At 41.7% G+C, this 60,948-nt stretch overlaps 3 protein-coding genes across 7 annotated transcripts in view; all 3 read left to right on the plus strand.

Annotated features, from left to right (window-relative positions):
• SPO11 (SPO11 initiator of meiotic double stranded breaks) overlaps positions 1–17,286 on the plus strand; it is a 54,914-nt gene extending 37,628 nt beyond the window's left edge. For 2 of the 4 annotated variants that reach the window (XM_050918224.1, XM_050918225.1), the window contains exons 2-12: positions 517–605; positions 2,357–2,423; positions 2,673–2,781; positions 3,390–3,476; positions 5,938–5,974; positions 6,212–6,321; positions 6,628–6,727; positions 14,303–14,340; positions 15,802–15,878; positions 16,131–16,242; positions 16,853–17,286. In XM_050918224.1, the coding sequence (XP_050774181.1) occupies positions 542–605; positions 2,357–2,423; positions 2,673–2,781; positions 3,390–3,476; positions 5,938–5,974; positions 6,212–6,321; positions 6,628–6,727; positions 14,303–14,340; positions 15,802–15,878; positions 16,131–16,242; positions 16,853–16,972 (921 nt within the window). In that variant the 5' untranslated portion in view covers positions 517–541 and the 3' untranslated portion in view covers positions 16,973–17,286. The remainder of the gene's footprint in view (positions 1–516; positions 606–2,356; positions 2,424–2,672; positions 2,782–3,389; positions 3,477–5,937; positions 5,975–6,211; positions 6,322–6,627; positions 6,728–14,302; positions 14,341–15,801; positions 15,879–16,130; positions 16,243–16,852) is intronic. The other 2 variants (XM_050918223.1, XM_050918226.1) reach the window with 2 other exon arrangements.
• A 2,299-nt stretch (positions 17,287–19,585) lies between these two features.
• On the plus strand, positions 19,586–36,884 carry RAE1 (ribonucleic acid export 1). Its single transcript, XM_050918217.1, has 12 exons — positions 19,586–19,710; positions 22,366–22,462; positions 24,071–24,175; positions 26,913–27,005; positions 29,471–29,557; positions 30,368–30,454; positions 30,787–30,858; positions 31,380–31,487; positions 32,486–32,592; positions 32,675–32,750; positions 33,323–33,517; positions 35,634–36,884. The coding sequence occupies exons 2-12, from the start codon at positions 22,373–22,375 to the stop codon at positions 35,718–35,720; spliced, it is 1,107 nt and encodes a 368-aa protein (XP_050774174.1). The 5' UTR covers positions 19,586–19,710; positions 22,366–22,372; the 3' UTR covers positions 35,721–36,884.
• Positions 36,885–47,684: 10,800 nt separating this feature from the next.
• Positions 47,685–53,392, plus strand: LOC127031436 (uncharacterized). Of its 2 annotated transcripts, XR_007768545.1 has the most exons (4): positions 47,685–48,009; positions 49,914–49,971; positions 50,432–51,737; positions 52,949–53,392. XR_007768545.1 is itself a non-coding variant. In XM_050918204.1 (3 exons), the coding sequence occupies exons 1-3, from the start codon at positions 47,875–47,877 to the stop codon at positions 51,640–51,642; spliced, it is 1,404 nt and encodes a 467-aa protein (XP_050774161.1). In that variant the 5' UTR covers positions 47,685–47,874; the 3' UTR covers positions 51,643–52,069. The 2 variants fall into 2 exon arrangements, 1 of the variants encoding a protein (XP_050774161.1); XM_050918204.1 differs by lacking the exon at positions 52,949–53,392 and having other exon boundaries at positions 50,432–52,069.
• Positions 53,393–60,948: the final 7,556 nt, after the last annotated feature.

Below are 60,948 nucleotides of genomic sequence, written 5' to 3' on the forward strand. Positions count from 1 at the left end.
AACAAAAACCTTGTTGCTCTAATATCTCTTCAGATATGCAGTTTTTCTCTTATTTATTTAGGTTTTGCTTGTCCATTGTGACACCCTGCACATTCTCATGCTGTGCTGTGTGGTGTGTTCTGCCACCCAAAGGATGCATGAGGCAATACATGTGAGAAGTAAAGAAATAGAGAAGTGTTATGTTAGTGTATTAGAAACTATTATTGTAATTTTAATATTGATACTTTTTAAAAGATCAGTTATTAAAAAACAGGATAAATATATGCACAATTCTTGTGGGAACATTGTGCTTTAGAACAAAAATGATGATCCCCACATAGCTAGTAACACTGGCTTTCCAGATGGGTTTAGCCACCCCATTGATGTTAATGGGGTTCTGCATGGGTCTTGAAAACTGCACTAGCAGTTCTCATTGCAGGAATAGAGGCTTAATGTGAACTATCTGGCACAAAATAACTAATTGTACTTTCCCTTCATCAGCTTACATTTTTATTTTATTTGTTCACAAAATGTCAGGTTTAAAGATTCTGTAGGTCTACAGATGATCTCTCATTATACCACAAGAAAAATAAAAAGTGACTGTCCCAAATCAGCACTAAAATTTGGTAAGCTAAAAATATAGCAACAGAGTTCTCTATTAGTTTTGTCTTTTGTTTAAGGTTTATCATACTGCAGTATTCTGTAGAAGAAATAAAACTTACTTTGTGTCATTAGACGTATATAAATAAAATAAAACCTAGATCTATCTTCTAAGCCCCAGTCCTCACCCAGTCTTTCCCATCTCTGTTAAATTGTAATGTTAATTACCATGGAAATAATTAATAATTAACATAGAACCTTTCTGATTGATAGAGTAGAAATTAGTTTCTGTGGCTGCTGGCCTATGTATTCAACTGCACCACCAAGCAACTCTCTCTCACTCTCTCCCCACTGGGATCTGGCATCCAATCCTCCTGCTTAACAAAGTCAGTTCAGTTGAGGGTGACGAGTACTTAATTTGCAATGAAAAAATGCCGGGGCTCAAATAAGCTTTTTATATTCATTACTGATGTGGCAAGCCGACAGGTACTGGGACTATTAACTGCCAAGCCTAGAGGTGCCAGGGCTCAGCCTTGGCAAGTCCTGGCACAAATTAAGCACTGAGGGTGACCCCCTCAATCAGGACAAGCTAAGCACAGTTCTGCCCTTTCCTCATACAATAACAATATTTAATTACCCCTGCATTCAATACTAAAATGATTTGTAACCTCACACCAGCCAAAATTGATCACTTAGACAACACAGCTGTATCTGCTGGATCCCTAGGCAGAGTAGGTTTGTTCATGTAAATACAGTCTGATCCTGAACAGTGTTCCCTCTAATTTTTCCCACCCATTTATGGAATTAATTTTGTTATGTGCACCAATACGGAGGTGATGTGGGCTGAGGGGTTTGAAGTGTGGGATGGGGCTCAGGGCTGGGGCAGAAGGTTGGGGTGCAGTCTGGCTGGGGGTGTGGGCTCCAGGGTGGGTCTAGGGATGAGGGGTTTGGGGTGCAGTGTGGCTCCTCAGGGCTACGGTGGGGAGAGAGGACTCGCCCCCAGTTGTCTCTCCCTGCAGCAGCACCTAGGCTGGAGGAGAGAGGCACTCATCACTAGCTGTCAGGGAAGAGCTCCAGGGCTGCTCAGATAATTCAGAGAGCCTGGGGCAAAGCAATTTCGGGGGCCCCTTCCATAAAAAAAAAGTTGCAATACTATAGAATACTATATTCTCTTGGGGGCCCCTGCAGGGCCCAGGGTCTGGGGAAATTGCCCCACTTGCCCCCTCCCGCCCCGGCAGCCCTGAAGAGCTCATTCAGACCTTGCTTACAAATCATAATTTGAAATTATAAGGTTGGCCAACATCACCAAAATGAAAAAAACAAAAAAAAGCCATGTGAGGATGCTAGTCTTTGTTCACACTTTTCAAACCTATTATGCTTTTACAGGTACAAGTATTTTATCATATACTGTATATGCTTTTAAAGCGTGCATTGTTGTTTCAATTTCAATTCAAATTTCCAACCAATGACTAAATTCTCAACTGCATGTTAACTAGTTGACCACTGGGGGATTGTGTGTTGGGGAAATCCAGGAAGGATGTACACACACACACACAGGGGTGTGGGGGAGGGAAGAGGAGAGTGTAGGGAAATCCCTGTTTTTGCAAACACAGTTTTGAAAATGTGGAATACAACTGTTAAAATGTTAAAAATAAATGGGTTACTTTGCAAAAAATACCTAAGCTCCTATGCCATTTTTTTCATATATAATATAATTCCGTTTATTTATTCTATAGCTTTATACTGGCTAAGTTTAAAATATTATTTTATTTTCCAGCTCTAATGCTTAAAATATTATCTGTGATCTACAAGATGGTGCAAAACAATACGTATGCAACCAAAAGGTAATAGACTGCATTTCTCTAACTGCAAATCAAAAATATATTTTAACAATTTTATATAGATAAAGAAAGAACCTAGCTATTAAGCTTGTCAAATATCATAACAGATTTGTGTACGTAAAATGTTTCAAACTGATTTAATTATTCATACTCTCATTAAAATGTTCTTTTACAATCTCAGACTCCTATGAGTCAATCAGTATTGTATTAAAATTAGTTTATTTTTACCAATACAATGTTTTATCTTGATAGAGATATATATTACAGTGATACACTACTATTTGGTAGCCAGAGTGTTGTGGACAATATAGTCAATGACATTTCCTGCATGCTTAAGATACCTAGGAGAAGTCTACATATAGTAAGTAGTTGCTTATGATTATTATGATTATTATTATTAAATCATATATATTGCATTATGTAAACAACTGAAAAAGTAAGAAAATGATTGGTAGGAAGTATGTATGTAGCAAAAATTAGAAATTGTAATTTTGTTAAATAAAATACACTCTTTATTATTTTTATAATGCTCACAGATGTACTAGAGCTTGAGGTAAAATGCTGGCTCCTTTGAAGTTGATGGGAGTTTTGCCATTGGCTTCAATTAAGCCAGGATTTCAGCCTTAGAATATAAAGCCTTGATTCAGTAATTTATGCTGAGTGGTTTGCTGATTTGGGGTCTAAATGAGGGTTTAACATATCTAACAGGAACATGGCATCCTTTCAAATTTTATATTTGTTTCATGCTTTGACATTTGTAACATTTTTTTCTCTGTAAACACAATTAATAGCATATGTTAAGTTATGTAGGATGAATGAATTAAAAAAAATCTGTATTTCATGATGATAATAATGGTCAGTAACAGCTTATTTCTGGTCAGAAGTCTTTTGTAGCTGACTGCAACTTTTCCTATCCAATATACAAAATTTACTATACAAAACTTGAGTTACTGCTATTTTTTCCCCCAGCTTTCTACAACTAAAGGTTGCATTGCTGGTAACTTAAGTTATACTGAGGAAGATGGTATAAAAGTGAATTGTACATGCAGTGCAACAGTATGTATTACTAATATTAACATTTTTATGTCCAAGTTTGTGTGATTTCCTATATTGTGTGATTTCCTATATTTGTTGTGACCTAATTTATTAACGTATGTACATTTGTGCTTGTGGCAAACTTAGACATTACTTAAACTCTCACTACTAATGCCCACTTCCTACAAATGTTATACCAGGGCCGCCCGGGGGGGGGCAAGAGGGGCAATTTGCCCCAGGTCCCGGGCCCTGCAGGGGCCCCCACGAGAATATAGTATTGCAACTTTTTTTTTATGGAAGGGGCCCCCGAAATTGCTTTGCCCCAGGCCCCCTGAATCCTCTGGGTGGCCCTGTGTTATACATTCAAAATTCTTAAGGAATGCAGAAAAAGTTTTGCATGAGAAAGAACTCTAAGATCTGAGCCTCCATATACTTTTGAATGTAATCTCTGTGTGCTTTATATATTGTAAATTTAGGGGTCAGCTACAGAATCAACAGAAGCACTTACCTCTCGGGAAGAGTAAACTATGCTTACATTACCTTCAGGGCAGGCTCTAGGTTTTTTGCCGCCTCAAGCAAAAAATTTGCCGCCCCAAGTTCCAAGAGCGCAACTTCCCAGGAAAAAAAAAAAGAATGGCCGGAATGCCACCCCTGGAACTGTGCTGTGCCGCGCTTGCTTTGCTGGTGCCTAGATTCCGTCCTGATTACCTTCCATATTGGAAGTTCTGCAGAGGAAGACATTTAATTTGTGGTTGAGGCTCTCTGTGACATTGCTCTGTCTATGTTGTGCTCTGAATTTGAGTGTCCTGGGCACATGAACACACACAATTTCTAGCCATGTGCTTTTCTGGCAGAATTGGAGAATAATCCCTTTGCAGAACTCTGACCCTGTCCTCTGGGTATACCTTTCACTGCAATGGGCATGCCACTAGAATCTGTGTTAGTAAAAGGTATCAGAGGGGTAGCCGTGTTAGTCTGGATCTGTAAAAGCAGCAAAGAATCCTGTGGCACCTTATAGACTAACAGACGTTTTGGAGCATGAACTTTCGTGGGTGAATACCCACTTCGTCGGATGCATCCGACGAAGTGGGTATTCACCCACGAAAGCTCATGCTCCAAAATGTCTGTTAGTCTATAAGGTGCCACAGGATTCTTTGCTGCTGTTAGTAAAAGTACATACAGTGAATAAAGCCATATATTCAGAGAAACGAATTTATTTATGGATCTGATTCTCTCCTCACTTACACAAGTTTTACACCAATAAAAACCCACTGAGTTCAGTGGAGGCACTCGTGACTTCCATCAGTATAAGTAAAAGTCTTCAACTCATTCGTATCCAAGTATAGTGCCACATTATGGCTTATAACAATAGGGTCTCAGACATTAGAAAGAGTTATTTATAATCATATCACTTACAGACATCAGAAAGAGTTCTGTCATCAACCTCATTTTACAGATGAAAAAACTGAAGTAAAGAGAAGTTAAGAGCCAGATTTTCAAATGCTCAGCACCAATAGTTGGTTTGAGAATTTGAAAAACTGTGCACTACCTTAAATGGGAGCTGAGTTCTTTTGAAAGTCTAAGCCTAAAAGATTTGCCCAACGTCATGCTGCTAGTGAGTAGACAGCAGGAAATAAAACTGATTTTCTGACTTCCGCTATCACTCCCTGGTCAATGTTTCTACTGTAAGCACACATGAATGATTTAAAAATGGAAAGAAAACCTTATCTATCTTTACTTTGTTTTTCATCTAAATCAGAACTGTAAAGATCTCCATTATCCATGCTCCTCTACAGGGCCTCACATTTCTATTTATGGAGCTGGTCCACATTGGCACCTGAGATGATACAGCAGTAAGAAATTAAAACAGACCACACATGTCAATATATACAGACTATTTTGCCAAGATCTTCTTCCATTTCCTGCTATCTCATCCATATGTTTACCAGACTGATCCAAATCCTAATCTGAGATGTGAAGTAAGCATTACCATATCTCAAATTATCTGTTACAAAACAGTTATAAATATAAAACAAACTCCAAACAGAGGTTATCAAAAGCAGGAGTTTAAAGGTCTTTTGTAAAGATCTTTAACGAGCATCCATTACATTTTTAATCCTGCTTTAAACTTGCAGTCTCACACTCAGTGTTTTTTTTTCCTGGCTAAAACACAAAGGAAAATGTAGACCTGCATCACTGTGCAGTGATCATGTGATGGGTGATCCTGCATGCAAGTAGCATCAGATATTTTTGAAAGATGCCTCATGGTAGTAGTAGGATCTCTATACATCCTTGCTTCGCAGCAGGCTATATAGGATAGAATATGCCTATAAAGTAGTGACGGTGTCAAGAGCAATGCTGTATATAAAAAGATGAATGGTCATTTCAGGATGTAATTTTGACCTTCATTACCTAATGTCATTGTTTTAAAATACATCATTTTCTCTATTTAAAATTATTAATTTCATTTTTGTTGTTTTAGGCAGTCGTTGTGCCATCTAATGTTCAAGGAATTAGAAGTATCCTTTAAGCAAGAAGTCTAGTTGTAGGCTAAAAAAAAAAAAGTATAAACAAAGAATATTCCAAGTTAAACAAAGTTTTTATGATTTTTTTCTTTACTTCTTGGCTCTGAAACTGAGTTATGAGCACTGCCTTTGGCTTGAAAACAAGTATATTAGAGCATTCATTTTGTAGTTGATTAATATAATACAATGCCACAGATTTCTTTTAATATGTAGCTAGTCTTAATATCAAAGATGTGATCACAGATGCAAAATTTATACTAATTGTAGAAAAAGATGCAACTTTTCAGAGGCTCCTGGATGATGACTTCTGCAATAAATTGTCTCCATGCATAATGATTACGGTATGCATCTGACATTTCACATTCCACCTCTAGAACTAAGAGTTTTAATAATATAGTAACAGTATGGTGCTTTCCAAAAATAGCTTCAAATATATTAAAATTAAAATAAGACATGTTTAACGCCAACATTTTCCTCCATCTTTATTAAAATAATACCATAAAAATGGAGAAAAACAGAATTATATTTAAGACAGAAATGCATTTTCTGTTCTTATACATATTTACATGACATAGCTAAGCACGTGTCTAGTCAGACTTTGTTTTAGTTAATTCCAAAACTTATGATTTTATTTTATTTTCCCTTAGGGAAAAGGAGTACCAGATCTGAACACAAGACTTCTAGTCAGAAAGCTGTGGGATACATGTCATATTCCTATTTTCACCCTCATGGATGCAGATCCACATGGTAATTGCATGCTAACAGCAGAACAGAACTTTATTTATTTGACATTTAAGACCAGAGCTCATGGTATGGATATCTGAATGGAGTTTCCCCATCAAAGCAGAAAATTCTAAACTCAACCAGCATGCCTGCAGGAGTACTGAGGAGTACTGTGACATCTATGCTGGCCTTCCTCCACTGTTTAATGCAGAAGTGGGGCATTCCTCACGCTCTGGGGTGACTAACACAGCTGTTGGCTCTAGGCAATCCTGGACCTTGTGCCTAAGGAGTGAAAGGACTTTCCATAGAACTTGCGAGTCAAAGTCACTTAGGATCAGATTTTTAAAGGTACTTGTGCACCTAAAGATGCAAATAGGCACCTTATGGGATTTTCAAGAGTGCCTAGGCATGCCGTGGGGGACTCTCTGCCTGTCACCGGTCCCGCGGCTCCGGTGGACCTCCCGCAGGTGTGACTGCGGACGGTCCGTTGCTCCCGCGGCTCCACCGAAGCCGCGGGACCAGCGGACCCTCCGCAGGCACGCCTGCAGGAGGTCCACCGGAGCCCTGCCAGCCGCCCTCCTGGCGACTGGCAGAGCGTACCCCGTGGCATGCCACCCCAAGCACGAACTTGGCATGCTGGGGCCTGGAGCTGCCCCTGTAGGTGCCTAACTCATTTATATCAAAGGAACTTAAGCGCCTTGGGGCTTTTGAAAAGCCCATTAGGTGCCTTTCTGCGTCTTTAGGCACCTAAGTACTTTTGAAAATCTATCCCTTTGGCATTTTTGAACAGTCCACCCTTAGACTATAGCTGCCCCTTGGCAGGTGTATGGGAGGATGGAATAGGGCTTTTTGCATCCTTTTCCCAATTTGGTACTAGAGGAAAGCTAGCCACATACTCTCAGCAGAACTTTATATATACTGTGATGCATACACTTCTCAGCCAAGGCCCAAATGTGAGGCAAATGCAAAATTATAGACAGGAAAAAATAGTACAAGATGATTTCAACATGATTTTATTTTAAATTTGATTTAGGGTAACCAACATTCTTTATAGTTCCACCTCATAATCCAATACTTGTAATGTTGGTAAATTACCATTCTGAAAGCTAAATACTACAAACTTGACGTTGGTTAGAGCCAATTTTAGTCTAAAATGAGGGGCGTGCCTTTTAATGCAGGATCACTTAGAGCTACCAGTATGATGACTCATGTCAGAATGGTGCTTTGGATATTGTTCCATTGGAAAAAGCAAAAACGGGAAATATTTTAAAATGTCATAGTTTTGTTTTCTTCTAATAGACAAACAGTTATGCACTGCAGGTCCAATCCTTCAGTCGCAACTCATGCAAAATTCCCATTGACAATAATGGGAGTTTTGTCAAATTAAGGCCTATTAGATTTAGCCCTAAGAAAGTAGTATGATGTGTTTTAAGTAAAATAAAAATGCATCTTACTGTGTTCTACAGCTAAAATTTGATTCCTGAATATAGATTTGTTCACAAGTTTATAACTTTTTCCTGGTGAAAGGTGAATGGTTTTTGTTGTTTCTCTTTAAATTTTAACTATACTTTGATAGAGATATCATGGACAATGACATTTTGCCTTTTCAGTTTTGCAAAGAATATTGGGGATGCAGCATGAGGAAATATTCCAGTTGCCATCATAGGCGAGGCAGTCTTTCTCCCACCATTATGTGGGAGGCAGCAGGGTCAGACCTAATGGATGACAGAATCTTTGCTGTCTCCATATTTCTGTGACAATGATGTGGGGGAAAGCAATGAAGCTGAGAGCTGGTGGAAGGTAACTCGCTGCTGGAGTGGGAAGCAAGCTTTAAACAGCTGATGATTCAACTACAGAACATGCTTCTTGATCTGTAGTTTTGTAATTACTCTTTGAAATGTGACTTTTTCTAAACTAATGTATAGCTTTGTTTAAGGAATTTATGACTAAGGATAGTTAGAATACTGATCATTAAAACTTAAAATGAGGTACAATGGAAAAACAGGTAAAAACTGAGACATTGAAGAAGAGCTTGACAGCCTCCATGTTGACTGGGCTTTTGCTCAGAACTAGGTGTGGTCATGGAATCCCATTTTTAAACATCTATAAATTAGTAGCTGTTAATATTCATTTTAATTAAGTAGTAGTCTCCATTACCAATTAATAATACAATATAATTAACTGGAATTTGAACCAAAAACAAGATGGAATCTAAATTAAGGTCAATTTTCTCTCAGCGGTGCTCTAGGGGAAAAAGACCTTTGATTAAAACATGACATTAAAATGTTTAGTAACATTGAATAATTTAAATAATATTTTGCCAGTGTTTAATGTCATATATTAATGTTATGATTAGCAGAGCAACTCAGTTTATGATGAAAAACAAGAAGTGCTGAACTCTAAACAACCCAGTTTAGCTTCAAACCTGATTTACTGAATCAGAAAGGAAATCAGATGGGCAGAATTTCATTTCACTAAAAATGTTCTGACTGCCACTAGTTAAATAACAGAAAATAAACACTAGAACAGTAGTGTTTTATTCTGTAGAGAAGGAAATTCAGTAAATATTCCTTAGGACAATAAAGAACCAAATATATTAAGCATGCTTGAGACTGACAGTTGACTGTTTAAAGAATGATCTAAACTTAAAATATGATTTACTAAGAAAAAGTTTTTCTTAGCCACCTATTTATCCTATTTTAACATAGCCTGACTGCATAGCTGTATAGTTCTGTTTTGGAAGAACATAGAAAAGTTTTTGTGTATTCCCACAGACAGTGGGTGAAATCTTTGCCCTGCTGAACTCAGTGGCATATTTGCAATTGACTTTAATGGCATCAGGATTTCATCCATTGATTGTAAAATAGGAGATGCTCATTTGAACTGTTATATCTTTCCTTTTGAGAGCTGGTTGGTTCTTACTATTGTCTGAGGAAGACAAGGTGGGTGAAGTAGTACCGTATCTTTTATTGGACTAACTTCTATTGGTAGAAAAAATAAGCTTGTGAGCGTCACAGAACTCTTCCTGAAGTCTGGAAATCATAACCAGAGTCTCACAAATAAATATAAGGTGGAACAGATTGTCAAGCCTAAGGGCTTGTCTACACTTACATTTTATAGTGCTCTAACTTGCTGGCACAGGGGTGTGAAAAATCACCCCCCTGAGCGCAGTAAGTCTGAGCACTGTAAAGCACTAGTGTAGCCACGCTCCCAGCACTCGGAGCCAAACCCCTCATGCAGGTGGATTACCAGGAGCGCTGGGAGAGACCACACTCGCACTTCAAAGCGCTGCCACAGGAGCATTCCCATGACAGTGCTTTGAAGTTTCCAGTGTAGACATATCCTAAGAGTTAACACACATTGCAAGAATGTGGGGGAAAGCAATGAAGCTGAGAGCTGGTGGAAGGTAACTCGCTGCTGGAGTGGGAAGCAAGCTTTAAGCAGCTGATGATTCAACTACAGAACATGCTTCTTGATGTGTAGTTTTGTAATTACTCTTTGAAATGTGACTTTTTCTAAACTAATGTATAGCCTCTATTAACACCTCTACAGTTATAGGACAAAGGTGGATTAGTAGTTACAAATAGTTGTCATGAGCCAGAAAACCATTCTCTGTTGAGACCATGATTTTTAGTGTCTAGCAAAGTTACAAATTTAAATTTGGAAGGTGTTGTGCAGGTTGCCTTTGAGGATGAGGACTGATAGGTAAGCTATGGAGTGATTGCTTTGTGAAAAGTGTTCGCCCATGGGTGATGGCATTTTTTGTTTGTTCGTTTGGTTTTTTTTTTTGGTTTTTTATCATTTTTCATTCAAGAGCATAGTGATTGTCTGGTTTCACCCATATTGTGGTTTTCTGAGCATTTGATGCACTGGATGAGGTACACCACAAGTTGTGATAGGCATGTGTAAAACCCATAGATCTCGAAAGATGTGTTGTGGCAGGTACTGATCATTGTAGCGGTGGAGATATGTCTGCAGGTTTAGCATCTGTTGTTCTGAAGGGTGTGGTGCCAATTTGAGTTGTTATCTCCTGGTCTGTACATAAGAACATAAGAACGGCCGTACTGGGTCAGACCAAAGGTCCATCTAGTCCAGTATCTGTCTACCGACAGTGGCCAATGCCAGGTGCCCCAGAGGGAGTGAAGCTAACAGGCAATGATCAAGTGATCTCTCTCCTGCCATCCATCTCCATCCTCTGATGAACAGAGACTAGGGACACCATTCTTTACCCTTCCTGGCTAATAGCCATTTATGGACTTAGCCACCATGAATTTATCCAGTTCCCTTTTAAACATTGTTATAGTCCCAGCCTTCACAACCTCCTCAGGTAAGGAGTTTCACAAGTTGACTGTGTGCTGTGCTGTTTTAAACCTGCTACCTATTAATTTCATTTGGTGAGCCCTAGTTCTTGTATTATGGGAATAAGTAAATAACTTTTCCTTATCCACTTTTTCAACATCACTCATGATTTTATATACCTCTATCAGATCCCCCGTTAGTCTCCTTTTTTCCAAGCTGAAGAGGCCTAGCCTCTTTAATCTTTCCTCATATGGGACCCTCTCCAAACCCCTAATGGGGGGTTTACTTCTGATGATGAGCTTGGCAAGGCTGGGGGGTTGTTTGAAGGATAGAAGATGGGGTCCAGGAAAGATTTCTTTCAGGATGGGGTCCCTATCAAGTATGGGTTGTAATTGTTTCATGATACCCTGTATGGGTTCCAGTGTGGGGTGGAAGGTGACAGCAAGGGGTATGTGGTTGGTGCAGGTTCTTTTCCTGTACTGAAGCAGGTTCTCTCTGGGTATTTCGGTGGCCCATTCAATGATGTGTCTCTGGCGGAGAGTCCTTGTTTGGTGAAGGTGGTCTTAAGTGTGTTAATGTGTATATCCCAGACGTTCTTCCCAGAGCATATTCTGTGGTATGTGAGTGCCTGGCTGTAGATAACAGATTTCTTGGGGCTTGTCTACATCACAAAGTTGCAGCGCTGGTGAGGGGGTTACAGCGCTGCAACTTAGGAGGTGTACACATCTGCAGGGCATCACCAGCGCTGCAACTCCCTGTTTGCAGCGCTGGCCGTACTCCCGTTTTGTCTCGGGTGTAGAGGATCCAGCGCTGGTGATCCAGCGCTGGTAATCAAGTGTAGACACTTACCAGCGCTTTTCTTGACCTCCGTGGAATAAGCAGGTATCCCAGCATACCTGAGGAAGCCTCTGGTAATCAAGCTGGTCTCCTTCCCCGGTTTGCTCTCGCGTTCCCCGAACCCCGAGCAAGCAGGTCTCCTTCCCTGCGGTTTGCAGGGTGGTTCGGGGAACGCGAGAGCAAACCGCGGCGAAGCTGGTCTCCTTCCCCGGTTTGCTCTCGCGTTCCCCGAACCCCCGAGCAAGCAGGTCTCCTTCCCTGCGGTTTGCTGAGTGGTTCCGGGAACGCGATAGCAAACCGTGGGGAAGCTGGTCTCCTTCCCCGGTTTGCTCTCGCGTTCCCCGAACCCCCGAGCAAGCAGGTCTCCTTCCCTGCGGTTTGCTGGGTGGTTCTGGGAACGCGATAGCAAACCGCGGCGAAGCTGGTCTCCTTCCCCGGTTTTGTTCTCGCGTTCCCCGAACCCCCGAGCAAGCAGGTCTCCTTCCCTGCGGTTTACAGGGTGGTTCGGGGAACGCGAGAGCAAACCGCGGCGAAGCTGGTCTCCTTCCCCGGTTTGCTCTCGCGTTCCCCGAACCCCCGAGCAAGCAGGTCTCCTTCCCTGCGGTTTGCAGGGGGGTTCGGGGACCGCGAGCGCAAACCGCGGCGAAGCTGGTCTCCTTCCCCGGTTTGCTCTCGCGTTCCCCGAACCCCCGAGCAAGCAGGTCTCCTTCCCTGCGGTTTGCAGGGGGGTTCGGGGAACGCGAGAGCAAACCGCGGCGAAGCTGGTCTCCTTCCCCGGTTTGCTCTCGCGTTCCCCGAACCCCCGTGCAAGCAGGTCTCCTTCCCTGCGGTTTGCAGGGGGGTTCGGGGAACGCGAGAGCAAACCGCGGCGAAGCTGGTCTCCTTCCCCGGTTTGCTCTCGCGTTCCCCGAACCCCCGTGCAAGCAGGTCTCCTTCCCTGCGGTTTGCAGGGGGGTTCGGGGAACGCGAGAGCAAACCGCGGCGAAGCTGGTCTCCTTCCCCGGTTTGCTCTCGCGTTCCCCGAACCCCCCTTGAAGCCGCCCAACAGCGCTGCAGTGTGGCCACATCTAACACCACTTGCAGCGCTGGTTGCTGTAAGTGTGGCCACTCTGCAGCGCTGGCCCTATACAGCTGTACTAATACAGCTGTAACAACCAGCGCTGCAAAATTGTAGATGTAGACATACCCTTGGTGTGTTTGAGATAGTATTGAATCTGTGGTGGTCAGTGTGGTGATCCCTGTAACCTACGAACCCTCTTTTGTCCTGTGATTGTAGAGGTGTTAATTGCCCACTTCCCTCTAAGTGGCTTCTTGCAACATGTGTTATCACCTGATGGTTAACAACCTGTCCCACCTGTATTGAGCTATGAGACTCTGGTTATGTATTCCAGACCTAAGGAAAAGGAGTACTTGTGGCACCTTAGAGACTAACAAATTTATTTGAGCGTAAGCTTTCGTGGGCTATAGCCCATTTCATCGGATGCATTCCATGAAAAATACAGACCTAAAGAAGAGTTATGTGAAGCTTAAAAGCTTGTCCCTTCCACCAACAGAAATTGATCCAATAAAAGATATTACTTCACCCACCTTGTCTTTCTCAGTATCTGGGTCCAATATGGACACAACATTGCAAACAACAATGGAATATATTATCTGAGAGACAGTTATCAAAATGTTGTTTCTTAAGGGGACAGTAAGGGCAGGTCTACTCTTAAAATGCTGCATCAGCACAGCTGCACCGCTGTGCCATAGCTGTGCTTTAATGAAGACGCTCTACACTGACGCAGTAGCTACGTCAATTGGAGAAGCTCTCCTGCCAGCATAGCACTGTCTACACCAGGGTTAGGTCGAGACAACTGTGTCGTTCAAGGGTGTGGATTTTTCACACTCCTGAGTGACATAGTTATACCGATAGAGGCCTATAGCATAGACCAGACCTAGGAGGTAAAACTATAGACCTGAAACCACTGGTAATGTTCCTTTTATCATACTGTGAAAGGAAAAATGCTAATAAATTACCTGAACAATTAGCACATAAAATAATTAAAATATTAAGACTGTCAAATGAAAAGTATGAAAATTTAGAATAATTGATTAAACCATCAATGTGGAATTCTATTAAGTTGCCACAGGACAAAGTAAGAGATGCTGGTTTTATGTGACAGACATGGTACAATATGTAAAAAAACAAGATTCAGATGTCCATTACTTTTGTACGATGCCTATGCATAACAGGTATGAAATTTTAAATATATTGAGGTAAGTGTCATATTATTAAAAATGTTGATTATATATGACAATACGCTGTAAAGCTACTTGTAAAACACAAAGGGCCTGATTCATCAATCCAGTTTTACACTAATCTAAGTCAAATGGGCTTACATAAGCATGAAACTAACACAATGGTGAATCATGCCCAATGTAGACAAAAAGATATGTGACATTTGGTATTCTGTAAATTAGGTATAGAAATAATGTGCATCTACAAGTATGGATCTGTGGTGAGTATAGTTGTTTTCCACTTCAGGTCTAATTATTTTGTCATCCAGCCTTGGTGCTGGCATGTGAAAACTGTTAAAGTGTAGTTTGGATGGGTGTTTTCTTTTGTTTTAATACTAAGAAACAACTTTTGGGCCGAGGGAGCTTTATTTTTTTAAACAAGTTTTTTTTTAATCGCAAAAAGTTGGATTTTGCCATAACAAAAAGAAATTGTGTGAAAATGGCAGATGTATGAAGTTTTGCCTACTATACAAAATTGTCCATATTATTATTATGTATTATTTGTGGTACAGTAATGCTCAGGGGGCCCCAAGTGAGATCTGTGCTGCACTGTTCTAGGCAATGTAGTCCATATAGTAAGTCACAGTCCTTGCCCTAAAGAGAGCTTACAGTCTATATAGACAAGACTGATATAGAATGAAGGGAGGAGATAGAACATGTAAGCAGAGTGAACAATGCGATAGTTTGCAAACAGCATGTTATGTTCCCAGATTTTTGACTGAATGTTTATTATTATTACTATTTACTATTGTTTATTAATTTTGGGAGGTTTTGTTGGGAAGGGGTTACCTAACAGAGAGAGAAAAAAAAGGAGAGGGCACATTATACTTCAAGGAGTTTTGGTAATAAGGAAAGAGAGAGAAGAGAGAGAGTAAAAGTACTGAGGGCAAGTGGAATTAGGCAAAGACACACTGAGGTAGGAGGGGGAAGTGAGTTGGACAGAAAATCAGCAGAGGGGAGAGAATGTCCACAGTAAAAACTATCAGATCATCTGTGTCCAAACAGGAGCGGCGCCAGGGTTTTTGACGCCCTAGGCAGGGGTCCTTCTGCGCCCCTGGTCGTTGGCGGCAATTCTGCGAAGGGGGAGGTCCTTCCGCGGCTCTCAGTCTTCGGGGCACTTTGGCGGGGGGTCCCGGAGCGAGTGAAGGACCCACCACAGAATTGCCGCCGAAGACCCGGAGCGTAGAAGGACCCTCGCCACCGAATTGCCGCCGAGGATGGCAAAATGCCACCCCCCCAAATCCTAGTGCCCTAGGCGACTGCCTAGGTCGCCTAAATGGAAGTGCCGGCTGTGTCCAAATATATGCTATAGCTGCTTGTCTCTGCTCCATCTGACTTGAGTTTCTGACTGGCTCTACTCAAGCTCTCATGGCTAAGGGGGGCAGACTGTCCTCTGCACAGTTCTCTAGGAGAGGGAGCAGGAAGTGGTACCCCCAGGGTATCAGTTGGATTTTAATTTCTCCCCTTTCCTTCCCTGTATTGTGGTTTATCTACTGCAGCCACTTGTCCCAATTTCTACAAGCCTGAGTTTCATAAAGAGTTCTGCTTGTGAACAGAGTTAGCTTCATTTTTACAAAACTTGACCCCATCCTAAAAAAAACATAAATGTTTTCTCAAAGACAAACATAAATAATTCAAATTAAAGGGACACTGAACATAATATATGACATTTCATATTGTAGTCAATGTCTTTTGAAGCCCATCATCTTACAGTTCCAGCTATAAGATGGCTTGGTCTCCTTCCATCTGATATTGAAAGGTTAGTTATTTTCTAGAAGAAATATAATTATCCCTCTATTCTATCACAAAAAGTATATGTAACATTAAGTCTGATTTAAATCCACATAAAAAAAGACAATTAACTGTTGATTCTGTTCTCAATAAACTTATTGGTTTTTTTATAGAGCATTTTGATGGTTGGAAATAGGAATTTAAGTTGGAAACGATATGTAGTTTTAAAAAATATATTAAACTATATATAAATATATAAAACTTTTGTCCGCATTTTCAGATTAAATATACGCAAAGATGCGCTGATTCCACTTACTAAACAAGATCAAAATAAACTCGCCAGTATGCAGAAGAGACCTTATATGGCTTGCCAACCAATGTGGAAAAAAGAAGTATGAATAAATTATATTGTTTTCTGTTTCTTAATCCCTAAAGAACAAATCCTATCTACCCCAATGCCATCCCTCCTGGCTATTGTGAGCTCTGAACACAGCAGAACCAATAAGGTTTTGCTGTACTCCACCTGGAGTGGTCAGGATTGAGAGCCATGCAGGCTGTCTTGTACCAATGTGCCTCATAGTTCCATCCCCAGCAAAGAACCTGCAGCATGATAGGCTTTGCTGCCATTGGCCACCTGATGATCATATGTTTTAGAGGGGGTTTACTACAGTTCTAAATATCACAGAATAAATTACATCTCTTGAAGAGAGGGAACATGCCATGTGGAACAATTACTTAACCTCCACCTCCAGCTTGGTCTGTATAATTTAGAACACAAAGCAGATATATAGTGACTACATAGTGGGAAAACATACTGTGTGCTTTCCCCATCTGTTTACACTGCCCTGGTGTATGAATTGCTATGTGCTGCACAATGGAGAGCACATCTCCTTATGATAAATATTAATCAACTCTAATGTAATTTAAACATTTTAATTACATCACCCTATGGGTCAGGCCTTTCTCAACAGTACATTAATTTGCATTTTTTTTCTTTTTCAGATGGAACTTATGGCAGCATCTAAAATGAAGGCTGAAATTCAAGCTTTGACTTCTCTTTCATCAGATTACCTTTCCAGGGTGTATCTACCAAGCAAATTGCAATTTGGTGGATGGATCTGAATATTTGTTTGTAGATCAACTGTTTCCTGATGTGGATTTATTTTGGAGCTATTATAATATAAGCCACTATTTACGAAAATTGCATAACATTGCATTATTTCTGGCAATTGTTCTACATATTTAGTGAAGAAATGTAGAGGTTTGCTTCAGCTCCTTATTCAATTTTTTTTAATTATGTCAATAGTTTAATTTCTTTACAATTTTGAACATATTTTAAATTTTTTCTTTCCATTTTGTGGCTACTGTATATAACTGTAGCAATAATTCCAACTGTAAAAGAATTCTTCTTAAAAAGATATTGACATTTATTTTGAGGGGAGAAATTAAAAAGTTATATTTGTTTAAATTTGTGTCAGTTCATTCACAGTTTGCTTTAAAGCACAATCAAGCTAAATCTGTGTCTTCTGATATGTTTTACTTTTGATGGCAGGGAAGTAATTTAAATTACTGTAATATTTTTAAGGTACAATCCTCTGAAAAGATACTGTAAACATGGCATTTCATGTTCCTCATAAATGAATCCATAACAAATGTGCTTAGATTGCAGATAAAAGAGATGAATTTTCTAACGGCTAACTCCATAAACCCAAGCTGAGACCAGAAAGTCAAGACGGGTTCTTTCATTCTTGCACATTTGCAACAGTAATAAGGTTCTGCAAGCCAAATTATGCCCTCAGTTACTACACCCCCACTGCAATCCACAAGTGAGCAAGCATTTTTTTTTTACTGATTAGAATTTAGTAAACAATTCTGTTTATGATGTATAGGACAATAGAATCCATAGACGACTTACCGTATATACTCGTTCATAAGCCACATTTTTTTAGTAAAAAAGGGAAGCACCAGGGGGTCGGCTTATGAACGGGTATAGAGAGGGAGAGGTGGGACACAGTCCCTCCCCCCAACAGAGGGAGCAAGGAGAGGCAGCACAGCCAGCAGAGCCAGAAGAGAAGAGGCGAGGCCAGAGTCTCTCCATTTCTGGCCACGCTGCTCTCCCCGCAGCCTCCGAAGCAGCTGCAATCCCAGGGCTCGCAGGCTGCAGCCATGCTGCTTGGCCCCGTTCCCCAGAGCATGCTGTGGCCATGCCGCCCAGCCCACTGGAACATGCTGCGGCCGCGCCACTCAGTCTTGCCCACCGGAGCAGGCTCGACCGTGCTGCCCAGCCTGTCGGAACAGCTCCAGCCAGGCCAGAGACATCCTCCCCTGGCCCTCCCCAGGTAAAGTGGGAAGGGATGGGATGGGGAGAGTGTGGAGGTCCTAGGCTAGGAGTGGGGTCATGTGCGGGGTGGTCACAGGGATTACTCCCGACTCCCAGCTTCTCCTCCAAAAAAATTTCCCCACCAGTTGCTGTCCCGGACCATCAGGGTAAGTTGCTGGCGTGCCGGGACACTTTGTTTACTTAGGTTTACCTCCATGCCTGCGGACACTCGAGGTAAACAAACCATCTCAGCTCACCAGCAGCTTATCCTGATGGCCCCTGAATTATAGGGTCGGCTTATGAATGGATTACAAATTGTTTCCATTTTTACTTAACCATCTTCGGGGGGTGACCTTATAAACAAACTGGCTTATGATCGAGTATATACGGTAGTTTTGTTGGTGCTAAAATGCTGACAGGAATAAAAAGTGACAAAAAATAAGTAATTATGTATGACTGAATGCGGAGAGAGTGTCTCTACTGGATGCTTTTCTAAAAGATATGATCTAGGAATTTTTGGGTAGAAGTTCTATGGAAGTCTGTGTTATCCAGGAGGTCAGGTTAAAGGATCACAGTGGTCCCTTCTGGCCTTGGAATCCATGAATTTATGAATAAGAATGTGCTGTTTCTACAGCTACTCTTCAAACTTTTCATAGAACTTCAATTTAAGGTACAGTACATCAAATTAGTACCTGACAAGGAAAAAAGTCTGGTTCTGCTGCATTATGGCACTCTGTCATTTGCATCACTTCAAGTGTCTAGCTACAAAAATAGCCTAAACCAGAAAATTAATGCACTGGTGTCTTGTTTAATCAGTAACTGTAATAAATTTTTACAAACATTAAAATTCCACTTTTCTCTAGCTGGTAACTGATGTGGCACATTTCCTGTCCTACATTGCTTGATATAACCATCACAACTCAGTTGGTCCTGTTCCAACATCCCAACATAGTATTCTTACCTGTCTATTCTTCTTAAGAAGGTGTTAATTATTTAAGTACATTCTCATTAAGTATGTTTCCATCTTTGTAATCTTTAAAGGTTTAGCCTTTTGGCAAAAGAATTTAAGTGTTTTTATCTGGTGCCTCCCGACTGTCTTTGGGCTTCCCGCCTCAAGTTGTTATGAATAATTAAATACATGATAACAGTTTTCCTTTTTGATGGGGAAAAACAGCAGAGTTGCTCACCGGCTCTCTGCAAATACACCCTGGGCCTTGCTAACCCAGCTCTGCCAGCCGCAACACCATAGGCCGGGGCGTGCACAAGTGTGCAGTGGGACTGGTCACATGACCCCGTTCCTGCCCCATGATCCCCATCCAGCAGCGCTCCCGCGCTCCGCTCGGCCTAGCTCCGAGTCAGCCCCGCCCCTTTTCCCTCTGTGAGCTCAGCTCCTGGTAGCGCATGCGCAGTGGGAAGCGGCCTGTTCCGGCTGGGCCGTGTGTGAGCGCGTAGTGCCGTGCCGCTTTCGTCCTGCCCTCCTTCCCAAGCGCGCTCCTCGCCTCGCGCTCCCTCGGAAGCAGGCTCGTAGCCTGGCTCTTGGGTAAGTGTGGAGTGTCCTTCACCAGGGCAGGCCGAGTCCAGTGTCTGCGCCCAGCACCTCTCCGGAGACTCCCGCTCCCGTGTCCTCTCAGCGCCTCCCTCCCTGGCAGCCCATCCCTCGGGGTCCGCCTCAGGCCCGCTCTCCTCTGGAGAGCTCCCGATGGGCTCCTGGCGGCCGCGCCCTATTTCCCTGCTGCCCCTGCAGCTGCCCCGCTTTCTCCTGCCCCAGCTCTGTCCTGTCAGCCAGCCGCTGCTTCCATCCCCCCGCAACTGCCCCACGTGTCTCCTGCCCCCCCCTCCGCAACTGCCCCAGCTCTGTCCTGTCAGCCAGCCGCTGCTTCCATCCCCCCGCAACTGCCCCAGGTGTCTCCTGCCCCCCCCCTCCGCAACTGCCCCACGTGTCTCCTGCCCTCTCACAACTGCCCCAGCTCTGTCCTGTCAGCCAGCCGCTGCTTCCATCCCCCAGCAACTGCCTCAGGGGTCTCCAGCCCCCCAGCAACTGCCCCACGTGTCTCCTGCCCTCTGACAACTGCCCCAGCTCTGTCCTGTCAGCCAGCCGCTGCTTCCATCCCCCAGCAACTGCCCCTGGTGTCTCCTGCCCCCCCCCCGCAACTGCCCCAGCTCTGTCCTGTCAGCCAGCCGCTGCTTCCATCCCCCAGCAGCTGCCCCAGGTGTCTCCTGCCCCACAGCAGCTGCCCCAAGTGTGTCTAGCCCCCCAGCAACTGCTCCAGGTGTCTCCTGCCCCCCCCACGCAACTGCCCCAGCTCTGTCCTGTCAGCCAGCCGCTGCTTCCATCCCCCAGCAACTGCCCCTGGTGTCTCCTGCCCCCCCCGCAACTGCCCCAGCTCTGTCCTGTCAGCCAGCCGCTGCTTCCATCCCCCAGCAACTGCCCCTGGTGTCTCCTGCCCCCCCCGCAACTGCCCCAGCTCTGTCCTGTCAGCCAGCCGCTGCTTCCATCCCCCAGCAACTGCCCCTGGTGTCTCCTGCCCCCCCCCCGCAACTGCCCCAGCTCTGTCCTGTCAGCCAGCCGCTGCTTCCATCCTCCAGCAGCTGCCCCAGGTGTCTCCTGCCCCACAGCAGCTGCCCCAAGTGTGTCTAGCCCCCCAGCAACTGCTCCAGGTGTCTCCTGCCCCCCCCAGCAACTGCCTCAGCTCTGTCCTGTCAGCCAGCCGCTGCTTCCATCCCCCAGCAACTGCCCCTGGTGTCTCCTGCCCCCCCCTGCAACTGCCCCAGTTCTGTCCTGTCAGCCAGCCGCTGCTTCCATCCCCCAGCAACTGCCCCTGGTGTCTCCTGCCCCCCTCCGCAGCTGCCCCAGGTGTCTCCTGCCCCCCCGCAACTGCCCCAGCTCTGTCCTGTCAGCCAGCCGCTGCTTCCATCCCCCAGCAACTGCCCCAGCTCTGTCCTGTCAGCCAGCCGCTGCTTCCATGCCCCTGCAGCTGCCCCAGGTGCCTCCTTCCCCACAGCAGCTGCCCCAGGTGTGTCTAGCCCCCCAGCAACTGCTCCAAGTGTCTCCTGCCCCCCTCCCCCCAGCAACTGCCTCAGCTCTGTCCTATCAGCCAGCTGCTGCTTCCATCCTCCAGCAGCTACTCCAGGTGTCTCCTGCCCCCCCCTCCACAACTGCCCCAGCTCTGTCCTGTCAGCCAGCCGCTGCTTCCAGCCCCCCAGCAACTGCCCCAGGTGTCTCCAGCCCCCCAGCAACTGCCCCACGTGTCTCCTGCCCTCTCGCAACTGCCCCAGCTCTGTCCTGTCAGCCAGCCACTGCTTCCATCCCCCAGCAACTGCCCCAGGTGTTTCCTGTCCCCTAGTAACTGGCCCCATCCTCCAGCAACTGCTCCAGCTCTCTCCTGCCCTCCCGCAACTGCCCCAGCTGTGTCCTGTCAGCCAGTGCTCCCATCCCCTAGCAGCCTCCCCAGCTTTCTCTTGTCAGCCAGCAACTGCTCCTTCCTCCCCGCCCTACTGCCCCATTTCCCCTCCTAATGCTCCCTGCTTCAATGCAAACTGCTCCCCAGACATGTAAACTCATTGAAACAATTGATTTTACACCCCCATCTGCTGACCTGTCAATGTTTATTATACCCTCCCCCCCCCGCCCGCAAATGGTCCTACCTGGTTAGAAAATATTATCCTCCCTCTCTGTGTGTACCCTTCCCCAGTGTAATAGTTTTTATTTATGAAGTTTCTTCTCTGTTTCCAAAGGGTGTTTGGAGTGTTGTGTAGCAAAAATACTGTTATTAAATAATAAGAAAGACAAAGGCAGCAATGTTTTCCAAAGCTCTCTGGGCTTGTGCAGAGACATAGCCAATGAGATTAAGGTGATCTGTGGTTATTGCTCATTGAAGGAATTGTTGACCCTCCAAAATCAGATTTTCTTGGGAAAATGAGGCTGAGGCCAAACCAACACTTGAGTTGAATAAACATAGCAGAAGCTTGCACACATACACAAAAAAGTTAAATCTCTGACAGGGCTAGGAAGAAACTTAGTTTGTGAGCAGGTTATTTTATAGTTGTCCACTATGTTGTTTATTCTCCCCCTACCTTCCTTTAGCTGTTAGGGAAAGGATACTGAACTACATGGACCACTCTGATCTAGTACACCACTTCCTATGTCCCCAAGTAAAAGTCTTTTGCTTTTAATGGGCATTCTTGTCATTTGCAGGGCCAAGATGAGTTTGTTTGGATCAACCTCAGGATTTGGAGCTGGTGGTACCAGCATGTTTGGAAATACTACAACAGATAATCACAACCCCATGAAGGTACTTGTATTAACCTATATGTAAACAGTGGGAATCAGGCAATCTCCTTTCCAGGAATCAGGAGTGAACATGAACATGTATTTATTTAGTTAGTTAATTTCTCTCTTTCCCCAAACTCATTCTTTGTAAGTATTGAGAAGTTTCAGGGTTTTTTACCAAATGCAGTTATGAATATCCCTCTTCTTACTTCCCAAAGAAGATGATTTAGGCCCGAACCACACTGTGGTTTGTAACTGTTTGAGACCGTTGTCAAACATGGTTACAGCCTAACATGGTTTGCAATTGAATTTGAACCAGAAACAGTGCTATGGACTATATGAGGCAGGGGCGTGGTCTGTATAACAGTCTTGGCTAACGCGCCTTATAACGAGGAATGGTGATAATACCCTGTACATTCTCAGGAAACTGTGCTATCAATGGCAGTATTGAAAAATAGTTCACAAGCACGCTTCTAGCATGGTTCACGCAGTGGTTTCGCCATTGCATTTCTGTGTTCATTAGACTGGTTAGAGGATTTTAACAATCTAATAGGACAGTATGTTATTTCAGTGAACTTAGTGGGCCTGATTTTCAAAGAAGTTTGGTACACAGTTTTGTGTACAGTTACCTTGATTGTGTGTGTATAATTCTGATGATTATAGGTGTTATAAAGGTACAATCTATTGGAAACTTGCCAAACTTAGATCCACAGGACCTTGAAGTTAAAGGCAAAGAATAATGGTGAACTACAAAAGAAATAAAAGAACAGGAGTACTTGTGGTACCTTAGAGACTAACAAATTCATTTGAGCATAAGCTTTCATGGGCTATAGCCCTCTTCATCGGATGCATGCAGTGGAAAATACAGTAGGAAGATACATATACACACACAGAGAACATGAAACAACAGGTGTTACCATACACACACTAACAAGAGTGATCAGTTAAGGTGAGCTATTACCACCAGGAGAGAAAAAAACGTCTTGTAGTGGTAATCACAATGGTCCATTTGTAGCAGTTGACAAGAAACTGTGAGGAACGGGGGGCGGGGGGGGGCGAATAAACGTGAGGAAATAGTTTTACTTTGTGTAATGACCCATCCACTCCCAGTCTTTATTCAAGCCTAATTTAATAGTGTCCATTTTGAAATTAATTCCAATTCAGCAGTCTCTCGGAGTCTGTTTTTGAAGTTTTTTTGTGGTAATATTGTGACTTTTAGGTCTGTAATCGAGTGACCAGGGAGATTGAAGTGTTCTCCGACTGGTTTTTGTATGTTAATTCTTGATGTCAGATTAGTGTCCATTTATTGTTTTACGTAGAGACTATCCAATTTGGCCAATGTACAAAGAAATAAACTGTACTATAACAGTCTTGCTATTCTACATGCAAGTGATTTCTTCCCTACTTCTTATATCAGCAGTAAACTTATTAGTTTATTATAAATTATAATTTAAACAACATTTGTCAAAATAAATAAAGTACCACTTGTGATTCATTATTTTTGCCTTTTAAATATTTTTTTCATGTACTATCTATTTTGCAAAACTCAGAACTTTAATTTACATTATGACTAGAAGACACATTAAGTTCTATGACGTATGAATATTTGCAATTTTTTTGGTCTTTACAGGATATTGAAGTTACATCTCCACCTGATGACAGCATTGGTTGTTTAGCATTCAGTCCACTAGCATTGCCGGGTAACTTTCTTATTGCAGGATCCTGGGCAAATGATGTAAGTATTTAATGAGCATGATCTGTAAAAAGGACAGTTTAAATCTCTTTAGCTTGATACATACGTACCTACTCTTGTTACAAGTTACACCTAAGATTGCTGTAGTTTAAAGATTGGAGAAAAAAAGCTATTTTCCCCCACTTTCCTTACTTTATTTAATTGACAGAAGTTTGCCTAAAACAAGTTTTGTTGTTTCATCTGAAAAGTCAGTTTTTTCCGCTTATTTTCTTTGTGTCTTTGTATAGCTTTAGGGCACAGAAAATAACTTTTAAAAACCAGAAATATGGTTCTGTAAACATAAAAATCAGCAAGGGACAGGCGTAGTACCCAAAATTACTTTTAATAAATTTGTTGAAATTAACAGCATTTCAAGCTGACAATGTCATTTACATTTCAGCTCAAGGAAATGACTTTTTCTACTTGATTCTGTGCTTCACAACGGCTAGTTCAATTTGAATATCTGTAGAAAGGACTACTCTCTGTAGCACATATATATGTTACGTTTGTCTGCCACTTTCACTATAGAGAAGAAAAAGAATCCCCATCTCTCCATATTCATTCCTCATACAGTTGTATGATAGGCAGATGTAGGTTATGATTGGTCACCAAGTGAAATTAATAGGCAGCAAGTTTAAAAGAAATAAAAAGAAGTTCTTCACACAGCGCACTGTCAACTTATGGAACTCCTTACCTAAGGAGGTTGTGAAGGCTAGGACTATAACAGTTTAAAAGAGAACTGGACAAATTCATGGTGGTGAAGTCCATAAATGGCTATTAGCCAGGATGAGTAAGGAATGGTGTCCCTAGCCTCTGTTTGTCAGAGGCTGAAGATGGATGGCAGGAGAGATCACTTGATCATTGCCTGTTAGGTCACTCCCTCTGGGGCACCTGGCATTGGCCACTGTCGGTAGACAGGATACTGGGCTAGATGGACCTTTGGTTTGACCTGGTATGGCCGTTCTTATGATCCAGAGTATTGTTGTAAGAGGTTGGAATTTCAGCAGATGCACAGTTTCCCAAACTGTGGTATGTGGACAGCCAATAGTCCACATTGAGTTAGTCTCAGTGCTGGCTCTCAGCCTAAATACTTCCCTAATATTAATTTTCAAAGTGAAAAGTTGATGTAGTTTATGTGTGGATTCTATTTGATTTCCAGTAGGAACTGAGGTGGTCTGTGCAATTATGAATGGGAGGGAACATGGTCCACAAGTCAATCTCTCTGTTAAGATATAGTTCACGCTTTTAAAAGATTGGGGTCTCCTGGACTAGACAAAGTTCAGTCCAGTGTCAAAGATCTTGCAGTTCCCAGTTTAATTTAGATTAAACAACAAGTATTGAACGAAGGGAGTTAATAATTTTCCAGAACATTTTCAGTAATTAAAAATATAGCATTTTAATTCTTAATAGGTGCTCCTATTTATCCTTCCTTTCTCATAATACAAAAGCAACGGGATAGTCAGTGGGATAGTCAGTGAAATTGTAAAGGTAAAAAACTGATAGGAAACATTCCTTTACATAGAGCTTAATCTTGGAAACTCTTTGCCATAAGACATCTGTCATAAACAGATAGTTAAGGGTTAATGTCTGTTTTACCTGTAAAGGGTTAAGAAGCTCAGTGAACCTGGCTGACACCTGATCAAAGGACCAATCGGGGGACAAGATACTTCCAAATCTTGGTGGAGGGAAGTCTTTGTTTGTGCTATTTTTTTTGTTGTTTGTTCTCTCTTGGGACTAAGAGGGACCAGACATGCAACCAGATCTGTCTCCATTCTTTCAAACAGTCTCTCATGTTCAGAATAGTAAGTACTGGCTAGAAAAGGTGACCTAGTTTTATGTTTGTTTTCTTAATTTGCAAATGTGTATTTTACTGGAAGGATATTTTACCTCTGTTTGCTGTAACTTGTAACTTAGGCTAGGGGGGATGGAGTCCCTCTAGTCTATGTATAAGCTTAGACCCTGTAAACATTTTCCATCTTGATTTTACAGAGAATTTTTATTTTTTTCTTTCTTTAATTAAAAGCTTTCTTTTTTCAGAACCTGATTGATTTTTTCCTTGTGTAAAACTCAAGGGGATTGGGTCTGAACTCACCAGGGAGTGGTGGGGGGGAGAGAAGGGGGAGGAAAAGTTAATTCCTCTCTGTTTTAGGATCCAAGGAGTTTGGATCAGTGTATCTCTCAGGAAAGGTCTGGGAGGGGGAAAGGAGGGGGAATGGTTTCTTTTCCCTTGTTTTAAGACCCAAGGGGTTTGGGTCTTGGGACCCCCAGGGAAGGTTGTGAGGGACAAAAAGTGTACCAAAACACTATATTTTTGGTTGGTGGCAGCGTTATCAGATCTAAGCTAGGAATTAAACTTAGAAGGGTACATGCAGATCCCCACTTTCTGGACGCTAAAGTTCAAAGTGGGAATAATACCTTGACAACATCGTTTAAGCCAAAAGCTTGGTAGAATTTGAAAAAGGATTAATAATAAGATATCCAAAGTTAAATGTTCACTGCTAAATATAGGGAATGCTCCGGGTTGCTGAGAACCCTTTCTAATTTTGCCTTTGATATGAGTCGCAATTGTATGTTTGTAACTGTTGTCTTCCCTTCTTCCCCTCCATCTAAATTCAGTGTGTTAAGTAAGAGTAAGTTCTTTAAGGCAGAGGCAGTGTTTCTGAGAGACAACTAGCACGTTCCTGGGTACTCAAACAATAGTAATATATTACTAAATTGATATATGCATCTTTTCCCATAGGTTCGGTGTTGGGAAGTTCAAGATAATGGACAAACTATTCCGAAAGCTCAGCAGATGCACACAGGGCCTGTGCTAGATGTGTGTTGGAGTGATGTATGTTCCTTTGTTTCAAAAAGTATTTTCAAGGAAATTGATAACTTTATCCAGAAAACAAATATCTTTACTTCTAGTTTCAAAACACACACAGACTTAAAATGTAGATACATCCTCTGATTGTAGCATAGACTTTTGTCATCTAAATCCATTGGTTGGTTTGTTTTAATAAATTAGACTATTACTTGGGTATGCAGATACAATGGAAGGAGGTTGTTTTAAGCTGTTAATAGCTAGTCAGTTTTCATTATCTTTTGATGAGTACAAAAGGCCTTGCATAAATCTTATGTATTGGAGTGAATTTCACCCTAGAATATTACTATTTTAAGCATAATTGCAGAATTTGTTTTGTTTCATTACCATTCATAGTTTGAATTTTGTACTATTTAAATTTTGATCAACACTTTTGTTCTTTGTTTTTTTTCTCAGAGTTTGGTTTTTGAGTGTAAATTACTTTTAGGGTTTTGTTTAAATTAATATGTGAGATATCCTTACACAAGAGTAGACTATTGTGGCAATTTGAAACTACATGGTTATGATTTGACCAATCAAAATGCTTGTCAAAAGTTAGTAAATACCAGTATCAGTACATTGCTCTGTACAGTATTTTGTAAGTATTAGAAAAAGGAAAACAGTGGAATATTGGAATTTTTTCGCTTTCATCTTTTTAAAAAAAAAAATGCCATTCCTTTGAGATCTAAGATGCGTCTCAGTTTTTTGGGGCATCTTCTCTTGTGTATGCACTCTTTGATTAGAAAAAGCATTGCATATTTATAAGACTGTAGAAAACAATTAGGAGAAAGGTTTGAAGTAGAATTTTGGGCTGCAGCTAAGCAGTAGCACAGGGCAATACATGTTCTGCTCACCTGGAAAGCAGTCTCAACATGTTTGCCAGTTTAGATAAATATAGTGATATATACTACATAACAGTTGAGCTAGTGATTCAGGTAATTAACATTAGGCAAAATGCAGTTTTGTATGATTGTTTTGTGGGCAATTGGCCTGATTCTCCATTACATTTATTCCTGAGGGCATTCTGCGCCAAAAAATTCAAAATTATGCGCACAGTATTTTAAAATTCTGCAGTATTCTGCAAGTTTTATTTGTCAGTCAATAAATAAATGCAGAGTCTCCAGCATGGTAATGGGGAGCACAGGCCACTGGCTGCACGAATGTGAGAGCTCACCCTGCAGCCTCCCCACCTCTGAGACACGGACTCAGTGGTGATGCTGCACCCAGCCCTGACACAGCACAAGGCCTGGGCCTACCCCAGAAATGCGCTGGGGCCCTGTCCCTCGGTGCCAGGTACACCAGGTGTGGGGCAGGCAGGCTTAACCAGGCAGGATCCAAGTGTGGCCAGGCTCAGCATGGGGGGATCCAGGAGTGGGGTGAAAGGATTCTGTGTGGGACAATCTGAGGGCCGGCAGCTCAGTAGGGGGTCTCAGGGTGGGGGGGATCTGGATGCACAAAAGCTTGTTGAGGGGGTGGGATTGTAGGTGCAGGGGCTTCCAGGTAAAAGTGGTTGGGGCTCAGCGGAGAGGTCTGGGTGTGAGACTCAGCAGGGGGTTCTGGGTTCTGATGGAGTGAGGCATGGTGGGGTGGGGTTCTGGGTACAGCTAGTTTGGAATCAATGGTGTGGGTGCTCAGGGTGATACAAAGGAGTGGGGCTCACCAGGGTGAGGGTTAGAGTGCAGCGAGCTCAGTGAGGGGTGGCTTGGATGCAGGGGGCTCCAGATGCAGGGGTTGAGGTTCAGTGGGGAACGGTTCTGGGTGTATAGGGTGACACTTGGGGGTGTCTGGGTATGGGAGGTCCAGATGCATGGGTTTTGGGCAGATGGAGAGCAACTCCCTGTACGGTGACCGCTCCCCCCACAGCTGAGGAGCACTGGGGCCAGGAAGCAAGGGAGGATGCTGAGCTTCCTGCAGCTGGGGGAGGCTTCTGGGGTGGGTCTGACACGGCCCCAGCCACTCCATTCAGGGAAAGAGGAAGTCCTGTCTTCTCCTGCCTCCAGCCCAACTGGTACTAGCAGCTGATCCTAACTCAGAGTAGGAGCCACTGGCTGGAGTGTCCCCAGCCCTGTGGTGGTTTACCTCTCCACTGGTTGCTCCAGGTGCCTGAAACGATATATCTGTGCAGCTAGGCAGTGGTGCATGACTGCTCTTGCAGCTTCCCTTTGCATCCATATCAGAGAGTCATTTTTCTGCGGGGGACTTGAATTCCTCCAGGAGTAGGTTACATTGCACCGAATATAGTCACTTACTATTCTGAGAGTGTTTGTATAGGAGTATTATTTTATATACCCATTTTATTAAATGACTGCACAAGTACTAGGCAGTGAAGAATCAGGACCAGCAATTCTTTAATGAGTATTGGATATTACAAACATAAAATTACATGTACTGTGGTGCAGTTAATATTTCATCTTTTAAAATTATGAAACTGAATGATTTTTCTATCATTTTAGGACGGGAGTAAAGTATTTACTGCCTCTTGTGATAAAACTGCCAAAATGTGGGATCTCAACAGTAACCAGGCCATACAAATTGCACAGGTAAGTAACTCCCAAGTTCTTTCCCTCCAGGGGGGGAAAAAAACGGAATCTTTGTGAGCTAATTTAAAATAACACTCAACGTTTTCCAATTAGATGCTTTTATATGAAGAATAGTGTGAGGAAAGTGCCTGTCAAATTGCTAGCTAAATTTTAAGGTGAAGGTCACTGATGATTACTGGGACTTAAGTAATGCAAATCTTAGGCAAAAGTCCTGAGTGCCCCAAAGAGATTTCCAGTCCCTTATGACCTTACTGTAGAACCCAGCTGCAGACTGATTCCTCCTTTGATTACCCATTGTTGCTTTTCCACCCTATTTTGGCTCCACTTTGCTTTCTTTGTTTCGGTTACCCAGTTGTCTGTGCTGCTTTCTTGCTCTGTGTCACTGATAGTTTGTTCCGCTCTCCAATCTTTTTTACATAGATTTTGGATGAGCACTAAGATTGTAGGTAAATAGAGTTTACATGTAATTGTTGAGAGTTCTTTTTCATGAGGGTATTGACCTCACAAGTGCACAGTTAATAGAATCTGATATCTACATTCAACTCAATGCACATTTTTACTCTAATACGAAACACTTATTTCTGTTGCTTAGTGTAAAGTCTTTACGATATGTGAAATTAAATATGTGAAAAAGTTCACTCTTTTCTTATAGTTTAGTTGTGGTGAAGCATTCAAATTTTGGTTGTAGTGATGATTTAATAAACACTTATCCTGCCTTTGTACCATTCTTTTGCCATACACAACCAAAAAGTGATACAGGCTGTTATTTAAAAAAATGTATATGCATTCTTCTTGGCTGTTTTCCTTCAGCATGAAGCCCCCGTTAAGACTGTCCATTGGATTAAAGCACCAAACTATAGCTGTGTGATGACAGGAAGTTGGGATAAAACTTTGAAGGTATGAAAATTGTACCTGATAAATGGGTTCTTACTATATACACACACACACACACTGTATGTATGTAAAACTGGAAATGTTTGCTATAAATTTTTCTGAAATATACTAATTTAAAATCAAGAGGTCATTTTTTTGGTGATCATTTCTAGCCCTAAGAAAGTGTTTTATCCCCTCTGGCCAGGGGTTAAACAACTTGAAATGAAAATGTGGCCAGGCTCATTTGTGCTAAAGTAATCAGTTGCAATATTTCCTACTACTTATATGGTATATTTGATGGCAAAAGAAATTCTTCAAGTCTTTTAAATCCATTGGTTTTCTTTTTTTTTCCTTAGTTCTGGGATACACGGTCACCAACTCCTATGATGACATTACAATTGCCTGAAAGATGCTACTGCGCTGATGTGGTAAGCGAATAAACTCCTGTTTCATAAAATTGAAATCCGTGGGAACTAGATGGCTCAGAGGATTAATGGATTCACAGCCCGTGATACCTAGGTCATCTGAAACCAGCCCAGGTTACTATTAAATAAAAGTTACTCTTTGATGGCTGTTTGGTCTCAGTCTACTTCCTGGTGGATAAACATTCCCTTCCTATGAAGCATTATTAGTGGCCTTGTTGGCATTAAAAGGAGAGGTGCCAAAAATAGAATTGACACTGAAACTGAACTGCCCTTGCTTCCTTGCATATCAGAATTTATGCTTCATGTTGGAAGAAGCCTATGCTACTATTGCCCTTGCTGTACCTATTCTGCAGATAAATTTTTCAGTCTATGGGTCACCTTCTACCAGAACTAACAGTCTTGCTCCTTTGAGTTGACTTTTGAGGGACTTTGGTGAAATAAGTAACTTGAAAGGGTTAGAATTCTCTGTTGTGAAATTAACATAGCCTAGTCTCTTCCAACCTGTCCCTCTCATCCTCATGTAGGTGCATCCCATGGCAGTTGTGGCCACTGCAGAAAGGGGTTTGATAGTATACCAGTTAGAGAATCAGCCTTCTGAATTTAGACGAATAGACTCTCCACTGAAACACCAGGTAAATATTTAATTATTATTTATTACAAGTTTATTAATGCAGCACATTAAATGGTAGTTTAGATTCTTTATCAAAAAACATTTGAAAACTACATTCTCTTCACTCGGTATAGTTTCTGCCCCTGAGTACACTTAGACTTTCAATGTGGTGCATATTCTGCAACTCTGTTGTACATATCTCCTTTCAAGTGGATGACTTCAATTGAAAAAGGTTTCTTGAGAACACATGGCATTAAGAGATGTATTAAGATTTACTTCACATGAAGTAATTTGACTGGCTTTCTTTATAGGAATAAGGAACAGTGAAAGACTATGCATTACAATATATTAATGAAATATCTGAATATTTACAACTGAAATCAGGAACTATTTTAGTTGAATACTAAAAACTTTACAGTTCAGCTTAATGGGACAGATCCTGCAAGCACATTTTGGCACCCATGGAGAGGAAGACTTGCAGGAGTAGGCTCACAGTTCAATTTCTTTATTGTTTTTAATTTTGGTCCAAAATGTCAGTCTCCCTTCTTCCTGTTTGTTCTTAACAAAACTGTAATACAGGGCTGTATTGTATAACAGCTAATTCTTCCAGAGAAGAAGTATTGATGGTACTAGATTCTAGAAAAATAATTTTTCCTCACTATATTAATGTACAGTTTGGGACATGGCATTTTGAGAAATCTTTCAAATTCAGTCATGTCACCTAATATGCAAAAGATTTATGCAAAAGATTTTTGTATGTTTAATTCCTTGGTGAAGGAAGGAAGCTGTTGTGTTCATTTTGAGGAAATGTCTGCTGCTGATTCATAAGCGAATTCAGAAATGTAGATATTCGGGTCCATATGTTCAGAGGGGCTTTGAACCATTTTCTAATGTTGTATGTGGTTTTCTCTGTGCAGTGTTAGTACATGCAGTGAGTTCTGCCCCCATAGAGAGGCAATGTTTAGAAAATCTGGCCCTTAAGCTTCTGTCTAAAATGCTCTGTATCTTTCTCAAATTTAGCATCGCTGTGTTGCTATTTTTAAAGACAAAGTGAACAAACCTACTGGATTTGCCCTTGGAAGTATTGAAGGAAGGGTAGCAATTCACTATATCAACCCACCAAATCCGTAAGTGTGATTTTTAAAACACTCTGCATTATCTTATTCATTTTGAAATTAAGAAAATGTGAAGGAATATCTTTCTTTTCAGAGCCAAAGATAACTTCACATTTAAATGTCATCGCTCCAATGGAACGAACACATCAGCACCTCAGGATATCTATGCTGTAAGTATTCAGCACATATCATTACATAATTTTTTATAGTGCAGTTAGAAACTACATACACATAATGTACAACTTTGTATGAAATCTACCATTAATTCTCTGTTCTCTGACCTTTTCTTGTGCCTAAAGAGTACTTTTGCTTAGAGGAAAAATTAACATATGCAAATATTAACATAGAAGCATGCAAAGTATTCTGCTCCTTTGTTTTAAACAACCAAAAGACCCACAACTTGGCTGACTTTCTATTAAGACTTATTAGGACAGTTCTATACCTGTGTTTTTGTTTATGGAAAAACATACTGCTCATTAAGCCTCTGCTTAATCTGTTCAACACCGAGGGAATTACTGTGTTCTCTAATGGGAACTTGTATTTAAATTATAGTTGATCAGGAAGAACAAATGATATTTTGGCAAAAAAATCTTTGTCAAGACTAAAATGCAACTACTCTTAATTTAAATTACGTAAATCTGAACATAATATATTTACATTCACTGAGTACAGTGTATGCATTGTGAAACTCCATCTCGTCTATATTGTTGGTTGTTTTATGTGATGGTTTATATAACTGCAGGTAAATGGGATAGCATTTCATCCTGCCCATGGCACCCTTGCAACTGTAGGATCTGATGGTAGATTCAGCTTTTGGGATAAAGATGCACGAACAAAGCTAAAAACATCAGAACAGCTTGACCAGCCAATATCTGCCTGTTGTTTTAACCACAATGGTAATATTTTTGCATATGCTTCCAGTTACGACTGGTCCAAGGTAAGGATTAACACTTAAATTTCGTATCAATGGTTGTGAACTAATAAGGCAATATTTCAATAATCCTTTTCATCTGAGAGTCTCAAAGTTCTTTACAGGTATTAATGAAGTCTTCCAAATACACCTGGGAGAGGGAAAAGGTTGATTAGGGATCACTTTAGCCACCTTTCAGATGAAATATAGCGCAGAATCAGTTCATCTTTGTTTCTTGGCCTAAACAATTAATATCTTACCCAACTGAATATAGGCTGAACATAGTTACCTGATTTTGGAAAATTGTTGCAAATGTGAATGCTAAACACACCTACTCCTGGGAAGAGTATCCTTGGATCATACCATAAGTAAAATTGATATTGCATCTCTTCCAAAGAGCGCACCTAGAGCACTGCTAAAAAGCATGCTAGGACACCATTACTTTTATTAAACAAATGGGTGAGTGCCATGTATTTAATTTCCAATACCACTTTCTGCAGCTCCTTTTTGATGGTTTAAGGTTTTTCTTCCCAGTATGCATTTAGTGCTAAGATGCTGAGATCTGATAGAATCACAGCATGAGACACTACAATTAATAGTTTGAAAAAGGAAGGTTGAAATCTAACCAATACTAATAGGTTGTTTACAGTAGCATTATTCTTTCTATTACATCTTGTGTATTTCTATACTTTAAATTTGATGAAGTATCTTTCATTTACTGTTGTAAACTATTGGAGATTTGCTGTTCATTCTTGAACAATGGCACGTCACATCTCGGGACTTCATTTGTAGATAAAGTGATCTCTGTATGTAGTTAAATTTACTAATGTGCTTTATGGTCCTGCTGGATGGGAAACACTAATTTTACTTTTATTGTTACAGTCCAAGATATAAGCCTTTTACTTTCATGAATGGGACGTGTTGGCTTATATGAACTAACTGGTCTTTCAGATCTGTAGATTATGAACTGATATTTAGTAGTGAAACTTGAGTTGGTAGGCAGTAAGTCTCCTTTCTAGACTCCATTTTTCTATCAAGTGAATGAAAGTCTGTGACTTAACTATTACAACCCAGTGCGTAATTTTAATGACAGTGTCTGAATAAAGAAAATCAAGGAAATTCATATGCTAAAAAAGAGAGCTAGATTTTCGAAGAGACCTAAGGTCTTATGTGCCTTTTAATACATAAATTATTCATGATGTTATTACAATGGGTGTGTGCACTGGGCACTTGTGTATGCAAATAAGTATTGACAGTTATTCATTTTCACATGCAGAATACTAATTTATATTCACAAGTGATGAACAAAAGTAATTGTATAATTGTGTGTGGACCCTTCACTATATGGAAACTTGTCCTTTCGTTTGGCTCAAAAGACAAAATGTACAATAAGGCTTAATAGCTTTATAACAGGGGTGGCAGAATTTGCCAATGTACATTGCCAAGGAGCCACAGTAATATGTCAGTGGCCCCCTATTAGCTCCCCCTGCTCCCAGCGCCTCCCGCCCACTGGCAGCCCCGTGGATCAGCGCCTCCCCACACCTCCTGATCAGCTATTTTGTGGAGTGCAGGAGGCTCTGGAGGGGAGGAGCGAGGGCATAGCAGGCTCAGGGGAGGGGGCAGGAAGCGGGTGGAGTGGAGGCAGAGCCAGGGGTTGAGCAGTGAGCACCTCCTGGCACATTGGAAAGCTGGCACCTGTAACTCCAGCCCCAGAGTTGGTGCCTATACAAGGAGCCGCATATTAACTTCTGAAGAGCCGCATGTGGCTCCGAAGACACAGGTTGGCCACCCCTGCTTTATCATGTCCCCTCTTCATTCTTATCCCTGTCTAGAACAATCTTTACTTCCCTTAAACTACTTGAATTTTGCATGTAAAGCAAAAGTTTAAGGAATGTTCACTCACTCTAAGCTTAAAAAAGACCTGTTTTGAAAGTTGCCTTGCATAGTGAATTGTTTCTAATTAGAATGCACACCCACCAATATTTCCGTTGGGTTGCATAGTAAGTCTGATCTTTAAAAGTCCATATTTTTAAATTGTCAAGTCTCACTAATTTGAATTGATGGAATGTTCAGCTTCTTGTATTTCAAGATTAGGTTGATACTTTGAATGTGATAAATATAGCTAACTTTTTCTCTTTTTCAGGGTCATGAATTTTATAATCCACAAAAGAAAAACTACATTTTTCTGCGTAATGCAGCAGAAGAGTTAAAGCCCAGGAATAAGAAGTAGTGAGTATAATTCTGACTGGTGTTACAGCAGTACTTTTCTGCCACTGGACTCCCTTGCAGTTGTCAATTTTGGATCGCTAACATTTAGCAGGAAACCCTATAAATAATGCCAAAGTGTATTCTGACTTGCTGGAGAGCATCATTCGAATTATGTATTCTGATGTGTACAGGAGTGTCTGATATTTGCAGGATGACTTAACATACATCTGTTCCTCTGCAGTAACTGCTGTAAAATCTCTAAATTCAAGACTGGTATTATTTTACTGTTTAGAAATGCAAATATGTCTATGCCAATATTTTATCATTACTACAATAAAATATGTGCATTTACAATTGTTCTGGAAAAATTGTACAGATACTGTTTCTTTTATCTATTTGGGGAATTATGAATAACTTATCTCAAAGGGGGCTGGTCATTCTGATTTTAATATAGAAGCGTTAGCGACTATAGCACAAAGAAAGGCATTGCAAATTTTTGTTTTCATCAGGGTTTGGATTTATTTGGTATTTATGTATGTGACCAATAATAGTGACGAAAACCCAACGTAGAACAGAGAGGCCGTGTGCAAACTCCCGTTTTCTCTTTCCATATACTCCAACAGTGCACTGCAGTGCCTTTCCTTATCCCAGCCGTAAACAGAGACCACCAGTTGCATCAAGTGGTATAGTTCAGTAGCGTGGACAGAGAGCTTATGGTTAAGATGTGACCACCAAACTGATTTTCACTTGTGGCCTGAACTGTTTGATCACTCAGATGTCTCCACAGTTGAAAGGCTGTTTTTTTAACTCAGTGTGCCACCAATTTCCCTATTACATTTTTGTCAGGCTGAAATAAGTTTGTTCACTTTTAATACTGGATAGTTTATAGTGCAGGTGGGTTTCATTCCCTGACCTAAACAGTGCTGTGAAGTTAAGCAAAAATGATGTGAGTATTTTCTGACTCAAATCAGCTACCGTTTATTTTTGTTAACTAAATGTTGTACACATGCCAAAGTTTTCTTTCTGGAGCTGATTGCTTATTCCTTTTGGTTATTATTTGTGGGAAAAAATGGGTCCCGCATGTGAACAAAGCTGTGTCTTATTGTAAAAATCTCTGTAAAAATATACATTGTAACACTTGTGATTACAGATTTAAAATAAAATTTTTACTAAATGCTTATGAGTATTCAGTAGTTCTAAATCTCCTTTAATAATATGGACAGAATGCATGAGGCCAGCATGTTTGTGCTACATTTCCAAAAGTGGCTTCTTGGCCTTTCATTGCAATTTCAGGTTTTTCTTCTAAAACTAAAGCAACAGGTAAATGTAGTTGCACCAAAAATGTCCTGAGTTGGAAATCTACCTCATTTGCCACTTGCCATTTCATTATAAATCATTCCTGTGGTTTTTGTTTCAGTGCTACTCCTCTTAGTTCATTAAATATAAAGGCCTTTTGTTTAATGGAATTAATCAAGTTCTTTGGTATCTCAACAGCCAGCCACCTGACAGCATGATTCATTTTTACCAAAAACAAGCTATCAGCAAAATCTCTTGCTCTATGGTGCTCCTGTGTTTGCATTGTTGATTTAACAGCTGTTAACTGCATGTTTGAGAAATAATCATGCAATATGCCACTGTTTCTCAGAGGTGCTCTTTATTATGTTTAATTACCCAAGATAGGTATCTACCCTATACTGCTATGTTCGTCTGCTTTAGTTTTCAAGTGCAGACAATGGAGTAGTTTCCCCATTTCTTTTTGTAATAGAAATGAGAATTTCCAACTGTTTTAGCAGTGACTGGTTGTTTGCTTGAGCAGTTTTTATTATTTTGTTGAATGTCATTTTTGAAGTTTCCATATGTTTTCTGAAAGAAAAACAATATTGTAATCTTTCGTGCTAAGCATATTTCCAGTTTCTACAGTTGAATTAATATTATGAATGCCAACAAGCACTGCGCAGGCTAAAGGTCAACTTAATCCAGTGTTGAGAAAAAAGTTACATTAACTGTGTTGTGTCCCCCAGATGCATTCAGAAACTAACAACAATTCTTCATTGTTTTAGAGAAAAATTTGTATTTAGCTATCAAATTGAAAGAACTAGCAGGAGTCTTCTTCTTAAGTGTAAGCCTATATGCAGTTTTCACACATCAGCATCGATGTGTAGTGGTCAACACGTGGTGGCTGTTTTTTTTATGGGAGGCAAGGGACAAGAGTATTGCTTTGATGGACATGGTGAGATGACAGGTATCAAGGATTCGTCTCTTTATATGCATATCTACAAGATTTTCTAGATTGACAAGAACAAGCACCTTCTTTGTCTTGGGTAAGCGTGGTGCCAAGCAGGACTGTTGCTGACCCAAATGATGAAACTTGCAGTGTCAGCAATATCAAGCATGTTGAAGAAAAGAACCGTTGGCCACCTGTTTATCTTGCACCTGCAGGAGTACATTCTTGCAAGGTGATCCATGTTATCAACATCACTTTGTGTCATTGTAGTGGAGAATTAGGTGTGGTTTCTTTTTGTCTCCTCCAACAGTGTCTTGATACATTATTACTGACTTGCCCTTCTTTGGAGTGTAGGAAACCAAGTTGAGTAGCCCAGCAAACCCGAACACTGATGACAATTTTTCTCTGTTGCTATGTGGATGCATCTCATTGGGTATATTTATCTTGTTTCATCGCATTGTTCCAGCATAGGTCAAATTTTTGTTAAGTAGATCTTCAGTAAGGTGAATACTTGTGAAGAAGGTATCCCCCACTACATTTCATCCAATCTTGTACCAGGGCTGAACACAATATCCTCATTGGCTGAAGACTAACTTGATAAACAATCAACGGAAACATGGTCTTCCTTCTCAGACCAACTGTCAACGCAATCTGGCACAAAGGCACTATCACATAATATATTGTCATCTCATGACAACTTGCGTTCAGAATTGCAAATCATTTTTATATGGTCAGAATATTGTGCTCTTCATTTTCCATCTTGAATAGCGCAACACACACAAGTCCCCCTCAAGAATCTCTGAGTCTGCAGTATTTGAAGGGCCATGATACCTGGATAAAAAACTCCCCACAAGAATGTTAGGCAACGAAAGCCAGCATCATTCTGCTTTGTATTGGGGATACCCAACAAGCCTGGATTTGAAAGGACAAACCTCCCTGGATTACCTTATACTTTAGGATAACTATATGCAGCACCGCTGCTAGTGCAATGCATTATCAGTTAGCAAATGCTAACTATTACACTACGAGATATTCTCACTTGACGCAAATGTACATAAAACTACTAAAAAGACAGGATAACTGTGCAACACATTTGGAGTACATTTGTACCCCACATTTTTAATATAGAAAAAATGTTTTTATGCTGAATTAATTTTTTTTTGCTCAATTGTGTACATGTATGTAGGTGACAGTGGCCTAAAACAGCATAATTGGCAACTTGTTCATGAGTTATTGCAACATATGTGCTTGTGGGATACAACATTACCCCATGAATGTGGATGAAGGTTAAGTGTAACAGTTGATTCAGAAAAATGTTTTCTGACCTGTGTGCAACTCCCACTGGCACCATGGGGGGGGGGGAGCGAGAAGGGGGGGATACTGAATGTACTGTTTTTAGTTAAGCGTTTAAAAATCTGATTTCTTGTTCAAATATCCACATTTTAGTAAATATAGAAAAGAAATTAATTTGTCACTGGCTAAGCAGGTGCAAGTCCACTAGCTTAAGTGGAATTGTGACTGCTTATGTGAGTGGTGAATTTGGCCAAATTATATTTTCATTATAGTGTGTGGAACCAACAGTGGTACTCCCTTTGCTTGACAGTTTAGCTTCATATTAATGTGTTGAAAACTGATTCCTATAGGAATTCATGTCTTCTGCCCATCAGCAAAGGTTCAAAAATATTTAGCTGTCACATGGTTATTCAGGTTAAGTTTAGAAAGAAATATTTTCAATTGCTTTCCTATGCACTTTGGTATACTGGATATAACCAACTATGACAACAAAGTCAGGATCCAAACTTGACTTGTTTCCCTTTACCACGGTTAGAAAAATGCCTTGGCAATATCTTACTATGGCTTGAGGTGCTGTGGGATCATCATCTAAAATACACACAGCTGGATCCATACTCCATCCAAGTTCACACATGCAGGAAGACCTTATTTACATACAACTCAATGTTACATATACACAACATACTATGGCATTTATTTCTGGCCAATATATATAAGGTAAGTGGGGAGTATCTAAAGTTAAACATATATATTATATAATTTAATAGATCAATACCTAGTTTAAATTTCTAAGTTCACTTTTATGACTATATTCTCTTTGTTTATATTGCTCAAATTCTAAGGAGAGCAGAAGAAATATATCTAGGAACATACACCAACTCTGTTAATCAGCAAGCCAAGGAAGTGATATGAGTATGTGGAGAGAAACCTTTACAAAAACGACCAGATCAACTACCTAGGCTAGAGAATTGAACTTTTGCCTTTCAAGGATGTTAATTAATAAAGTAGGTTTAGAAAACTAAAACAGTTGGCATAAGAACATGACCAGATTTGCTTACTGTTTTGTGTGTTTATTTGTGCCTAATTACCATATGCAATGGCTATGTTGTGCACACAAATCTGGTAATTAGACACATGGAAGTTGAGAAGCTACATATTTAAATATGAAATCATAGCATCTGTGTCCAAATTAGTCCATGTATTTTTCATGTGAAGTTGTCTTTCAAAAGTATATTTTAAAAAAATCTTATAAAGTTTGATTTTGGTGGGGGATGGCATGTACCCAATCCACTTGTAATAGTCTTGATATTTAAAGGACATCATGAGCCATCCTTAAAGATTAGACTTCCAGCATTGACACTCCTGTGTAATTGAGTCTAATCTTGCTTTTATAGTCCTGTAATATAGCATGCCCCTATCTAATCATGGGATTAGAATGGCAAGACTTGTTAGAGTGGAACAACAGAAGAAATATTCCTGTATGTCGTACAGAGGCAAAGTTAATGGTATCGAACATGCAGAGCTGATGCAACCAGACTGATATATTTATCTGACTCTCATTTGGGTTTATGATTGCACTGCATGATGACTCACTACCAGGAACAGTAACTGAAATAGTGCCCCTAAGCTTTGCATTAGAGCTGGTCTGAAAATGCTAATTAAATTTCTCATGAGAATTTCTGGTCTTTCAATCAAAAAGAAAAACTTCACTAGAACCAAACACTTCTAACAAGGAAAAAAAAATCTTCAAAATTTGTTACTGTTTTGACAACAAAACTGGCTAGCTCTACCTTGCGTAGAGTTGCTTGACAAGGAAAAATGACTAGGACTGAGAGATCTTGGGTCCCAAACCTGCCATTTCTTATGTCTAGTGTTCTTTTAAAAAGTTGTCACTGTAAGACATGCTTTTGCTGAAATTTCCCCCATTGCTAGCATTGGTTCAGATTCAGCAGTGGCAGTAATGGGAAGACGGCGAGTGTAGACAATGCCCCAGGTAGTCAGTCTTTTTTTAAGGCTCTTTGTCAAACCATGCTCAAAAGGTCTACACTGCGTGGTGCTTAAAATGACCACAGCTATTTGCACCTCATGTATTTTTGTTGTCCCAGTATTGGTATTGTTGGTAGAGTTTAATTAGTGCTAACAGTAAGAAATCTTAGGGAAAATAGACTAGAGGGATAGACAAGTCCTTTTTTGGTACTAACTGGATGTGACGTAGAACTCTAGATGGACTTTGTATCCCTTTATCATTTACATCTCCAGCCATCCGGTTCCCCAGCTTTTTCTATTATAAGGTGCAAACATGAAATTTGCAAATTTCATAATTGTATTTAACTGCATTACCATTTTGAAAAGAGTTTTAAGGTATTCTACAGCCTTACTATCGGTTTTTTTGGGGAGTTGGCTAAGCAGTAAGGGTTTTAATATTTGCACCCCAGAGATCCGGTGCTTTTTGAAAGAGATTATCATTGTACTAATGATCCTAAATTGGGACGTGGCATGCCCTTTTGCACTGCATCTAAATAATAACTAATTATCAAATGTGGTATGGTATCTGTTTTTATTCTGAACAGTAGCATAAAATACCTTAAATTAACTAGTACAAATATCTTCCAATTATAACATACATACCTTGTTAATTATGTGATTATCTTTAAGATGATGCTCTGTTTTTCTGTCTAATCTCTTTTCCAGATGTGCTAGGATTGACACTAATCTTGACCTGGATTTATATTAAAGTCCCAGTAACAATGATTGTTTTGCACTGATTTTTTTGTATCACAAACGTAGTACTTTAGGCTTTGATTCAGGAAACCATCTCAATTCAGGAAGAACACTTTAAGCATGTGCATTAGTCTCATCAACTTCAGTGAGACTTAAGCATCTGTTTTTAAAGTGAATCATGTGCTTTCCTGAACCTGGGCCTGAGACTGTGTTGTTCTGAATTCGTGGACTAAAAGGATGTAACCAGATGAAGATAACAAATCTGCTTGTTCTTTCTTCTAAGGCAATTTATTATTCTGATTGTCTGTTGTATTAGTCCTACTTCCAGATTACTCAAACGCAACATATTTGATACTTCCTTTGGATACATAACCATGGGATGGAAGGTGCTTGTAATGGCTGAAGATGAGGGAACCAATGGCTTTGTTTACTTAATCTGTGGCTGAAATTTCACCTGTATCATAAGATGTACTTTCTCAAAACATACGAATTACAAATCCTTTTTTCTTTATTTTAAAGGAGTGAACTGTTTTGGAAGAACTTCATTTGTGCAGTTTGTTTAACCAGGAAGCAACTAATCTTTCTATCCATTTGGGAACCCCTGTTGTTAATGCTGCATCAGAAAGTATTTACCCAATGGATATGAGCACATATTTTGCCAATTCTGGCTGGTTATGTTGTGATGAATAAATGCTCTGTACTTCAACTGAAGAGTTCCTTCAATTTAAACTTGCTGTTGTAAATCTCTGTTTATACCAGAAGGTGGCACCATTGATGGTGTCTTCCAGCAAATCTTTAAATGGAGTAATGATGACTGTCATATACAACCCCCCACTGTACCTTAAAGCTTCTGTAGGAAATTACAAGTGTAAATATATATCTGCTATATTTCTGATGCAGAAGTGGATGAAGCTGAGGACTTTGAAGAGTCCAGTTTTTTTTTCTCATAAATAATCAAATATTTAATAGGATTTTTTGTCTGATCAACTCTATCCAATATGGAGCAGCCAAAACTCAACCTGAGGCCTTCAGGATTTTTACTGTGTGTAAGGATCTGTAGCAGCCAAGCCAATATGCCTCTAAGTGCTATATACTAACACTAAAAGTTTGACCACTCTTAATAGATACAAGATCATTCTTGGTCTTTACAAACTTATATGCTACATTCCATAAAAGCAGATATATTAATTCATAAACAACTAATTACAGTCTGCTGCTATACCACTTTAGGCTGTGAACGAACACGTTTAAGCAGGAGCAGGAAAAGTCAGCTTTGCTAGGTTTGTAAGATAACCTGTAGGCCTGGTTGATGGTCCTGAAAATGTTCTTAAACCAGACTCCTGCAGCATGTGATGAATGTGAATTACCAAGTGATAATGCATCCTTTTTCAGTGCAAACAGAATCAGAACTGCAGCGTAGTGTGATGGGACAGAGTGCTTTCCTTTCAAATGAAACATAAAGCTTATGTTTTGTTCATTCAAGATCTGGAAGCAGGAAGAGGGATGGGGGCCTTAGTCCTGTAGTCTTGCCTAGATTTCAATTTGAGTAACCACATTCTTGCTGCTGTTTTTAATTGGCTACAGTATTTATTGCCTATCCTAGGCTTTTATGTAGTGTTTTACCTCAGAAATTAGGATTGGGTGGATATAGTTTTGTAAAGTGTTGTGGGATTCTTCACTCTAAATCAGGGGTCGGCAACCTTTGGCACACAGCTCGCCAGGGTAAGCAGCCTGGTGGGCCGGGCCTGTTTTACCTGCCACGTCCGCAGGTTCAGCCTATGGTGGCTCCCACTGGCCACAGTTCGCCGGTCCAGGCCAATGGGGGCTGCAGAAAACGGCGCGGGCTGAAGGATGTGCTGGCCGCGGCTTCTCGCAGCCCCCATTGGCCTGGAGCAGCGAACCGTGGGCAGTGGGAGCCGCGATTGGCCAAACCTGTGGACGCAGCAGGTAAACAAACTGGCCCAGCCCTCCAGTGTGCTTACCCTGGCGAGCCGCATGTCAAAGGTTGCCGACCCCTGCTCTAAATGGTGCTTTGAGAGTACATTGATGACCACTCTGAAACCATTGATAACCCATGCTTTTTTAAAAGTGCCAAACCTCTTGCTGGTGTATTTGGAATTAATATCGGGGGGGAAAGTGTTATTCAGGGGGCTGTGATAATGAATAGCCCCTGGAGGGTCACTTGCATCATAAAATTGGCCAGGACAAATCACTGGAGAATATACAATAAGGAACAATCTTAGTAAAAAGGATTCTCAAGCTCAGGTCTGTGCACTTCATATATATTCCCACAGTTGGGCTTAGTATGCGACTTTCCTGCTTCTTTTGGGTTCTGTCCCTTTCTCCAAATATTGTTAAATCATCCCTGTCAGGGTTGGCTTTGAGCTCTTGATCCTGAAGATGTTTCTGGAGTGTAATTTAATTTTTATGCCTTTGGAGTGCATTAGGTTGCAACAAAGGAGAAGGTATTTTTGTTTTAAATACCCAGAGGAGGATGCCTTCTATTTTCTATACAAAAGATTTATTTTCCCATGTTGCAAATTAGTCAGTATCTTGGAGTGGAATGAGCTTACTTGTGCCACTTCATGGCTGCCCAAAAAAGGCCGTTAGAGCCTGAACCCCTATATAGAGGAGAGCAAAACTGTGACTGCAATTAATTAGCATATAACAAAGTGCTCACAAAGCTTGGAGGAGAAAAATGGTCCCCTGCCTTTAAGGAGGTTGACAAACACTGGACTAGACAAGAGCATCTTCCAACACTACCAGAAAATTGATGTTCAATTAAAGGTGAAGGGTGTTTGAATTTTGAACAAAGCTGGTTTAACTGGTTGTGTTAAATACGAATTTAAAATATTCATGAAACCAGTCTTTATTAATCAGGTTTCACTTATATGGCATCTCTGATGTCACAGTCCCACCATTTCCCCTCTCAATCACTCTCTTTCAAATAAAAATTTAATGCCCGCCCCCCCTCCCAAAAGGCAGAATTTAGGAAGAAATTTCCAAGGTGTAAAACAAAACCCAAACACACACACTTGTTGTGTTTTTTACATCATAAAAGATGTAAAAAGAGAAGCTCAAAAAATCCCAACCCAATTATTTCTTCCTCTGCAGGCAACCTTCAGCATTGTCCTATTACTATAACGAGGAGAATCCTGGACCTTTACTCATATGTACTTTATGTATACAAAGCAGCTGTAATCTCTCCCTACTTAGAGCTAGAGTTATCTATCTTTTACCTGTTCTTCAGTGGTGTTTGATACAGGAGCTACACCAAAGCACTTCCTTGCATATACAAACCAGAGATTAGGTTTCACCTGATTTAAGAGACTGTCAACCAGACAAAAGCTCCTAGGTTACCTGCCCACTCCTACTAAATTATTGAAGTGTCTTTTCTAGCTGAATGTATACACGGTGTAATTAGTCAGTAGGAGAGCACCCTTCCCTTTAGAAAGCTGACACTGATGAATATTGCATCTCTTTTCTGTTTTAAAGAAATCTGTTTGTACAGAGTAAACATTTGGAATTACTATGGCCATCAGCTAGGAAATATTCCAGGCTTATTTTGAATATGATTGTATTTATCATACTTAGCACTCATAGTGCTTTACAAGCAAGTCCAACCCCCCGGGTAATGTACCTTAGGTAGCTAGCATTATCTCCAATTTACAGATGAGTAAACTGAAGCACAGAAATAGTGGCTGGCTTGAAGGTGCTGGGAGTCAGTGACAAAGTTGGCAGTAGAACTGTGGAATCCTGTCTTCCAGTTTTATGTTCTAATTCAGTGATACTCGGACTGAGGCTCGGGAGCCGTGAATAGTGTGTCTCCTATGGCTCTTTTCAGCATGTTATATTAAAGTTAGTAACCAGTCAGGATGCTTTTACTATGTTATTACCAATTCAGATATCAACTTGTGCTAAGTTATTAACTTATTTGCTGTGAAAACAATATGTATATATAAAAACTAAATATTTCCTGTCATACTGTTTAAATATGAATAGTGCTATTGTTTTATATACTTTGAATTCACACTACTTTGGCTTTTGGGTAACACTGGTTGCTAATTTGGCTCTTGAATCACTAAGGTCTGAGTATTACTGCACTAATTATTGATCTCCACTGCCTATTAGAGCTGGGCCTAACCTGTCGGTGCAGCTGCTTTGGTGCCCTATAAGCTGTACTGCCTGTAGCCATACATTAGATAACTTGCATGATGTGCTGCAATGTTTAACTCTAAATGTGGATATTTTATACTGATCCTGTTTCCCAAGTGCCTTGGCTTCATCCCCCAGGAGCTTAGAACCTTCACTTTGCTTATCCATATATGGAAAATGACCCACATTAATGTCAGGAGGCTATTAGCAACTGAGAGTCAAAACCATTACAACCAACTAACCTTAAAGTGTGGCCAGTGTCACTTCATTTTTTTTTTTTTATCTTGGCAGGGGAAGTGCAGTAGCAGCTTTCATTATTGTAATGGCTGCTAAATTCCCCTTTGCTGGAGTGAACAGCAATAGCCTTGCCCTGGATTAGTTTATGCACAAGTGGGGCTTATCTACTGAATGCTTTTTCAGCTCCTCTTTTGATCTGCGGTAGGACAGAGGGATACACTCCACTCTGCTAACCTCTCTCACAGTTGGTGTGTACAAAGATGACATTCTGTCATCTTGGATATTATTATGGGCTCAGTTTAAAAGCCTACGTAAGTAGAAAAATTGTGTGGTGTAAACAAGCATTTATTTACCTGTTATATAATAATCATTAAACATGAGCTTTTAAAATCTACAGTATGTCACAATTATTTCTGCCTTTCTTTATTCTGCATATTTCCCAGCTCACATAATGAAAATCAATGGATGTAGAATTTCTGGCACTAGAAGGAATGTTAACTTGTCTTCAAATAACTGTTTCCACTGTTTTTTGTTTCTGTTGGGGTTGATTTTATTTTGGGTTTTGGTTTTGTTTTTTTTTAAGGTGGAAACATGTATGTTGTTTTCAGTGTTTTATAACAGTTTGGGTTACAAAATCTAAAGGTTTGGCTGTTAGTTTACAGCCTCCTTTTAATATAAAGTAGGAAAATTAGGAAAGCAACTAGGGAGCAGAGCAAGGCAGTTTGTGTAAAATAAGATGTGGCTCGGAGAGCTAAATTCCGCAGTTACACCCACAGAGGAGTCAGTGGAATTACACTAGCAGAGAATTTGGCCCTAAATCTGAACCCTCAAATGCCAGTTAACCCCCTCAACTCTCCATCCCAAACTTATTTTCAAATCCTTAAGCGTCTGGCCGCAAAATTTGACAAACCATCACTGACGACAAAGCTACCTGCAACTTTCTGTGTAAGCATAAGATCCCCTAATTTTCATACCAAAACTTGAACCAAACCATTCTCTTTTCATTCCAACATAAATTCCGGAAGGTTAAAATAGAATTCAGATCCCCAAACTGAACCTGACCTACAAATACAGATCTTTCTTGGGACAGCTAAAGCAGTTTAGCTCATTCAAAAGAGGGACTTGATATACACAAATTATATATGCGCAGTGCTTCCTAATATAATGTACATCTCTGTATATCTAATTCTTGAAATATAACAGAAATGAAAGAGAGAGAAAGCAGATAAGAAAGATAAAGATGATATATAGGGATGGGGCGGGAGAGATCAATAGAGAGAATTGCCTAAGAAAATCTGTTTCATTGGAGCCTTCTGCTAAGTCCTGGTTGGCCTGGAGTCCTTGTGGCTATTAAGATACTTGGTCCATATGGCAGTCTGAGTCACATCCAAGAGTGACATAGGTCCATCATCACAATGGTTTGACCTAGCTTATCCACCTCACTACCTGGGCACCTTTCTTTGGTGCTGCTGTTGCCATGACCAGCACCATTGGGAAGACAAGAGTAAAGATGGTGTACTAACCCCTGCCAACTCCTTTTCTAACTATGGTTCTGCTAGGAGAGAAGATTCCTAATAGCTGCCTTTCCATCAGTGAGTCCTACCAGAATGTCCTAGCTACCATCCTACTCTTGTTGGGGCTCCTTGCCTTACTGGATAATGCCATCAAAATTGCCCGCCTGGTAAGCAAGCAATGTTGTGGGTGGGGAGGGTTGCTTCTTCTATTAGGCCCAAGACACTTCTCTTTGAGTCATTACTAACCACAGGGCCCTAGCTAGGTGCTCCTCTCCTGAATCAGTGCTGACCCGTGTCCAAGCATTTTATTCATCTACTGGAATTAAGAAAAATATTTTAGAGGTTCATCCCATGCTCTGGGTGCTTATCTCATAGCTTAAAAATAAAGTGGTAAACAGTGCTGTGTTAGAGGGAGTGGCGTGGGTTACTAATTAGAGAGCATGCTCTCCTCTGAGTCAGTATTGATGCCACTGCCACATTGTGACGTTAGGGGGTACCGTATTGCAGTGGGTGATTCACTGGGCTTTTTTGCCATTCTGCAGTGATAGCTTGGTGCTAGGGGGAGCTGTGCCGCATGGATTGCTGGGGGTGAGCATTCTTCCCTGAGTTACAACTAATCTACTGCCCTGATATGGCACTAGGTGGTGCTGTGCTGGTTTAAACCTTCTGGATAAGACAAAAAAGGTCTTCTGAGCACTTATGATCATCTAAGATCATATGGCAATTTATGTAAAAGACAAGAGTTTAATCATTGTGTCTTGCTCAAATTCCTGTCTCAGTGATGACTGATTCTCTCCTCTCTCAGGCCCAATTGCATATAGTCTTTATTTCCTATCCTAAAGTGGTCATCCCTGGTCAGCTGGCACAATCCACCCCACAGCTGGCTGCCCCTCTGCAGTGAATGATCCCTGTTCATTGGTTGTGTTTGAAAAAGGAGGCTAGATAACTTTATGGCTAATAACATTTGTAGTTATGCCTCCTCAGAGAAGAGTAATTAGCTGTTATGCTGATCTCTTGCAGCAGGGAGCGAAAGGGCATTTCCTCCCCCTGAATGGCATTCCACAGTTGGCTAGCTGCATTAGGGATTTTAACACTTTCTTCTAAAGGCATCGGTCACTCTGGACGAGAGAGATCAAATTCGCTGGACTAGTGATCTGATATGATATGTCAGGAACTGGGATTCTAGACCAATTGGACCTGTGGCCTGATTTAATATAGCAGTTTGGGGGAGAGGGAAATATCAGATTAAGTGGAGCAGTGGCGTGGGATACAGGATAGATATGGGTGTCTGATCCACTATTACAGATCTATTCCTATTCTGAATACAGTTCTGTTCTATTGCTGTTAATAAGGTCCATAGAGTTATGACTGCCCAAATATCCCCCATGTGATACTAGGGCCAAGGCATCTTGAAGATCATGGGGGTTTTGGTTTTTTGTTTTGCAGCAAGAATGGGTGGGCAATTCCTAGCAAGTTTCCCCTGCAATTTCAGGTGTGATCATATTACAAGTTTGCTCACTGGATACTGAATATTTTGAAGGCTCTTACACTTGTGTTTCAGTTACAACTAGGTCAAGAATTTTTTAACGAATGTTTTTTCATCAAAAAATGCCAATTCATTGGAACTGAAGCTGTTTGTAGGAAAGGGTTGATTACAATGAACTGACTTTTTGAAATGGAAAGTTGTATTTTTATTTCAAAATATAAGTTAAATTATAGTTTAAAAAAAGCCAAAACCAAAATGAAACGTTTTGATTGACTCAAACCAATTTTTTTTTTCAGATTTTTGGTTTGTGAAAAAATTTTAGATTGACTTTTTGTCCCAGTTCAAAATGGGAAAATGCTTCAAAATCTTGAAAATTCTCATGGAATGGGAAAACCATTTGCTGCTCCACTCTAGGATCAGAGGTTCTGATTCAGAGAATCAGATCCTGATTCTATTGAGGTCAATGATGAAACTCCCATTGACTTGAAAAGGGTCAGGAATTCAGGGAGGCAGAAGTATTGGTACTAGAGAGAAGCCGCTAACCACAATGGCAACTGGTTTTCTCTTCTTCTTCCCTTCTTTCAGATCTGGATTTACCTGTATCAGTTTCTGAAGAGACTCTTCCATTATTTCACCACCAAAGGTAAATTGGGGAAGATGAGGAAATGTCCAATTTTGTTTGTTCTAAACTGTTTGTTTTTGGCCAGTTCTTATTAGATGAAACAGTGCTTTAAATGCTGGTGTCTACAGGAACCCTGTCTACACTAGGGCTCACACTCACCATTACTAACACCAGCAAAGCTGCACCAGGATTAGCAGCAGTGGGAAATTTGAGAACAAAATCTTTAGTGTAGATGTAGCCTATTTGTGTCTCTTTCACTCCCCTTTCGTTTCTCTCTTTCTGTTTCTGTCCTTTACTTTCCCTCTCTGTCTCTTCCACTGTTACTGTGCAGGCAGGTCTGGGGAAGAGAAAAGAAAGGAACCAGACATTGTCTGGCCAGGAATTACATGAATTTACTATGATAGGCTAGCCATCACATGGACACTGTACTTCTGTTAATTCATTTCTTCATTTTTTATTCTTCCTCTTCATTCCCCTGAAGCATACGGATGGATCAAGGCTCTAACAGCCATTTCCCGCAGCAAGAATTCCAGTGGCCGGAAGGAGCGAGTGCTGACCAAAGGCCAGAGAAATATCTCCATCTTGCACTTCCACTGCACTCTGGATCCTCTGAGGCTAACCGTGAACATGAACAACCTAAATGGACTGAAAAGCCACTGTCCCCAGGGTCACAGGAAGGACAAAGGTTACCATGGTTCCAGGCCAACCCATCAAGACACTGATGATGAGAAAGCCAGTTGGTATGGGCACCAGCAGCAACACCGCCGGGTGAACAACCGGCCTAACCCAGGTCAACGTTACTGTGACTGGGCAAGCCAGTCCAGCTCCCGTCACTCAGACAGTGACAGTCCTCAGCTAGTGTGCCCAGCCGGATCCACTGTGTCATCAGTGCGTTTTCATACCAGCTCCCCAGAGCAGGTTGCCAAGGCCAGAGGCAGCTTGGCTGACTGGGGCATTTACATACACAACCCAAAGGGGGTCACTAGGGATAAAGAGCTCGGCTTGGACAGTGCAGAAGAAACTACACGACGGCAGAGTTTCCTGCATCAATGTGCTGTTCCAAACGCAGAGGAACCCATCAGCCTCCGTTCAGAGTGCTCTGCTGTGCACATTCACCCCCAAGTCAATGAGGCACACTTCATGGCCAGCCCAATCTTCCCAGGCCCTAAGCGGGTAGTGTACTCTGCCCTGGCTCCCACCCCAGAGTCTAGAACCTGTCTCAACAATGATTACTACCACTCAGTGACCCAGGCATATCATCAGAGGAGTCCTGAGCACCATTCTGGGACTGAATTTCACCACAGCTTGCCACTGGTCCAGCGAGCCGAAGTCTACATTTATCTTGTCAACCCACTGCCTCTCGGCCCAGAGCACACCGCTGAACGGTCCACCCACCCCTTTTCGGCATCTCGCACTATCTTGGTCAAGGACACATTGGCAAACCGGGTATCCGTTGGCCACACCTGGGAAAATTCCAACCAAGGCCCAGCGGGGCAGATTATCAGTGACACCCACACACAACGCAAGAGCATCTGGGAGAGAAAACACCAAGCTAGCACACTGCAGCTGAGCCCAGACTATGAGAAGCTGGCAGGAAGCAGTGATGGTGCCAACCTGATCCACAACCCACCTCTCCTGGCAGACACGACAAGAGGAGGTTCTGAAACAGCACCACCCAACATTAGCAATTGAAGGTACCATACAACTGGATTTACCACCCAGCTGACTTCAATTCCTGGCATGGATGAGATTCTGATGCCTGGTGAACCCTGGGGGATCTGAACTAGGTGGGTGGGAATAGTACAAATGGCATTCTCTGCTATTTTGTGGTGGTCTCAGGATGTGCCGGTTTCAATAAATAGCAAAGCACAAAGCTCCTAGTTATGCAGATTATCTGTAGTGACAGCTGCGGGTGTGGGAAGAGCCCAGGTGGCATGGCTTCTTCATATAAGAAGCAGCACTTCACTTGTACATTTTGACCCCACCCAGGTTTCTTAGGTATGCATTGCAATTCAGTCTCTGTGGCAGGAATGCTCAAGTGAGTATGAGCTCCATGATTTCTCCTCTAAACAGGTATTAATTTTGGGCACATAATTGTCAGTAGGTGTAATAAAATGTGTCTCTGGTCTTGGCACAAATGAGAAAATTCCTGCAAACCATCTTGGGATCAAGAACAGAAATAGCCATTCTGATGAAGATTCCAGTTCTCACCTCCATCCCATACCATCCTGGGAAACTGGTATAGGCATGCTCATTGGGCATCAGAATTTGAGAAGCATGCCTCCCATGTGCCCTTCCTATCTAGGGACGTCACTCCTGTCAGTTCCAAAGTTACCTGCATCCCACACAAATTTCATGTCCCCTTTTCTATTGATGAAAATTATTTACATCATTAAAAATAAGCAATCATGGAACTCAGATGAAAAGCTGTTTACACTACACCAGTGTTTCTCAAACTGGGGTCGCCGCTTATACAGGGAAAGCTCTGTCCGCAGGTTCGGCCGATCGCAGCTCCAACTGGCTATGGTTCACCGCTGCAGGCCAATGGGAGCTCCTGGAAGCAGCCAATGGGAAGGAGCCCCAGGGGGAGGGGAGCAGATGGGGGTGGAGGATGGGCCCTCCATACAATTTACAAAACCGGATGTTGCCCTCAGAACAAAAAGTTTGCCCGCCCCTGATCTAGACCATCCCTGACAGGTGTTTGTCTAACCTGCTCTTAAAAATCTCCAATGATGGAGATTCCACAACCTCCCTAGGCAATTTATTCCAGTGCTTAACCACCCTGACAGTTAGGACGTTTTTACTAATGTCCAGCCTAAGCCTCCTTTGCTGCAATTTAAGTCCATTTCTTCTTCTCCTATCATCAGAAGTTAAGGAGAACAATTTTTCTCCCTCCTTCTTGTAACAACCTTTTATGTACTTGAAAATTGCTATGTCCCCTCTCAGTCTTCTCTTTTCTAGACTAAACAAACACTATTTTTTCAATCTTCCCTTTTAGGTCATGTTTTCAACTTTTAATCATTTTTGTTGCTCTTCTCTGGACTTTCTCCAATTGTCCACATCTTTCCTGAAATGTGGCACCCAGAACTGGACACAATACTCCAGTTGAGGCCTAATCAGCGCAGAGTAGAGCAGAAGAATTACTTCTAGTGTCTCGCTTATGTAAGCAAAGTCAGGATGAGCTCTACCCTGACATCTGCTGGTGAATTATGGGAAGTGTGCAAAGAATTTCAGGAATGTGAAATCTCAGGTATTTGCATGGGCACACCCAGCATAGCCCAAGGCAGCCTAGGATGGTTATTTTGACAGCTCTGGGATCCCCAATGTCTTTGTTATTGGGGCAGGATAAATAAAGTGTTGCCACCTGATTATGTGAATGAGGAACTACCAGACTGCTTTATGACAGAGATGTCTCAATATAAATTAAGTGACACTTGCTAGACAAGGGACATGGGTTCCAAAACCCAGTGAATTGAGAGAGGTTAGGGACTGGTGTGTGTGCGCCTGATGGTATGGGTGCCTTTGAGGGCCTGGAACACCAATTGCACATCTTCCTCTCTCCACTGTAAAAGAGTAGAGCTAATTTTGATTCCACTAGGAGTCCATCTAGAGACTGTTGAGCTGAATTCATGTTGGGCCAATGGTGCACCAGCACCAGGGCTCCCCTACTAAGAGCTGAAATCACTGAGTGCTGTGTTAACTAGTGGGGGAGCCTGAAGACCTATCGTTAAGCGGCTGGCAGAGCAGAGAAGTTTGCAGCATGTTGGAGCAGCCCATGGAACAGGGAGCGGAGTGAAGCAGTTTGCAGGCACAGCTGGTGTGGTGGAGCTGGTCGTGGTGAAGGCTGCAGCAGAACTCCACGGAGAGGCGGAGCAGTTGGCCCTGGCCCATGTAAGGTGCCCCTTAACACTTTGTGTGGACTCCTGCCCCCCATTTCTACCCAGGCTGGGGGGCTAAAACTCTGCAGATAAACTTTTGAATTCTGGGGTGGCACTGACCAGAGACTTTTGGGTTGTTGGACTTTGGAGTGATTGGGCTTAAGACCCTAAGGGGGAAAGAACATTGCTAAAAGTACTTGGAGGTGGGTTTTTGCTTATGGTTTGTGTTATAATCCTGTTTGTGGTGTTTCTCCAATGGGATGCCACATTGTTTCCTTCCTTTATTAAAAAGATTTTGCTACACTCAGACTCCATGCTTGCGAGAGGGGAAGTATTGCCTCCTAGAGGCACCCAAGGGAGTGTGGTATGTAAGTGTCCCACACCCCCTTGGTGGGGGCTTGAGCCGGTTATGCATTGTATTATTGAAACGGAACCCCTGGATACTGAACCCAGCCCTTGTTGCTGCCAACTCAGAAAGGCAGAAGGGTTACACTTTACAATGCTCCCGCTAATACATCCCAGATTGAGGATTGCTTTTTTTGCAACAGTGTTACACTGTTGACTCATATTTAGCTTGTGGTCCTCTATGACCCATCCACACTGCTATTATTAGTGTGCGAGCTGGAGCGGAGCTAGTTCATGTCTGTCTACTCAAGCTGGAAGGTACGCTCCCAGTAGCAGTGTAGACATACCCTGCGAGGCCTTAGCTACGGTAGGAAGAGATTGTGATTGGCGCTATGCTGCCTGGCACATCAACTACCAAGACTTTGCCCGTAGTGTAGACAGCTATTAAACTATATGCTCATTGTTCTGTGTTTGCACAGCACTTAGAACATTACCCAGGACATTAATTAACCATTGGAACAACTTACCAAGGATCGTGGTGGATTCTCCATCACTAACCATTTTAAAATCAAGATTGGATGTTTTTCTAAAAGATAAGCTGTGCTAGGAATTATTTTGGGGAAGTTTCCTGGCCTGTGTTATCATCTAGTCTGACCTGTATCACAATGGTCCCTTCTGGCTCTGGAATCTATGACTGGGGATCCTGCTTGTTAGCACAGTGGAAATAATAATAATAATAATAATTAATAACATAATTTAAATAAATAAATAGCTCGTCATGATAGACTCTAGTGGGGAGCTTACCTAACAGCATCAACCATGGCCTCTTTTCCTAGTGTTATCAATGGCCTAAGAGTCACATTCTGCTGCCAACCGACATTCCGTCGAAGGTAACAAATTAAATCCATGGAGATGTGAGTGTGTTGGAGAATACAGAATCTGGCCTAATACCTATTTTGAAAGCACTGTGCAATGTTTGTTGCGAATTCCCAATTCTGAAATAACTCAGAAGATTAAGCTGTTCCCATCAAAAGACTCCAACTGAAGCAACACACCTGGGCAAGGGAGAGGTCCTCTGCTTGAATATTTCATTAAAAGTGACCCACAAAGGATTATACCAGCAGGTCTGTTGTAGCAGCTGCACAGAGGTGAGCAAAGGTCACCAGGCATTCAAGCCACCAAAGCTAAAAAACTGAGAGAAAGAGAAAGGGCTGGAGAGTGTATTTCCTCCTACAAAGCAAACCAAATGTGACTCAGTGCAACTTCCCTCCAGGATGTCTCAACCCTCCTGCCATTCTCAGCCTGGACAGTGGCCAGCATCCAGATTAAGCATTAGTAAAACTAACAAGCTGAACAATTCCCACAGTATATTTCTTGTTCTTCGGATAACTAACTTAACCACAGAGCGTCCAAAAGGGATGTCCCATTCAAGGTTGCTGCAGTAACCAACAAGCAAGGTCTCCATAGCAAAAAGCAGCAGAGCCTGGCAGAAAGCAGCAGCATTAACTGAAATAGGTCAAAGCTCCACAGAAGCTCTACTCAGTTTTAAAAATAGTAATAATCAGTTTCCTATGATGGGGCCTGATCCAAAGCCCACTGAAATGAGGGCATTCAATGGCCATTGGATCAGACTAGTGGTATGCACATGCTTCACAGTCCTCTTCCCAAGGAGAGAGATGGGGAATTGCTCGGAAAAGCTCACAGGGGGGTCCTTCCTCAGCAGCCCTAGATCTGGGAGGAAGTCCAGTCACCCTAATGGACTCTGACTAGTCTATCTTCCTCATTCTCAACTCCCATAAAGGTAGCCTCACCCACTTTATTTTCACCATATTTACTCATTCCCTCTCTGGTATGATCACTGGTATCAGGGCTCTTTTGGCTATGGTCGTAACACCTACATTATGGGGTAACACAGTTCTGTTACTACAGTCCTGTGTTCTGGGATGTGGCTCAGCCAGGTCACACCAGCAGCTGAGCCTGCTTTTGCCAAGGAACTGGGAAGTCAACGTAAACAGAGGCTAACCATAATTTTTCTCCCTTTCTGGAAGTACTCTACTGGTGCAGCCTGCCTGCCTGCAAGTAGAAAGAGGAACTGAAGTTCAGACATGTCATAGAGCTGCTGTGTTTGTGCTCAGTGGAGAAAGCAGGTGATATTGTTCTCTACACACATTTCCTGCTGGCTGACATGAGTAAGCATTTGTTTAGCTCTCAAAAGAGGGTAGAAGTATTAGCCATCTGTTCTTGTGCAGGAGCAGGGAATCTGTTACAAGCCTGATCCTGAACAACTTAGATGAAGTGGAGATTTGCTGTTGTCATCAATTGGAGCAGTATGAAGAACTAGGGAAGGAGGGTAAGTGAAATCAATGAGTTTTGTAATTATCCGTTAGTAAACCAAGAAGGGGCCCACACATCTCTAATGGCAGAAATAAGGTAGGTGTAACTAAGTGGTACGAATCAATGATCATGAAGCCTCTAGGCCTAGGAATACTAAGAATTGGTCATATGGTAGGGAAAATGTGTGACCATCCAGAGGCTGTCTGCACTATACATTTTGGAAGGTCAGCAATGGCTCGTGACTCCACCAACACATGTATGTCACAAAATAAAACACAAGATTACATCAGACATACAATTTTTCAAACATGAACTCTCTTTATTTCAAAGTGGCATGAGCGTCTCATGCATGCAGTTATGCTGGGAGATACTCAGCCAGCACTATTAACATGGGGCCTGACCTTGCCTCACCGTAGTCAATGTGGCCTTGAAGGGGAATATGACACTTTGAGAACCAGAAAGGTGGACTGCTCTCTCCTTACTCATTCATGATGTCTAGAATGTGTGGAGCAAATAGAATCAATGCAACAAAATATATAAATGGACAACTGTGGAGTTCAAAATAAAAAAAAATATTTTGCCTTAAAACAACCGGCTTTTTATTTGGGGGCTTTTATAAAAGAAAAATATCTTTAGAAAACTCTAGTCCAAATCTGTTTTTTCCAAGTGTTCATCCTACGAAGGCAAAACACACGAAGAAGAGTTATTTTATTGTGTACAGACTTCTACCTCTTGTAATGGGCTCTGATACAGAACCCTCTCCTTCCCAGCCATACACACAGAAGGTAAGTTCTGTTTGCTTGGTTTACTTCCACGAGCTCTTAGCAATATGATCAAGTAAGCAGCAGGACAGATTCCCAAAAGAGGATGGCTGAAGAACTATCATACCAGTGTCAAGAACACGTTTGGGAAGATTTGTGGGTATAAAACACTAAATCAAAGTAAAATGGCCACATGACTTGTCCTGTGTTGCCAGTGCTTCTATTTATATTTCACTATGATAATAGGAAAAAATCAGATACAGATTTTTTCATGTCAAATTACTTCATTTAACTTTTAAGTACTATGTAGAATGAGACCATGTGCACTGGAGGAAAGTCATCAATTAGATTTTTTTCCAAAATGTTAAACAGTACTGGATTTGCAACAATAGCTATGTTTAGTGCCCACTTTCTGTTTTTTCAATTCTTTGTTAAAAGCAGAGCTGGGGTTCAGCTGGTATGCAATAGTATGGCAAACTGACAGCTCACTGAAATTCCTGTCTTGTTTTCCACACAGTCAGTTTTCATTTCAAAAGAGCAGCAACAACAAAGTCTCTCGTTTGTCATGGTTGTGACGAAAATTTCAGAACTGTGAACCAGGGTCTAAGAGATGCAGAGATGGCTATGGTTATGTCTACACAGCAGTTGGGAGGTGTAAAGTTCCACGTAGGCAGACATATATGCACTAGCAACCTAAAAATAGCACCATGGCCATGGGCAGCACAGGCAGTGGCTTGGGCTAGCCACCCAAGTACATACCTGTGTGGTCGGGCAGGGCAGCTAGGCAGAGCTGTCAGGCCACACCGCTATTTTTAGGTTCTAGCCTGAGCAGAATTAGCTGGTGTATGGGGAATTACTCATCTTATCTGCTGAGTAGACATACTCTATGTGAGTCTGCAGAGAGCCTGCAACATTATCTCTGAGAGGTTTGAACTGCCCCATTCATCTGTGTGAAGTGTCAACTCTGATGCCTAGTGATGATAATGTAAATACTGTTAATTATTTCATTGCTGATGTAAGAAAGCAGAGGGAGAGTCACAGCACTGTACAATGTCTCCTTTTGGTGCCACAAGTGGCTCGTGTTTGGGAGATAGCATCACTTACTTTTCTGCCATCATGAAGGAGCCAGCTACAGGAGCCAAGCAAAGCCCAGGGGCATGTCCAATGTCCCACGCAAGGAGAGTCAACCTCGAGGAGTCCAATGGAGCTCAGATAACTCATATTATCATATTTTAAACATCTGTACAATCTACTGTGAACACTCTCATTTTGGCAACTTATGTGGCAGGAGTTTATTTTGTGGGCGGAACGTGGAAGAGTAGGACTAGTATCATTTTCCCTTCAAGTCAACCCTCACTTAAAACAAACTTTTCTGACAAAGCCTTTTAACAATAACTCACCAACGAAAGAAAATTGTCGGTTGGTCCTGCTTTGAGAAAGAGCCCTAATGATGGTGTACTGTTTGTCTAAGTCAGACTGTACATATCTCACCTTGTCTGCTCTCTCTTTTCTTTTAAAATCTCCCACCTTTGCAGCTCCATTTGTGGTAGCAGAGGTGAAAGTGCTGGTGTAGATCAGCTGCCAGTGTTTTAACTGCTGTGTCATCTGCAGTGCTGCACAAGGGGAATTACAGCTGTGGGAGGTTTTAAGACAAATGGCAGTGTAGTGTAACCACAGTCCTTGGGGCAGTGTAGCACCCATGTATTTCTGTGTTCATGTACATTGAAGGTGCTCCTTACAAAACAGCAATACATTAAAAGAGACATGTCAAATGGCTTATCTGAAAAACAAAAGATTGAGGGCATAACCAGAAGTGTGTGAGCTGAGGAGGAAGTGCTAGTGGCTCATTTAGTGCAACCGAGTAGGGAGCCAGAACAGATTTCCTCACCATCTAATCCATCTCTGGATAGGCCTTGAATCTCACCAGAGGAGTGGTGTCGCCCACATTGTCCTTAGTTATAGGGCACACAAAAAATGGGCCAACCAAAAGAATCCCTTTGTCATACAGTACTCAGAGAGGGAAAACCTATGGGATTTAAGAACAGGCAAAGAACCACCCAGGATAGACAGGGATAGTGGAGCCTCATTTGTGCCCTAGGTGACAGCTGATGGTACAGGAAGCTTTCAGACTCAGATACAGGGTGCGTAAACTGTACCCAGAAAACACGTGCATGTGCCTAATGTGCACGCTGTGTTTGCATGCTCAGATGTCCGCTTTGCATAAACATCCGTTCATACATGCACCGATTGTACAGGTGCAATGTAGAATGGCCAGTTTAGAAATGAGGTTGATAAAGGTACCCAGCTCCTCATCTCTATATTTATTTTTTCCAGTGCTTGAGCTAAACCTGTAGCTCTGCCCCTTGCACTCCGTGATAAAAGAGAACAAGCCGTCCCGGCCTTCTCCTTCTAGCACCCCTTTGTGGTCTCATGCAGCCCCAAAGCACAAAGTGAGCCAGCCAGGCACAGCACACAAGCCCTTTGATGAATTTATCTGAGTGTCTGAAAATGTGTCAGTGATTAAATATTTGCAGTCACGATTGCTGCAAAGTTTAAAAAAAAATCACACACCTCGTTTTAAGCGGCTATTACTGGCGGGCTCCTGGGCATAAACATTTGCTTTACAAACGTATGTTTCCTACCCAAGTTCAGTGCTGCCCGTCCGCTCCCTCTCTCACTCCACCCTATTCAGCTTGCCTCTCTCCTCCTGCTGCTGATTTGCATGCAGCTTTTACGCAGCAGAAGGCTCCCTCTGAGGCTGCTGGGACTTGTAGTCTACATCAAAAAGAAAGCAGGCGTTTGGGAGATTTTCGTGGGAATTTTAAAGACTCTTCCAGGAGGCGCCTCCAGACTCAAGTACCAAGGTACATACAAAGAGTACTAGACCCCTAACCATGTGTGCATTAGATTCCCAGGGAAACCTCAATCTAGACATAGATTAGAAAAATTGACAGATGCAGAGAACTGTCCATTTATTTGGCTTTTTCAGTGCATGAAAATATATTCCCCTTGCACTTACAGAGGCAGTTCTAGCTGGAGGAATGGAGACATCCCTAGCTACAGACATATTGCGAGGTATAGAGCCAGTGCATGGCACTAACCAGGAAAGAAGGTAGACTTCGCAATTGGAAAGACAGAAAGGGTTTATTATTTTAATGTTTTATCCCATCCTGTATCCGTTGTCTGGTTAGACTGTAAACCCTTTGAAGCAGGGATTTGTTTCCTTTCTGTATTTCAGTGGGGTCACCGCTTGTGTAGGGAAAGCCCCTGGCGGGCCGGTTTGTTTACCTCCCCCTGTCTGCAGGTCTCGCCGATCACGGCTGCAGGCCAAGGGGAAGTGCTAGTATGTCCCTTTTAACGCGCGGCTTCCAGCAGCTCCCATTGCCCCGAAGCAGCAAACCGCGGCCAGTGGAAGCCGTAATTGGCTGGACCTGCGGACTGGGCAGGTAAACAAACCGCCCGGCTCACCAGGGGCTTTCCCTACACAAGCAGTGGCCCCAGTTTGAGAAACACTGCTGTATTCGTACAGTACCCAGGACAGTGGGGTCTCAAGCCCAAATGGAGCATTTGGGTACCACCATAATATAAATATTAACAATAACAATTAAAGGGTTACCCTTTTTTATTTGCCTCTTTGGAGGTGTCACACACACACAAAGTCTCTCTCATCTCTCACATAG

The sequence above is a fragment of the Gopherus flavomarginatus genome, chromosome 11, assembly GCF_025201925.1.
Source record: "Gopherus flavomarginatus isolate rGopFla2 chromosome 11, rGopFla2.mat.asm, whole genome shotgun sequence".
Taxonomy (NCBI): Eukaryota; Metazoa; Chordata; order Testudines; family Testudinidae; genus Gopherus; species Gopherus flavomarginatus.

Bases quoted from the DNA above. Each gene is read 5' to 3' on its own strand.
- RAE1 (XM_050918217.1), top strand. From the start codon at position 22,373: ATGAGTTTGTTTGGATCAACCTCAGGATTTGGAGCTGGTGGTACCAGC. The intron at 30,455-30,786 runs GTATGAAAATTG...TTTTTTCCTTAG, and splicing joins GTTGGGATAAAACTTTGAAG to TTCTGGGATACACGGTCACC. The intron at 33,518-35,633 runs GTAAGGATTAAC...TCTCTTTTTCAG, and splicing joins CCAGTTACGACTGGTCCAAG to GGTCATGAATTTTATAATCC.
- LOC127031436 (XM_050918204.1), top strand. From the start codon at position 47,875: ATGGTTCTGCTAGGAGAGAAGATTCCTAATAGCTGCCTTTCCATCAGT. The intron at 48,010-49,913 runs GTAAGCAAGCAA...CCCTTCTTTCAG, and splicing joins CCATCAAAATTGCCCGCCTG to ATCTGGATTTACCTGTATCA. The intron at 49,972-50,431 runs GTAAATTGGGGA...ATTCCCCTGAAG, and splicing joins CCATTATTTCACCACCAAAG to CATACGGATGGATCAAGGCT.